We start from the raw sequence: 72,089 nt of genomic DNA, 5'->3' as shown, positions 1-72,089 counted from the left end.
CAAAAAACTTTGGAGCAACTCATCTGCCAAGTGGGAATTTAGTTTTACTCAGATTTACAAATTCTCTCTCGGTGTTTCTGCCACCAGAGTCTCTCATTGCAGTTTTTAGGGTCAGCACAGCCTGAACACACAGGGAGCAGAGATTTTCCTCCTAAACTCGATTTATTTTCCCACCTGCTGCCCAAAGAGGAGGGGGCAGAGCACAGGAGGGCAGTGAGAGCTCTGCTCACTAATGTGCAGAAATCACAAAAGTTCTGCCACTGTGCACCTGCAGCCAGAATTATTTATTTTGTCACATCCTCATCCTGCCTGTTTTCTCTTTCCATTACCTCTGGCCACAATTTCAAGTCGACAACAGAAATATTTTCAGTAGTTGAAGCAGTTGCTTTGCTCCTCTCTCTTCAGGGATAAAGTGATTTTTGATGGCAGAGGGGCTGATGAGGCTCCTGGAATGCTAAAATCAATTTCCACGTGGGAATTGCCAGCTGGGGAGGAGAAAACAGCCTCTTGTGCTCAGGAAAAGTTTCACATGAAATTCAAAGAAACCATCTGCTTTCTCTCCTTTGTCCTTGTTTAAGAGCAGCTTGTGTTTGCAGTTTAACACGTGGCAAGAACCTGCAGGACCCTCTGGAGCACTGAGCTCGTTTTCCTGCTGGCAGAAAAATGCAGAAAAAAATCGGGAGGAAGAGATTTCCTTCTGATCACTCTTTGTAGAAGAGATTTCCTTCTGATCACTCTCTGTAGGAGAAATTTCCTTCTGATCACTCTTTGTGTGCTTGTTTGTGTTTCCACAACTTCTGCTGTAAAATCCAGCTGGTGGGGATAAAACAGAATTCAAGGAATTGATTTCTACCTCTGCTCAAGGAAAGCTGAGATTTTCTGTCTCTGCATATGCAGAATTTCTGGTTAGGACAGGAAAAATGATTTTTCTGCTGGGAGAGGAGGCTGAGATTAAACAGAGGGAGGAATTTCAGTTGTGCTGGTGATTAAAAGATCCCTCTGAGCTGCTTGGAGGGATTCCCTGCTCCTTTCCATTTCAGCAGCTCCCTTCCAGATTCCCTGCAGCACAGCTGGGTGGGAATTGCAGGAATGGAGGCTGGAAATCCTCACACCAAAAATTCCTGCCCTTGCCCATCTGCTCTGCAGAATTTCCCTCTCTGAGAGATGATCCTGAGAAAAATTCCAGATTTCCAGGTGGATTTTCATTTGCTGGGCTGCAAAGAATTCACTTTTGTTTCCTGTTTTTTCTTAAACTCCTTCAGAATTCCCTGGATCTGAGGCAGTTCCAAGGGGTGGCTGTGCCATTTTCCAGGATTTCCAGCCCTGCAGGAACACCTGGATATCTGACTTCAGGGCCATGCCTTTGGCTCCCTGGTTTGGAGCTCACCTTTGTTGGGTTTACATTTCTATTCTTTGTACAGTTCCAGCCCTTGTGGCTGCCTGCCAAAAACCTGGCAGAGTGAAGGAACAACAGAAGGTGCTGAGCTTAAAAAATGGATTTTTTTTTTTTTTTTTTTTTTTTTTTTTTTTTCCTCAGGATTGCAAGCCTGGTTGAAATAATTCACACAGGAATGGTCCCACATGCACCACGATGGTTTCAGACATCTGCTACCCACAGAGGTGTCAGCTCCATGTGACAGCAAACATCTCCCAGCACTTGCACCAGCTCCAGCCTCCTGACCTTTGGGTATTTACTGGGAGGAATCAAATGCACAGCAGGGAAAATCAGGATTATGGGAAGGATGAAAGGACGTGGGGGGAGTTTGTTTCCCTCGGTGGGTCTGGGGATTCAGGGATGTTTTATTTTTATTCTTTTGCCACAAAACTCAGCTAACAGCAGGATTGACCAGGGGACTGCACAGTGACTTTCACTCCATGGTGAAGGGACAAACTCCAGTGGATCCATTGTTGATAATCTGCCATTCAGCCTGGAATTCTTCCCCCTTCTTGCATTAAACCCCAACTAAATCCTGGCAGAAATAAGCAAATTATCAGAATATTCTGAACCTTGCTTACAGCCTGAGCATCTTTTCCCAGGTTTTTCATGGTTTAAAGCCTGGAAAAACCCCACCACGACACAAACACCCCGTTTTAAGGAGTCTGCAAGGGTCAGAGCCGTGGGGTGGGTCTGAGCAGCTCAGGCAGCACCACGAGGTTCACAGGGAGGAACCACCCCAGGCATCCCCTCCTCCCCAGCTCCAACCTGCAGCTGCTGGATGTCCCTCCCCTCCCAGATTAACTTTTCTCAGAGCAGCTCAGGTTTGATGGATCAGATGTGAAACCCCTGGAGGTTTGCCATGACAAAATCCACGTTTTTTTTTTTTCCAGCCTGCGACAGTGACACCTCTGCCCTCCCTGTGCTCACTGCTCTGACAAACCCTGCAGTGTGAATTGTTCTTTTCCATGTTGTGGAATTGATGGAAGTTGGGTGACCTTTCACAGCTGTCAGCCCAGAGCAGCTCCAGCTTTCCTGAGCATCCCTGGCCCTGCTGGAAGCAGGAGGGAAGGGGGTTTGGGTGGGCTGGGGCCTGAGAGGGTCCCTGAGGACCTGCAGTGCCAAGGAAAAAGACAAGCCACAGGAAAATGACAGATTTTGGTTTTGAGATGTCTCTCAGGCCCCTTCAGAGTGAGCATTCATGGCTCTGAAATGCCTTGCTCACAAATGTACTTCAGAAACCTCCTGGATTGCAGTTATTACTAAAATACTCAAAGGAATTAGAATTTGAAAGCAGATAAAAGACTCTGTTTCTACAGTTTCATACTTCCAGCTACATAGATTATGCTATTAAAATCTGACAAGTTGGCAATCAAAATAAAACACTGGCTTTGTTCAAAAGTAATAAAGATTCTGACTCTGCAACTGTGTTAAGCAGCTCCAGGAGAAAAAGGAACAGTCTGAGAATTTGGCTCTTGCTGTTTACAGTTTTTCTGGTCTCTCTAGGCACAGATGATTGTGACAACACTCTGATTTTTGCTTTTTCTGACAGATGCAGTGGATCCAACCCAATGTGTAGATTTAAATTAACCCATTCCATTTTGTTATCCACGATAGAACAGATCTGTCCAGGCAGATCTGCTCAAGCTCACAAAAGCAGAATTTTCAGTGAGTCGAGCTACTTAACAGAAAGAGCCTCACAAAAGTCAGGAAAACTCCTTAAAAAACCTGGGAGGGAAGAGGAGAGCTGGTGCCCCATTTCCAGCCTGAATTCCCACTGGGCATGTTCAACACAGATCTGCATCTGCAGCCAGCCCTGCTGCTTATTTATCCTCACTCCTGCTCAGCTCTGGCTGATATTTACAGATACCCCTGCAGCTGGCAGCTGTAAATCCTGGCTCCATAAATATTTCAGTGCAGGAGGAGATGCCCAGTTTGGGCTGCTCTGCTCTGCAGTGTCTGATTTATCATCTGCACACTGCTCTGACCTGACCTGGGCTGAGCTTGCACACAGGGGGGATGAGGAAAAACCATCCTGGTGCAGATGTCAGAGAGCCAGGGAGTGCTTTGGGTTGGAAGGGACCTTAAAAATCATCTCATTGCACCCCAGGGACACTTTCCCTGTCCCAGCTGGGCTGGTTTGGGCTGGAAAGAACCTTAAAAATCATCTCATTCCATCCCCAGGAACACTTTCACTGTCCCAGGCTGGGTTGGGTTGGAAAGGATTTTAAAAATCATCTCATTCCATCCCCAGGGACACTTTCACTGTCCCAGCTGGGCTGGTTTGGGTTGGAAAGGATTTTAAAAATCACCTCATTCCATCCCCAGGGACACTTTCACTGTCCCAGGCTGGGTTGGTTTGGGTTGGAAAGGATTTTAAAAATCATCTCATTGCACCCCAGGGACACTTTCACTGTCCCAGGTTAGGTTGGGTTGGAAAAGACCTTAAAAATCATCTTTTTCCACCCCAGGGACACTTGTCCTGTCCCAGCTGGGCTGGTTTGGGCTGGAAAGAACCTTAAAAATAATCTCATTCCATCCCCAGGGACACCCTCCCTGTCCCAGGCTGGGTTAGGTTGGGTTGGAAACGACTTTAAAAATCATCTCATTGCACCCCAGGGACACTTTCACTGTCCCAGGCTGGGTTGGTTTGGGTTGGAAAGGATTTTAAAAATCATCTCATTGCACCCCAGGGACACTTTCACTGTCCCAGGCTGGGTTGGGTTGGAAAGGATTTTAAAAATCATCTCATTGCACCCCAGGGACACTTTCCCTCCCCCAGGCTGCTCCAGTGTCCAGCCTGGCCTTGGGCACTGCCAGGGGCAGCCACAGCTGCTCTGGGATTCTATTCCAGGGCCTTTCCACCCTCCCAGGGAGGAATTTCTTCCCCAAATCCCCAAACCCCAAAATCTGCTCCAACCCTGCCCCTCAGTTTGCAGCCTGCCCTGGGTTCCTCACCCAGTCCATGCTGCAGCTGCTGGTGAAGAGCAAACAGAATTTTCTTCCCCAAACCGAGTTCTTTTTTGCTTCATTACCCTCACCATCAGTTTGGCAATTCCACTTTTCAGTTTTAAAGGCCTTTTTTTTTTTTTTTTCCATGTGGGGAGAAAGCAGCAAAGAATTCCTGACCCTCCCTGTCAGCTGAGCAGTGATTGATGCCCAAAAAAAGCTGAGAACTCCCAAAAAAGCTGAGAACTCCCAAAAAAGCTGAGAACTCCCAAAAAAGCTGCCAGTCTTTGGCTCTGCAGCTGTTTTTGGCACAGCAGCTCCCTCTCCACATGCAGGTGCTTTATTTTACTTTAATTTCTTTATATCAAACAAATCCATAAGAACTGTTTTGATTTAAGAAACAGTTCAGGTAGCACCGGACACAGAATATTTACTGCAATCAGAGCAGGTTTGTTTGCTTAATTAATTTTTTAAAAAAGAAAGTGAATGTGAATTATGGATTTGAATTTTGGTTCCTATGAGCAGGGAAAATGTTTTGGGACCCATTTTTTTCTGTTGCCATCACACACAGGAGGCACCAGAGAAAAAAATTCTTTAGTTTAGGAGTGAAACTCCCCAAAAGGGATGCCAGCCTCTGGAATAAATTCCTGACAATTTCCTAACTAGGAGCCAAGGAAGCCAGGCACAAAAACACCTTTGGAAGACTTGAATAAAGTTGCTGACAGGAGTTACCAGTTTTTAAAAATTAAATGAACATCCCTGGTTAGAAGAAACCTCTCCCTCCCCCCAAACCAGTATAATTCCTGGTGAAACATTGATTTTTTGTCAAGTTGCCCCCACTTTATCCATTATTAGCAGGCTGGGAATGCTGTTGCAGAGAGGAAAAAAAAATGGGAGATGTTGAATCCTTCACCTTTCAGTTGCTGCAATGCCAAGAGGTCTGTGGCTGCTCAGTGCTGTAAATACAAACCCAACAATGCAGGAATAATGGGAATTCTGTGGAATTCTGAGCAGCCAGTGGATCCCTGAGCATCACAGAACAATTCCTGGGGCTCAGAGGAGGAAAACAAAGAGGATTCTCTGATCCAGGGAGAGGAGAAGCAGTGAGATTCCTGGAGCAGCCCTGCCCCAAAAATGGAGCTCTGCACCTTCCAGAGCCAGGAGTGGATGAAGAGCTGGGAAAGGATCAGCTGGGAAAAGGAGCAGGGAAAATGTGCTGGTTTCTGCTTGGGAAGGGTCAGGATGGGAGCAATGAGAGGTGAGATTATGCAGGCAAAGGGAGGGAGGTGCTGACACTTAAATGGGGTGGTTTGGGTTGATTGGTGCCTTGGGATTCACCTGCAGATCACCAGAATTACTCAGGGAATTACTCAGAGCTGGCTGTAATTTCAAATCTGGCAATGCAGGCAAAAAAAATCAGTTGTTTCCTGCTGCCCTTACACAATAATCTGTGCTGGCTACAATTGCTCCTTTCCTTGCCTGTAAAACATATTTGGTTTTCCAAGTAATTAAAAATATTAAAAAGTTATTTGCAGGACTAGGACAGCACAAATTTAAAGAAAAAAAGATTATATTTAATAATAAATTGATAAAGTGATGCTCTGAAGCTGCTCACAAGTGCAGAGAGGAGCTGGTTGGAGAGGGAAGCCAGCCCCCAGTTCAGCTGGGCATCACTTATAAATTTGAAGGAACTCAGTCATAAATAAGCCAAGCCCAGGCTGGGCTTATATTCCATTTTTTATGATAAGATTTGCATTAGTCCCAGGCTGTGGTGGGCTCTGGGGCTGAGCTGGAGGTGCAGGGCAGAGGCAGAGCCTGGTGTGCTGGCACAGACCGGGCTGGGCTGCAGGGAGCAGCTGCTGAAATCAGAGAGAGGCTCAGCCAGGGCTGGGAATGAACAACCAGCTCATTGCAGCCACCAGCACAGGGAGCAGGGAGTGAATATTTATTTCACCAGCTGTGTGAGCTCCTCTCCTTCTCTGCCCTTTGTCTGTGCACTCCTGCTCAGATATTCCCAAACCAGCACAGGCACCTCCTGAGAAATTTTGGGAGTTGGGGCACTAACAGCCCTCACTCTGTGACACCACAGGGATTTTACTCACTTTCAGTGACATGTTGGAAGGAATTGTTTCCCAGCAATCTCCTCTGGCTCACTGCAAGCTGTTGGCACCCCAAGGAAATATTTCCTGCAGGGAAAGGGATCACTGGCAATCTGGGGTTTGAACTCTGGGCTCCCATGGATGGTCTGCAGGGAAAATGGGAATTTCAGTTTCACCTCCAGGGCCTGGGCTGATTTTTACTGCAAAAATCAACCAGCAATTGCATTAAGAGTTTTCAGCTCTTCCCCTTCTCTTCCCAAACGATCAGGAAGGAATTTAAGCAAGTGTTTAGCAGGTCTCAAAGAGAAGTGCCAGAGGCACTGGCACACCCTGGGTCGTGGGGAGTAAACATCCCTGGTGGATAAAAACATCCCTGGTGGATAAATATTGGGAATAAAGATCCCTGATGGATAAAAAACATCCCTGGTGGATAAATATTTGGAATAAACATCCCTGGTGAATAAAAACATCTCTGGTGGATAAATATTGGGAATAAACATCCTTGGTGAATAAAAACATCCCTGGTGGATAAATATTGGGAATAAACATCCCTGGTGAATAAAAAACATCCCTGGTGGATAAATATTGGGAATAAACATCCCTGGTGAATAAAAACATCTCTGGTGGATAAATATTGGGAATAAACATCCCTGGTGGATAAATATTGGGAATAAACATCCCTGGTGGATAAAAACATCTCTGGTGGATAAATATTGGGAATAAACATCCCTGGTGGATAAATATTGGGAATAAACATCCCTGGCCTTGCCCTGGGTCCTTGCAGCTCTCCAGGGGCAGATTCCTGTTCTCCTTGGCCTTGGGGACACCTGAGGTGACAGGAGCTCAAAGGTCTCCACAACACACCAGCATTTTCAGAAAACAGCAACAATCCTTTATTTGTATTTTATTTTATTTTATTTTAATTTAATTTATTTTTCATTTTATATTTCATTTTATTTTATTTTTATTTTATATTTTATTTTATTTGTCTATTTTATATTTTATATTTTTATTCTATTTTATTTTATTTTATTTTATTTTATTTTATTTTATTTTATTTTATTTTATTTTATTTTAATTTTATATTTTTTATTTTTTCCTTTTTTTTTTTCTTCTCCTACTCCTTTACTGCTCTGGAGAACTTCAGTGCAAGAATTCCAATGGAAATTTAATTTCTTTGCTGCAAAGCCTCAAGACTCAAACAACATTTCCATCCCTGTAAAAAAGGTAGCACAGAGTCTATAATTAGTTGTGACATTTTTTTTTTTTTTTCTGTGAGAGGGAAAAAGACCAAAGTGAAAATACATTGGTATTTTAATGCTGGTGTTTCCCAACTCTTGCAAAATTATTTTTGGCACCCTTCATCACAAAGTATTCCAAGAGAAGATGCAATTTCATAGTGATGCCGCAGGTTTAGAAAATAAAAAACCAGAAATGTCACCCATAGAATTCATCATTACCTTTGGATCTGCTTGGAAAAGCTCAGAATCCATTTATTTCTGTCTTTGGCTGCAGTTTAGCATCAGCATCTCACCAGTGAAATCTCCTGGGCCAGAGTTGGGGTGCATAAAACAGAAACTTCTCTGAGTCCCTCAGACAGAGAAAAAAAAACAGAGATTGAAAAAAAAAATTTAAAAAAATAGAGAAATTAAAATATGTTAAGCCACATGAACATAGTGTAGAAGTGTAAATTTAAGTAAATAAAAATGTGCTTTAAGTGTCTTAAGAAAGTAAAAAAACCCCAAAACCTGGTTTAAAATTTAACAGCTTAGCCCAGACATGATAGAACCATTAATAAAGTGAATAAATTAAACTGTATTGTCAATTATGTGCAAGGACTGACAGCACTTCCATACTTTAGAAATTAAGTTCTGATAAATGTAGGAAAAATGTCTTAAAGTCACGTTTTTTGCCTACTTGGATGGTTTGGAAATAAAACCTGCTGTGTTGAGGTAAAAATTGAAAAAAAAAGTTTTAAAAGATGAAAAAAAAGTTAAAAAAAATTAAAAAAAATAAAAACACTCACACTAATTAATACAAGAACTGCTGCAGCACTGCCTTGGAAATTGGGCAATTAATGAAAGCCTGGCTGGGAAATTTTCATGGAGTTCATGCTTGGAGTGGCAAATATTTTAAATTTTCTTTTAGTCTTTCATCAACCCAGCAAGGATAACAAGGCAGGAAAGGCTCCTCTGGCCACTGGCACCTTGTCCAAGGTTTGATTCGTTTCCTGCTGAAGTCAGAGGAGATTTTTCACATTTTTTTCACAAAGCTCCAATATTAATTTATGTCTGTCTGCATTATAATTGATTTCCCTTTTCCCTCCATTGTTTTTGGTGCAGGCAAACATCAAAACTCCTTAAATACAAAATCCTCTCCATGTTTTCTTTGGTTTGCACTGGAAGAAAAATGTGATAATGTCCTTTGGTCTGTTATTGGACATCAGATTTTCACCAAATTTGCACCAAATCTGTATTTCTACAAGGAAACCAACCCTCCAATGAGGCTGCACACCTTGGACATTCCAGATGTCTGAGGTTTGGCCTGATACAACAAAATTATTTTTAAGAAAGTTTCATCCTCTTAGGTATTTCACAGTCACACCTCTGCAATATTTTAATCCTCAGAATCCTCAGGGAGGGTTTTATGCCACCAAAACCAGAGAGACCCCGACTTAAATCAGAATATTTGAAAAGGTCACAACTTCTTTATCAGAAAATTAAGTTAACCCCAAAGGAAGGAATTTCTGGTGGCTTCTGCTGCTGGCACATTAGAAGGAATTTCCTGATGGTTTTACTTGGCCTGTCACATCCCAAGCTCTAAAAAAACCTCTTCAATTTATTATTTTAATATAATTTGGATGGGGGAGATGATTTTTATTGTGGTGCTTTGCCAGAAATTGATGCCTAGAGGGAGAAAAACTGAAAAATGTGGTTGCAGGTTGATTTTTGTTGATAGAGGTGGAAGAATATTGTTTATTTTCTTTTTTTTTTTTTCCTTAGGAAACTCCCAAAGTACTTGAAGAACTACCAAAAAATTTAGACATTCAGCTTAAATTATGGATTAAAGAGTGCCTGACAGGATACAGAATTAATTCCTCATTGTAGCAGTGCCTGTTTGACCAAGGGATGCTGGAAAAATCAACCAGGGTGCATTCTGAATCCAAAATATTTTACAGCACCTATTCACCTATTCCAGCTAAACTTTCCCTGTTTTGCTCTCCAATAACTATTGCCCAAGAATTAAACTCAGACTATCTGCAGGAAAAGCTAATCCTGGATTCTTGCTTGTAAATAAATCTCGGTGCTAACCCAATATTGCCACCACTCAGATGCAGCTTGTTATAATATTTGTTATTTAAGAGATTATTTGACAAAAAAAAAAAAAAAGGAAGAAAGATCAGAAGTTTGTGTTTGAGATAAAAAACCCCACAAACAAATCCTGTTCTGCAAACATGCTGAATTTCTGAGGATGAAAGGCAAGGCAGGAAAAGGTCATGCCCATTAATTTCAATCCTTGTGCAAACCCAGCACATTCCACACTTGCCTTGTAAGATTTGTGGCACTTGGGTAAATCCATTTGTATTCCTTTCATGCCATTTACAATTCCACGCTCTGCTCTGCTAAGTGCATTGCAAGTGGGATCTTTTGCAATGCTGATGCTCCTCAGTTAATTCAAACATGGTATTTTAGATTTATAATTTACTATTAGCTCCATTAGTGAAATCCTGTATGATTTGACAGCATTGTTGTTGGGATTGGACATTTTTATGCTTTCTACTATTAATTTGTGCCTTGACATGGCAATAATCTGGAAAAATCCCGTGATATTTGGATGATGAAAATGGAATTGTGAACATTTGAGAGGATCAGGACCACACATCCTATGACAGAGATCTTTGTGAATCATGATCAGCCACAGGATGGGGAGAGCAGCTCCTCATCCCACTGCCAGCCCTCTGCACACCCTGGCTGCATTTCACAGTGAAAATAGGAAGAAATCTCTCTTCTTTCACCTCAGGATAAAGCCCAGTCCCTGCTAAGCTCCTGTGTGGGTGCAGAGAGAAAAGAGAGCCCAGCCCAGGGCAGTCTGAGATATCTCCTGTTAATGGGCCATGGAGCCCCAGGCCATGACTGATAAAATTACATCATCCCAGGGGAGGAGCCAAGCCTTTCCTACCCGGATAAAATCTGGGATTTGGAACAACTGAGCTGCCTTTTCCACTGGATCCCAGAGGACAAGAGCTGCCAGAGCTTCCTGCAGGATCACTGCTTCATCTGCACTGCTGCCACCTCCCTGACCAGCAGGGTGCCGGCTTATTCTGACTCTGGCTGTGGTTTTTCTTTTGTACTATTGCATGGATTTTATTTTTAAATTGTATTTCTGACTTGGAGTCTCTCACTGGTTTTGGCTTCAAAACCATTACACAGAGCAGCTCACAGCGAGGATTTGTCACCTCCCTGTCCCTGCTGAGAGGATGGCTCAGAGGAGGGGACACACTGCACACAGCCAGGCTCAGGGTGAGATTAGGAGCTAATTAGGGATGGATGGACAGCACCAATCATTAAGTGGGCACTGATGAGTCAGTGTGGTGTCCATCAGCTCTGCTTACACCTGGTGGGAGATGCTGCTGAGGAGAGGAGGAAATGCTGCCGAGAAAATGATGCTGAGGGTGAGGAAATGATGCTGAGGAAAAGCTGATGAAGAGAGGCCGCTCAGGAAATGGGGAAATGATGCTGAGGAAAAGCTGCTGAGGAGATGAGATGAGGAGATGCTGCTGAGGAAATGAGGAGATGCTGCTCAGGAGATGAAGAAACTTCTGAGGAAATGAGGAGATGCTGCTGAGGAAATGCTGCTGAGGGAAAGCTGCTGAGGAAATGGTGTTGAGGAGATGCTGATGTGGAAATGCTGCTGAGAAAATGATGCTGAGGGTGAGGAAATGATGCTGAGGAAAAGCTGCTGAGGAAATGCTGCTCAGGAAATGAGGAAACTGCTGAGGAGACGAGGAGATGCTGCTGGAAATGAGGAAACTGCTGAGGAGATGAGGAGATGCTGCTGGAAATAAATAAATGCTGCTCAGGAAATGAAGAAACTGCTGAGGAAATGAGGAAATGCTGCTGGAAACGAAGAAACTGCTGAGGAAATGAGGAAACTGCTGAAGAAATGAGGAGATACTGCTGAGGAAATGAGGAGATGCTGCTGAGGAAATGAGGAGATGCTGCTGAGGAAAAGAGGAAATGCTGCTGAGGAGATGAGGAAACTGCTGAGGAAATGAGGAAACTGCTGAGGAAATGAGGAAACTGCTGAAGAAATGAGGAGATGCTGCTGAGGAAATGAGGAAATGCTGCTCAGGAAATGAAGAAACTGCTGAAGAAATGAGGAGGTGCTGCTGGAAATGAGGAGATGCTGCTGAGGAGATGAGGAGATGCTGCTGAGGAGATGCTGCTGAGGTGTTTTCCTGCTTTCCCTGCACCAGGACTCAGAGCTGAGGGCTCTGCCAGCACAGGAAGGTGAAATCAGGGCTCATTCAGCAGCCCAAGGCCCGTCCGTCAGGGATGCTGCCTGTGCTGGGGGATGAAGCACTAACATGGAAATTGGAACACTAATTTCACCATCCCTGACACAACAGCATCAACAGCAATTTGCTGCTCCATCTTCATTTGCTAAACACCAAGCCCACTCATTAATTAGGGATGTGATGCACAAACAGAGCAGTTTTCCTGGGGTGTGTGTGCCCATTGATCTCAATGTCATCTGCCCCTGTTCTTGCAGAACTGGAGACCAGAAACCCGACCTGGCCCTGACTCCAGCCCCATCAAACATTCCCAGCCTGAAAACAGCCCCCCAAAATCAAACCTGGCTTGGTTCTGCTGCAGAAAACTCTGTGTGCATAGGGATCCAGACCTGCTTGTGTATTAGCTCATTTTGTATGGAATTTTTCAGAATGAGCTTGCAGCTCTGTGCAGGTTAGTTCAGGGCTGGAGAAGGGATTGGAGTGGTTTAGGGCTACATTATGAATCTAGAGTGACTATGAATTAAACATTGATGGTTTTACAGCTTTGCTGACTGTCCTGTGAGCCAATCTCTGAGATCAATCTGTTTTCAGAGGTGACTTCCCTTCCACAACCCCCCAGCCACAGATCAGCCCCATAAATTCATGCCACAGAACCCACCCTGTGATATTTACACCTTGAACTTGTTCTGGAGCAAAAACATTTACAGGCAGGGAGGAGCAATCCATCTGGGAAAAAAAAACCTTTACCTCATCCAAAACCAGAATAGGCCAGCAAGGACTGAGGCCTTTTACAAACTGAAAATATTTAGAATTTCTCTTCCAAGGCAATATTCCTCCTGCTGAGCACATTCTGTCCCCTCCACTTTTCCCAATTTTGGAGCTGAATTGAAGTCTGAGTCCTTCACAGAAGTTTTATCCTCCTTCCACCGAAGGAAAACACAATTTTTGGGAGCAGAAGATCACAGCCAATTACAGCTTCATCACAGCTGGGAGGGGAAATCTCCCCAAATATCCATGCACAAAAGACTTGTGAAACCATTCAATTTCCAGCAAATAGAGGTGGGAGTTTACAGAGGCACAGGAAAGCTGGAGAAGCTGATAGGAGAAGGAGCCAGACTTTTATTTGCATTATTTCATTCTTGTGCAAACCCAGCAAAATATAGGATTGACCCTGAGTGAAAGAATCCTCAGCTGAAAATTCAGTGGAGAATTTCTTTTTGAAAGATGCAGCTTTTACCTGTGGGGAATATTAGCCCTGTTTAGTGTCAGCTCCTTTATTATATATAAATAATATATATATATTATTTATATTTTTAATAATATATATATTTATATTATAATTAATTAATTTATAATATTTATATATTCTTTAGTCTCTATTCTATATTCTACATTCTATATTCTATATTATACATTATATTTTATATTTTATATTTTATATTTTATATTTTATATTTTATATTTTATATTTTATATTTTATATTTTATATTTTATATTTTATATTTTATATTTTTTTATATATATAAATCTCTCCCAAGAATTGAGCTGTCCTTTCTAAAGGAAGCAATTTTAGTGGTGTTTACAACAAATTTCAGCTTCACTTGGCATAGATGAGAACTCACAAACTCTGAAGGTTCTTCATGTTTGTGGTGCCTTTATATTATTACATTTACAAAAATAAAACAAAAAACGAGGAAATAAAATTTTGTTTTTCTCAATTGTAATTAAACCATATTCTCCTAGAAGGAAAATCCAGAAAATGAACAACAAAATCAGGGACTAAATTCAGACAAGGTTAAATGCTAGACATGTGAATTCTGATCTTAATTAAACAAATGTGATTCAGGAAGAGATCAAGGGCTCAGAGATAAATGAAACTCTAACTAAAGATTAAAAAAAAAAGTGCACAATTCATTTTTTTTCTCCAGGAATTCCTGCAGCTTGCCCACAAAGGACCACAGGGATGCTTTGGAAGGAGATGGTTCTGCTGCTCAGCTGGAGCTGGAACACAAATAAAGGATGTGGCAGAATCTGAGGCAGGTCCAGACCCACAGAGAAGCAGGAGAATACAGAAAAAAAAAAAAAAAAAAAAAAAATAAAATAAAATAAAATAAAAAAAAAAGGAAAGGAGAAATTCTGAGAGCTGAAATTCTTCCAAAAAAAAAAAAAAAAAGGAAGATGGCTACAGAAGTACAGAAGGCTTAAATAATGTATTTTTTTGAATCAGCAAGGAATGCTGCCTGCAAAAAGAAGAAACTCAGAGGGATTTATTTTTTTCCCATTCTTTTCCCAGACAATATCTTCTTCTCCAGTTCTTGGTGTCTTTAAATAGTTTTCTTTGAAGTTGGGCAGAGCAGACTTGCCATGAACTGTAGCACAGGAATTTGAGGGATAGTGCTTGAAAATGGAATGTGAGTGGGGTAAAGAAGGAAAAGCTTATATAAAACTAATTATTTTTGATGTTCTAAAAAATTATCAGTTATAAACATATTTACCTTTCTACCCTTCCTTCCCTTTTTTCCTCAAAATAAAAGTTACTTTTTCATTTACAAATAAATGGATTTTATGCACTTTCTGCTTTTTATGCCTTGAATTCCCACATCAGTTGGAAAAACTCAAGAGCTAAAAAACAACCCAAAAATCAACAATAAATTCTTGTCCTAGAGCAGAGTTGCATGAGGCTGGAGAAAGAAGGTTTGGCCATGTATAAAGGTGATTAAAAATGGATTTTTTTTTAATATTAGCTGTAAATCTGATTAGACATGCCTGGGTTCTCATCTTTTTTATGGCAGGAAATTAACCCAGAGATCCCTCTGATATTCCCAGGAAAATATTCCCAGGGCTGTGGCTCCACATTCCTCCTGTGCCTCCAATTCCATTGCATACATTTCCTCCAGAACTGAATTCAAATAATGAATTATTTTTAAAAAAAATGCTTTTTAAGAGTGGTTTTATCTCCCAGCTTGCTCTTTTCAGGACCTCTGGGGTGGCTGACCTGTATGAGAGGGATTTTTAGTGAGAAAAGACATTTTTTTAATTTTTTCAATGCTTTGGAAGAAACCCTGAGGTTCCATCTGAGCTGGCAGGGGCTGAAGGGATGGAGAAATCTTAGAGAAATTCAGGGGGTGTTAAACTGGGGGAGAAAGCACCTAAAAATACTGCAGCTCAACAAAAGAATTCTTTTTTATTCAGTTGGAAAAATGGCATTAAACTGGAACAAATCTCAGCAAGGAGCAAGGTGAATCTCTTGGCCAAAGGTTGAGGGGACAAAAGAGTAACAGCTGATGGACACCATGGCAAGAGAAATAAAAAATAAAACCTGAGGAACCTGGAGGAATGATGGCAAGAGAAATAAAGAATAAAATCTGAGGAATCTGAAGAAATTATGGCAAGAGAAATAAAGAATAAAACCTGAGGAATCTGAAGAAATTATGGCAAGGGAAATAAAGAATAAAATCTGAGGAACCTGAAAGAAATGAAGAATAAAACCTGAGGAACCTGAAGAAATTATGGAAGGAATCTGAAGAAATTATGGCAAGAGAAATAAAGAATTAAACCTGAGGAACCTGAAGAAATTATGGCAAGAGAAATAAAGAATAAAATCTGAGGAATCTGAAAGAAATAAAGAATAAAACCTGAGGAACCTGAAGAAATTATGGAAGGGAAATAAAGAATAAAATCTGAGGAACCTGAAGAAATTATGGCAAGAGAAATAAAGAATAAAATCTGAGGAATCTGAAGAAATTATGGCAAGAGAAATAAAGAATAAAATCTGAGGAACCTGAAGAAATTATGGCAAGAGAAATAAAGAATAAAACCTGAGGAACCTGCAGGAATGATGGCAAGAGAAATAAAGAATAAAATCTGAGGAATCTGAAGAAATTATGGCTGAAAAATTCATCAAAATAATCAAGAAACTTTCACACAAAGAAATTAAAGGAAACTCAAACTTCAGAGCAATTTTGATTCTAAACAGAACTGGGAACATCTGTTAAGTACTGAAGCAACTTTTTATTTTCCCCATAAAGAAATTATTTGTCATCTCAGCTTTGTGTCTGTCTGTAAGAAACCAGGCTGGGAAAAACATCAGTGATATTTCTCATGGAGTAGGAGAACAAGGAAAAGGATTCTGAACAATTCAGCCCAAATTCAATATTGAGCCACGTGCAGCACACGTTTTCTTAATGGAATAAATAGGGAAAAAAAAAATTCCAAACTAGAATTTGATTTCCCAAGATGATTTTTGGTAATTCTGTGGCAGGATAGGCAGGCACTGATAAAGGAAATGAGGAAAAAACAGGAAATTTCCCAGTGTGTATGAGCAGCCACAATGAGGAGGTGATAAACTAAATTTTGTTCTGCTTCCTAAATGCAGCATCTCAACAATTCTCCCCCAAAATGACACTGAATTTTGGAGAAACCCACGTTCTGAACTTGAGGGAAATCAAATCAAATCAACCACTGAGTTCTGCTGGAAATTGCCAGTTCCAAATGCAAATTGCTCTTTTACTTTTCAACCATTAAATGTTGCATTTTAACCCCAAATCCATATGACTCTGCAGTTTTGCTCACACACAAGCAGATGGTATTTTACTTGCAAATAAATGTGGCTTCTCCTCGGGATGTTTCATTCCAAAATATAAAATGAGGCAGAAAAAAAAACAAAAAACCAATGTTTTAAATTGAGTTTGGACAGAGTGGGTTGGAGCAGAATGAAAATTTGTGTTTAAATTCTTGTCTGGGTCTGGTTTTGCACACTCACAGAGCCAGACAGTTCCCATATTTTAATCCAGGAAAAGTTTCACAGCCACTCATTTCTCTCTCCCCTCTCTGGGTGTCTGCTCCAATGTTTAACCACTCCTCAGGAAGGAATTTTTCCTGATATCCAACCTGAACCTCCCCTGCTGGAATTTGAGGTTTTCCCTCAGCCCTGAGGTTTCTCCTGGACCAAGAGCACTCCTTCTCCTCCTGGGAAGAGCTGGAGGGAGAAAATTTAATCCCACATCCTCTTTCAGCCCCTTAATTTGTTTCTGTTCCCTTTTTTCTCTTGGATATTTAGATTGAAATCCATTCAGAGACTCCCACCCCTAAATCCAGGCTCTGGGTGAACATCAGGCTGGATTAATCAGAACCAACAATGAACATTTTCTCACTATTTTTGTACCAACACATTGTGAATAGACACAAATAATTTCATATAAATCCAGCCACACCCCACGTTAACCATGAATGGAGAAACACTTTTAAAATCCTTCTCATTTTGAAAAAAAAACCAGCTTGAGAAAACACCAGGTGTCATTTTACTTTTTGGTGATTTTCTGCTGTCAGAGCTCTTTTCTGCCATGCAGTCCCATTATTTTTTAGATTATTTATTTTTTTTTTTTTGGATGACAGGACAGCATTTATCATGAAATCCAGGAGACACAGACCCATCTATCTGCTCAGTCAGAGCACCAGTGCTGCATTTATTTATTTTGGGAGCATCCATTCCATCCCTCAAGTTCAGCCTGTCTGGGAGAGGAAAAAAGCTGTGTTCAGATAGAAAGGGATGATTTTGCACTGTGCATTTACACAAATGTCATTTTTTATCAGTAAATTGGAGGCAACCATGGCCCAATGGCTCCGTGTTGATGGCAAAAAGTGACAGAAAGACAAAATTAGTGACAAAGTGCATCATGTGCCCATTAACAAATCTCTGGGGGAATGAAATGATCTGCCTCCTCCTCTCCCCTCTGTGCTCATCTCCACCCTCCAAAGTTAAAAACAAATCCTTCAGCTTTGCTGAAAAAGGTTTGGGTGTGAAGAAAAACAAATTTCACACCAAGATCATGTGTATTTTAAAAGTGTCCTCGAGGGCAATCCTGAATTCTGGAGTGTTGTGTTGGAGGAAATGATTTCTGGAGTATTTTGTTGGAGGAAATTATTTCTGGAGTATTTTGTTGGTGGAAATAATTTCTGGAGTGTTTTGTTGGAGGCTGACTGATCATTGGAAGTTGTATGAATAGGAATGAGAAATATTTAAAGGGCACAAACTTAGAGCAACCAAAATCTCTCAGTTCTTTGAGCACAGAAAATCATTTTTGACAGGGAAATGAATATTTGGGGGATGTTTCATTCTGGCTCCTTGTAAATGAATAATTTTGCCTTCCCATGGGAAAGGAGGTCAAGAAGGAAATCAGAGCTGGAGCAGAGTTCAACTGCTGCAAACACCAGAGGTTTCCTCAGAAGCAGTAAAAAAACCCAAAATGACATTATTTTAACTTTCTCTATAATAATTTTGGCTGTGCTTTCATTGCCAGCCTTTCAGGATAATGGCATTACCAGACTGAGGGAATATTTGAATTATTTATGGCACAGAGGTTGCCTGAGCATGTTGTTTTAATGCAATTAAAATAAATTAATCCATGTTTTTGACATGGATTAATGCTCATGGAAATGTGGTGTATTGGATATTTTGGTAAATATTTCCTTGCTCATTCTCCATGCTGTTTTTAATGAAACCATCAAAAATATTTACAAATCTGCTGCTGGAATGGCAGCTTTTGATGCCTTAATTTTCCCATGAAGTATGGTTCATTTTCATTAGGATTCAGGATTTTAATACTCCTGGATTTTATCCCTCCATATAATTTACATGGAGCTTAAAACTAATAAACAAAACCTTTCCTCTGGGGTGTCCCTGAGAACACAGAGCTTTGTTTGGCTGGGTTTATTTCAGTTTTAAAGGGAATTTTTCTGCAAAGCAGAGGGGATGGAAGGTGGATTGGATTGCTGCAGATGTGCAGAACAGTTTGAGGGAAATTGCAGAAGAAATAATAAAGATTTCACAGCCTGGGGGAGGTTTTATCCCTGATTTTCATGGGGGTGGTTTGGGTTTGGAGTAAGGATCATTGAGAGGTTATAAGAGATAAGGAAAGGGGAGTCACCCCTTGCAGGTCAAACCCAAACCTGATATTTTCCACCTAAAAAGAGATTTTCTGATGTGTAAGGATTGAAATTGTCTATTCATGAAATATTTCCCTTTGAAAATCAGATTAATTCCATGAGACACCACTGACACTTGTCTGAACACCACCAAAAATGTAAAGAATAAAGAATAAAAGTCCTTTTTCCTCATGGCTCACAGGGGAATAAACAAGAGTCTTAAACACCCAAGACTGAACAAGAAAACCTTGAAAATCACATTATTTTACAGCTGAACCATCAAGTAACAACTTTGGGAAGGAATTTTGGGAATTTTGGTGCCATTACTACTCTGAGAATATTTTTTATTGTGTTCTTCACCAGCTAAAGAAAATAATTGTATCAAAGAGATTGTGAAATCCTCCAGAGTGAGTTCTGCTGCTGTTCCTGTTCCTTTCAACATTGAAATGTCATTTTGGCAGGGGATTCACTCCTTTTCTGAAATTTTGCTTTTTTTGTTTGAAATGATAAACACTCCCAAGGCTTCGGAACAATGGAGGAGCAAAAGCTTGTTTGAATCTCATTGTTTCCCAGCCAGAATTAATAAAAGAGTTTTGTTATAAAAGTGTTTGCATTTTAACACAGTTCCCTCCTCTGCATCAGAGAAAAAGGAGAGGGATCTGTGAGTGAGAAAAGAGTGAAAAAATCGGATTTTCCTTGGGTGAAATGTCCCAAAGCCACTCAGGTGACTTGTGAGGCTCAGGCAGCAGCTCTGCACATTCCATGGGAGATGGGAGGAAAAAAAAATAATAATAATTTAAGAAATTGCAGTTCTTTCAAAGGTACTGCTGAAATATTCCAAGAGAAAACAATGCAACTCTTCAGGAGATAAAGCAGATCATGGTCATTTCCCTGGGCTGGTTAATTACATGTGCTGAGGAGAACAGCAAAATCAAGTTTTAATTAAAGATATGAGGCAGATGATGATACTCATTGATAGAAATTGATAATTAAATAATGCTGTAATTATTATTAATTGCTTCCCTGGCTGTTCTTCTCTATCTGATAATTTTCTTGAATTCTTCAGAATATTTTTTTTTTCTTTAGTCTGTTCGTCTTTGAGTTGCTTCTCTTTCAAAACTCAGGAGCAAAACTTGCCCTTAATAAAAAACCAACGGAGCAAAATTTAATTAAATTTCACTGGTGCCAACAGCATTAAAATGGAAGTGAAAATTCGTATTCAAATCACCAGTTTAACAAAGCTCACATGCAAGGTGGGACTTAGACACCCAAAATCTTCAGAATATTCCTGGAAGCAGCAAGGAAATAGTGGAAAAAATCAAGGGATGGATAGAAAGAGAAACAGAAACTTGTGGTTTTTCCCCTTTGGAAAAAAAATAAGAGTTTTTTGTAGTTTTATCAGTGGGTTTCTGAAGACTTTAATTCCTTAATTCTTCATTATTTGAGAATATTTCTGATTCTTAAGAATCTGAAGTTTGAGTAGCAACATCCTTCAGTGCATGGTTTTGTGTTGATAAAAAAGCAAATTAATAAGTGTATGATAAAACAAAATTAAAACATAAATCAATAAGTTAAATATGTGCACTGCTTCATTTCTCACACCAGTACCTATGAGTCAAGGGTATCTATGAAGAAGAAAAAGTTTTTTTGCAATAAATTTATTCTTGGATCCAAATCAAGCCCAGAATCAGCACTAAACACACACAGGAGGATCTGGAGGACCCAGAGGAGCAGTTTAGGTTAAACTTTGTAATTATGGACAGAAAAAAGAATTCCTGCAGGTCCATCCTCCTGTGCTCATTCTCTCTCTTGCACAGGAATAATCCTGCAGAATAATCCTGCACATCTACTGATCGTGGTGTAGCCATAAAAACAGAATATTGGCTGTGGCTTTGTGCATAAAGATAAATTCTTATTAAAGAAAGACCTTGTAAAATCATTGTTACCTCAGCTAAACTAACAGCTAGCCTAATAAATTCCCATTAAAAATTGTGAGTGAGAATCAATTAGCATAGAAATTTGTTCTTATAGAAGAAAAATTCTAGAAAAGAAAAATTCTACCTGTATTAAACATCCACTTCCCAAGAGACAAAAATATAAACATATATAAAATGAAAAAAGCTTAATAGATATATACACTAACCATTACCAACCAATAAACTGACTGTCAATAAATTACTAACAATTATCCCTCTGATAATCATATAAATATGAGCTTATATAAATATAAATAAAAATTCAGCTACTCTATATAAAAAATCTCCATTACAGCATTTCTCCTGCCCCAGATAAAACCAAACCCAAGGAAATGGCAAGAGAGGATTTAACCAGAATGAATTTTTTCCCCTGTGAAAATGAGGAGAGTTTCATCTGAAAATATTCTGTTTTTTTTTTTTTTTTCCATAACAAACTTTCTATCTGCACTAAAAAAAAAAAACCTGCCTGGTCCAGATCTTCAAGGTTTTCAAAGATGAGAATGAGCATCCCTTACATTAACACGAATTTTTTCAGTGGAAAGATCAGACTCAACTTCTCAGTTTGCAAAACTGCTCAGAGATTCAGAGGCTGGCCAATAAATACCTGATACTTTCTATTTCTATTTTCTGGTATCCAGCTGTCATATCCTGCAGGATTTTGATTTTCTCTGGGTATTTCTGGCATTCCTTGGGGGTTTTATTTCACTCTCCCTCTCCACCAAACGTTGCTATTTAATGGATGGGCAGTCTCTGCTCAGGTTTTGTAAATCTGCTCTGATTGCAAGATCAATATCAATGCTGTCCCTCTGTCAAAGCTGGGATGGATTTAATCAATATCAAACCCAATGACATTCTATAATAAATATTTTTAATAAATAATAAATATTTATAATAATAAATAAATATTTTAATAATAATAAATATTTTATTAACAAATTACTCCCTGCACCGTGCTGTAGAAAATGAGGATTTCCATTGAAAACTGGAGTTTTTTAATAGAGAGAATTTGGGTTTTTCTGAGGAAATCTGCAGAATGTTCTGGGGCAGGGCATGGGCAGGAATAAAGGAGCAGCTTGTGAGGTGCCAAACCCTCCAAGATTTTGAGGATAATTTGAGGTGGAATTGCTCAGAAAAACCCAGAAATTCAATTATGGATTAAACAGCCCATAAGTGAATAGAAAAATAATTATTCTGTTAATTCTTTTTTGTTTTAATATTAGCCTCAGAATTCAATTTTGGTAGTTAATAGGGTAGAATAAATAGAATTTTTTTTAATCAATGCCCATTAAGAGAAGCAGCCACTTTCTAGGAAGCAAATCTTCTGTTCATTTTTCATTAATTCACGTGCTGTAAATTCACTCTGTGTGTGCAAAATGCAGAAACCTCTTCAGCCATCAGCACAAGGCCCATATATATATTTTAATATATTTTATATTTTTTTTTCTCTCATGCCAGCACTCTCCAGTGTGGAGCACTTAGTGATGGGCACTTAGTAGGTGTCACTTTCTAATTGAAACCCCAATTTAAATTTACATTGTTATTTTTCCTTTCTCTTCTGCCCGAACCAAAAAAAAAAAAAAAAAAAAAAAAAAAAAAAAAAAAAAAAAAAAAAAAATCAAACTGGTGGCTTGTTAATTAGGAGTGTGCTGGCAGAGCAGGGCCTTAAAAATGAACAAAGATTTTATTAATAAATATTTCCCTGTCCAACACCCTGGCTCTTGGAAAAGTGAGAATGAAATAATGCAATCGTGAAATAATGAAATAATGAAATAATGAAATAATGAAATCATGAAATCATGAAATAATGAAATAATGAAATCATGAAATCATGAAATAATGAAATAATGAAATAATCACCAAATTCACTCCATCTTCTGCCCCTGGTGCTCCTTAAAATGGAAACTGGGCAACACAGAAGTGCCAAGGAAAAATGTTGAACTCTTTGGAGAGAAGTTTAGTTTTACAGGAGAATATTTGCATTTAAAACACTGAAAATCAAAGTTGTTCCTCAATATGAAAAAGGAGACTCAGGATCTTGCCAAGGGCAGTGAGTCCTTTCCCAGCCCAGGCTGGGAAATGGAAAAACAGAATTTTTTTGAATTTTGTGTGTATAAAAGACTGTTAACTGGAACTGGATGATCTTTAACATCTTCTACAATCTTATTCTATGATTATGAAAATGAAAAAGATATTTTCATGGTTCTCATGCAGTGATTTTGAAATTGGGCTGGTCTGAAACTCAGAAAACACAGCCTGCTTTTGGCAGACCTCTGCAATTTTAGCTCTTTTCTTATTCACCTCCCCTGAAATCAAATTTTTACCAAGTTTTCACTGGAATATCCCTTCCCTGTGTCCTAAAACAGGTAACAGCTGCTTTTTCTTGGTGCTAAATCCTGTGGGAATTTTCTACAAGTTTTGTTTAGAGCCCTTAAACACAATTTCATGCTTAAGCCAGTGGGTTTGACAAGTTCCATTTGGGATTCCTGCAGCACCATCCAGTTCCACTTAAAAGGTTTAAGACCTGAGCCAGTCAAAAAATGTGAAACCAGTTAAATTCCCCAATTTTTTCTACCTGCAGCTCAGAGGAGCTGACATTTCCAGCCTGGCTCACACTCTGCTTTTTGGGGAAGGAAAAAAGTTTTTATTGCAGGTTTTCCAGGAGGTCACATTCACTCAGGAGAGATTTAAAAGTCCTTAGCACAGACTCAGCTGTTTGAAAAAATCACATTATTTCCCCTCAAAATAAGTTTCAAGGAGCATTTCAATCTCCAATTTGCACCTCCAACAGCAATCCCAGCTCCAACCATCTGTGCACCAAGACATGGGGATGCAAAACTGGCCAAATTCCAAATTTTAAAAAAGTTTTACCATCTCTGCTCCCTGAAAATCCACCAAAAAGACAGAAACTTCATTATTCCTAATGCAGGAATTCCATCAGATACTCTTATTTTAATTTAATAGCTAATATTTGTTATTTTCCTCTATTTTTCCCTTAACCTTCATTATTCCTAATGCAGGAATTCCATCAGATGCATTTCTTTTAATTTAATAGCTAATATTTATTATTTTTCTCTATTTTCCCCTTCATTATTCCTAATGCAAGAATTCCATCAGATGCTCTTTTTTTAATTTAATAGCTAATATTTTTTATATTTCTCTATTTTTCCCTTAACCTTTATTATTCCTAATGCAAGAATTCCATCAGATGCTCTTCTTTTAATTTAATAGCTAATATTTGTTATTTTCCTCTATTTTTCCCTTAACCTTCATTATTCCTAATGCAAGAATTCCATCAGATGCTCTTTTTTTAATTTAAAGCTAGTATTTTTTATTTTTCTCTATGTTCCCCTTTATTATTCCTAATGCAGGAATTCCATCAGATGCTTTTCTTTTAATTTAATAGCTAATATTAATTATTTTCCTCTATTTTTCCCCTCTCAGATATAAAATACACACCAGTAATTCCTGCTGAAGTCCCTTTGCTTATCCCCTGAGCATAAAAAAAAAATCAAAATAAATTCCTCTTCCACACAACCCTTCCCAAGGACTCCAGGATTCAAACTTCGGGATTTTATGGCTTCAGGATTTGATTTGTGGAAGGAAGAGTTTGTCCTTTTTACTAGTCAACAAGGCTGGTCTGACAAATTTATCTAATTATGTGATGTATTTTTTTATTATTTATTTTAACTTGCTGACAAATTTAACAATTGAGCAGAGGTCAGGTGGGGAGCTCAAGGATGAACCAGCACTTGTTTCATATTTCATCTTTCAAAGCCAATAAAAAATGGCACTTTCTCCCCAGCTGTCTGTCAGGAGAGACCTCATAAATAATAAACTGCTCAGCTTCTCAGAGAGAGGAAAATCTGAACAGGAAAATATGGATTAAATGGTGTTAATTTTAAAAAAAAAAAAAATCAATAAAAATAGGAGAAATACCTATTCTTACAGTTATCTGTGTTTGTGGTAATTACATTTTAAATTAAACTGCTTAAAAACAGGGGAAGAAGGAAGCACTTGGAAGACTGGAGAAAATCACAGTGATTACAAATTTATGCCAGTCAAATATATATATATAAAATTTATTTAGTTATTTATTTATTTGGTTATTTATTTATTTATTTATTTGGCTATTTGTTTATTTATTTATTTATTTATTTGGTTATTTATTTATTTATTTATTGGTTTGTTGTGGGTTTTTTTTAATGGATCAATGCACCAGGACAGAAGAAATCCTTTGGTTCTTTCTCAAACACTGACGTGGTTGCCAACATTGCTGTCCTCACCTTAAATTCTCCCTGATCCCATCCAAAATTAAAGGATTTGTTCTCTGATCCCACTGGCCTGAAAACCTCATGCTGAAATTCTGATTTTCCAGCACATCCTGGAGAGTTTTTCTTTGAGTGTTTTCTGGTTTTATATTGAATTCTTCCCTTCCATCTGGAGCCCTGTCTGAGATTTGCAGTTTGTGATGGAATAAAATCTGCTTGCCAGTGATTCTGTCCTGGAAAATAATTTTATTTATGGATTTGGTTTCATGACTTATTCAAATTGCTTGGGATGTGCTTTCAGAATCACCTGTGTGCAATCTAAAGCTTTAGAAATAAAAATATTGCTTGATTGTATTTTCCTTAATTCTAAAAATCCCATTGTTCCATTTTCTCTGTCATCATGGCAGGATAAAAGAATTCCCATTATTAAAATAATTCACATTTCCTGAGGAACCCATCAAAGTACAAATCTGGATTTCATCAAATATTTCCTCATCCACATCCCCAACTTTCTTTGTGTCACTTTGAGTTCCAGGAAACAGAATTTCCAGAGGAAAATGTTCTTCAAGGCTCTTTCAACATTAGGGCTGGGGGAAGAGAAATGTTATTTAAACACAATTTGCTAATTGGGGATGATTAACAAGGATGAAGAAAAGAGACAGATTTAGAGTAGATTGAGAATTTTGTTAAAATATTGGAGGGTTTGGAGAATATTGAGGTGAAAACCCCCTGCAGCTGCTCAGGGAAATTGAATTTTCTGAATGGAAACACTCAAGGCAAGATTCCAAAGGGGAAAAATAAAATAAAAATCAGGAGGAAATTTTAGGGGGAACAAGATGAGAAATGACCAACATGCAAAATATTTTAATTTTCCCATCTCCAAGGCATTTCTGTGCTTGGTGGGAGCTGGTGCCTCTCTGAGCACAGATTTTAAACTTTGTTTTTAACTTGCTGAGTTTTGTTTTGGGGCAGGTCATTGGAGATGTTTTAGAACTGCCAAAAAGCACCAACGTGGAGCTCCAAAAATCCACTTTCAAAATTTCACATGCACAGATTGAGTGCTGTGATTGAGAGACCTGGGGGGGGGTTTGTACCACTGGAACTTATTAATCACAGTTATAAATATAAATAAGCTTTTTTTCCTTGCTAAATTTGTGCTAAATTCACTAAATTTATTTATTAGCCAGATTGAAAGGTTATTAATTGGGCCACACACGTAGTGAATCATGAAAATCTGTAAAAATTATGTTCATAAACAGATTTTACACCAAAGGAATGTTAAGTCCTCTCTTTCCCAGAGCAGATTTATTTTTTTTTTTCCTAAGAACATCAGTATCAGCCAGCTCTGTGCTCAGAGCATTCCTGCCCTGACTGCCTGAACAGCACAAATCAAAATTCTTCCATTGCCAATGATTTTTCCTTATGGGGTGGGAAAGATGAGGTGAATAGTCACTAATCCAGGGACTGGAATCCAATAATACAGAAACTTTCATACAATGTACTTTATTGCAAATCAAGTGTTATTGCTTTTAGCACAGTACTTATAAACTGCTTTTTCTTTTTTTTTTTTCTCTCTCCCAGACTGCTATAACACCTCAAATTTAACCTCTTTCAGAACAGAAGCAGCAGGGAAGAATAGCAACAAATTTTGGGGATTGGTTCTGAGAATATATAATGAATTTATCAGTGCATGAATTTATCAGTCCTAGGGAATGCTAAGAGATAAATTTCTGTGAATTTCTCATTTGTTTCAGGAGGAAAAAATAAAGGTTCATCGATTGAGTGGGAAAAAAAAAATCCCAGTTTTTTGACATTAACCAGTTATAAAGTAAATAAAGTAAATGTGACAAGTTAAAAATCTGAACAGCAGGAACTCCACAGTGCCTGGCAAAAAAAAATCTGGGCTGTGGTGATTCTTTAAATGAATTCCTGGAATTAGCTGTGGTTATGCACTACAGGAGGACATTGTGATTTACAGAAGAAAATCAATGCAGAGCTCGGTCTTGAGTTCCTACACAGACCCCTGCAGAAAATCTGGAGCTTCACAGGGAATGTTTGCCAAAAGAAATCCTTGGATAATAGAAAACATCCATTTTAATGTTTCTCTCTTCATCATAAAGTGGCTGTGAAAGTGCAGCAAAATATCCAGGAGCACTGCTGGGAACCTGAGTGAGTAATGGGAAATTATGATTATGGGTAAGTCTAGGAGCAAATTAAAAAAATAAAATCTAAATTTAAAGCCAGCAGCCCCCCCCCCTCTAACAGCTTTAAGTGTGAGTCCAGGCCTGCATTATTGGAAAATTAGTATACAAATTATATACTGGTGGGAATATGAAAAATATTATTTATGGGTGCTTGGTGTTAAGTAAAAAATGATTTCAGGAGGTGAAGCCCTCAGGCTGGGTATTCATTGGAATAAAGAATGATCCATCTCAGTGCTCAGGAAATTGTGAGGCAAACTGAGCTTGTGTTTTTTTTTTTCCTTTTTAAAGTGTTTGTAAAAGCAGAAGTGAAGTGATTCCCTCTCAGCCTGTGCTGCTCCTGGAGGGAAGTTAAGCTCAGCTTTGGGAGGCTCCAGGTCAGGATTAGGGGAGTTCAGGTACCCAAAGTGATGGAAACCCCCCCGAGGGATCTGGAATTTGGGAAAAGCTTTTTCCCCAGGAGCTGCAGCAGGTTTGGGGATTTTGGGGTGTGGCAGGGCAGGGAGCTGGGCTGGACGAGCTCAGGATATCCTGGGATTCCATCAATCCATAAAAAATGGGGCTGGTTTTAGCCCTGTTCATGCATTTGCTGGGAGCAAAATCAAACTGGTTACAAAGCTCAGAACCAGAGGGATGGAGAGAAACAGGGAGAGGGGGAAGGTCAGGATCCCTCCAGAATTTGGGAATTATTCCAATGGCTGTGGGCTCATCTGGTGTTAAAAATCACTGGGAAAGTCAGAACAGCCCCAGCTGGAGCTGGGCTGAGCCAACACTGGCAAACACCCTCAGAAGGTTTCTCTCCAGAATAAAAAATGCCAAACGTTTGAGGAAAAGGTAAAAAATATCAAGTTAATGTGATTTTTGTCCCACTGCCCTCACACTTAAAGCACTGAGGATTTCAAAGTGGCAGAGGGGAAGCTGAGGATGGATCTCGGGAAGGAATTCCTGGCTGGGCTGGAATTCCCAGAGAAGCTCCTGGATCCTGGGGGTGCCCAAGGCTGGGTGGGGCAGGGAGGTGTGGAGGGATGAGCTGGGAGATCCCAAATGAGCTGGATCCCAAATGAGCTGGATCCCAAATGAGCTGGATCCCAAATGAGCTGGATCCCAAAGCTCAGCGTCTCAGGCACGGGGGGGATGAAGAAATCTCAACAATTCCAGCTTTGCTGCTGGCCTGGAGAAAGGAGGATGCTGCCCCAAGGATGGAAGGTGTTTTCCAGCCCCATTTCCATGGATTCAGCTGAGGTGTCTGGGTGGAATTTGGGGACACTGGGCAGAGCCAGGTGAATTTTTGTGCCAGGAGAAGCTGCCTGGCAAATCCGAGCAGGGCAAGATTTAAATCCAGCACCAGCAACTCACTGAGAAATGGAAAAATGCCATGAATAAATGGAATAAAGCTCGGATCTGTGTGAGCAGGAGATGAGGAATGAACCCCAAAGGGATCCCAAAGGGACCCCAAAGGCCCCGAATATGGAGCAGAAAATGAAAGTCAAACACTGGGATGAACTCCCTGACATTTAACCCGGGTGCAGAACTCTCCAAATCGAGCAAATACAGGATTGTTCAAATGCCACCTGGTTTGACTTTTAATTAAAAAGTGCAGCCAGAGGAGGGAAGGGCTTTGGTCAGAGAGGGGAGGATGTGGCAGGGCTCAGGTTTGAGTGAATTCTGCTCCACACTAATGGCAGGAGGCAGAAATTAAATCCAGTATATTCCAAAAGGATTTTTAGGATCATTAATTGCAGATGGACTGAGCTAAAGATGTTAAATATTTTCATAATACTTTCAATAAAAGCTCAATTTCTCAATTTCTTGTGTTTTGTTCAGGGTTTTGTTTTTTTTTTTTTTGCCTTGTTTGCATTTTCTGCTGGAGGATAAAAAGCCCCAATGACACGGAAAAAGGAATAAAACACATGAAAGGTTTCATTTCAGGGCTTTTTAAACCCAAGTCTGTATCTTTCTTTTCCCTGCATTGATCTGGACAGCTTTGCTTTCAATCCAGTTTAATTGAAAATATGAAAATGAAATATTACCTTTTTTTTTCCTCATAAATAATTCCAATTTGCTGTTCTGCAGATGATTGGGGGGTTGTAGCTTCTCTTGTTCTGGCTGTGTACAAGCCAAACCCTGATATGATGTAAATGTCAAGTTTCATTTAAAACTAAATGGATCCTGAAGAGCTGCAAAGCCATTACAAATAATTTCAAAGCAGCAGACTCAGGATTTTTAGGGATTTTTTTTTTTAACTCAGGGCTGATTTTGGCACTTTGCTGCGAGGCTGAGTTTGAAAATGCAAATTTCAGGTGGTTTTTCATTTTCATGAGGAGTGTGAGATTTGTAATGGAACCAGGGGAACTGGTTTGTGGTTTTCCAACCGGAATTTCCCCCTGGAAGGATTCACAGATTTTAATGTCAGTGAAAAAATTGATCCGTGTGACTGAAAGGTGACAAACTCCCTGTGCTGAGCTTTGCCCTCTGGGATTGCCAGGAATAAAAGATGCTGAAGGGCTGAGCTGAGGGAAATGCCCAAATCGTTTGTACCCCAGCACTGGGAGAGGCTGAATCTCAAACACTCTGGTTCCTGCTGGGTTCGCTCATTTTAATGGCAGCTGATGATTCCAAGAGAGCAAAATCCCAAAATTTACACATTGGAAAATATAAAGCACACCTTGGGAGTGCACTGCAGAATTAAAAGAGAATAAAATCAAAGTTAATGCAGAGTGAGCCTGGACAGGACATGAAAAATAAAAACCAGCCCAAAGTTGTTACTGCAGACTGGGAAAGGAGAAATATTCGAGAAATTGAGGTGCTGGTGAGGGATGGATTCCTTGGGAGAGAATTGAGAGAATTGTCTTCACCCTCTGCTTTCACTGCTAAAAAAAAAATATTTGTGTGAGGAGCTGCTCAGTTCTCTCATTAATTGGGCTCCTCGGGCATTATTTTATTGGAGGAGCTCATTGACATTTATTTAGTAAATCCCCTTTTGATGAGTTTGATACCCACGCCTACCCCAGCTAAAATTTTTGGCCAAAAAGCAAACTTTTTTTGAGGGGGGAAAAATTAAAATTAGGAAATGCAAAAAAAGGAAAGGATCCATTAATTTCTAGGATTGGCATTATCTATAAGGATTTCTGCACAAAGCAAACAGACAAAAGGCAACAACTTCCTCAGTGCACATCCCATTTATTGCCAGGTGTGTGTCAGCTTTTCCACAATTTAGAATTATTATTTATATCACTAGCTTATAATATAAATATAAATATAAATATAAATATAAATATAAATATAAATATAAATATAAATATAAATATAAATATAAATATAAATGTAAATGTAAATATAAATATAAATATAAATATAAATATAAATATAAATATAAATATAAATATAAATATAAATATAAATATAAATATAAATATAATCTATTATCTATTATTTATTATATACTATATATTATATACTATATATTATATACTATATATTGTATATTATATATTATATAATATATATAATAAATATATAATATATAACATATAATATATGATATATGATATATGATGTATTATATATAATATATAATATATAATATATAATATATAATATATAATATATAATATATAATATATAATATATAACATATAATATATGATATATGATATATGATGTATTATATATGATATATGATATATGATATATGATATATGATATATAATATATTCTATATTCTATATGTTATATATGTATTATATAACATATATAAATATTACATAATATATATTCTAATATGTTATATAGCATTATACTAATATAATAAATATATAAATAATTATAATAATATAATATATGTGTATAAAAATATATAATCTATACAACAAATATATATATATTTGGGGTTTTTTTATTTTATTTTAAAAGTATCTGTGAAATTCAAGGTCTCCTGTTATTTTTCCAAGGCACCTCTCTGTCATCTTTATGAGGACTCCAGAGAAAATTTACTATCCAGGACAGTGACTGAATTCTGCAAAACAACCTCTAAAAAATGAAAAGATTTAACAGCCCATCAGATGGAGACAATTTTTTTAGGAGAAGATCTCACTGCACAGAGATTTACAGCAGAATTTGGTATCCTGGGGAAGCCAGGTCTGAAATTCTGCTTTAAATGAATTATTCACTCCTCTCAGGACTGGGGCTCTGCCTCCCTGATGGATTTTTTGGATGATTCTGCCCCAGATCTGCAAATGCAGAATTGGCTCAGGAATGTCTGAATGGGCACCAGAGATAATCAAATCTGCTGTCAGTACATTAAACATTATTTTTCTCACTTCTGGTCATCACAAAATATCATCAGATCTGTCATGATAAAGGGCAGCCTGTTGGAAATGAGCTGATGAGCACGGAAAAATCAGATTTGATTTATTTGATCATTAGCAAAGAGAATGAGGAGTTCAGAGATGCAGAAATTTTTGTTGTTTTGGGCTTGTTTTCCTCGTTTTCTGTGGCTGAACAAAGTCAGGAGGAAATTTTTGGACCCAGACCCAGAATATTCCAGTGGCTGTTGACTAGAAACTCACATTTCACTGACTCCAGGAATTCTGAAGGACAACCTCATAAATATCATGACCTAAAAAACTTTTTGCTTCTAATGAAAAGCTGGGAAAAGATTTTGAGATTAACTTTGTTCAGGACTTCCTGGGAACTAGGGTGAATATGGGAAAAAACAGAGGGAAAATACAAAGTAAAAAAAAAAAAAAACACAAAAAAACCACTGATTTTTATAATCCAGATATAAAATCCCATATAATCCATCTGTAAATTCATATATCATTCATATTTAATCCACATATATTTGATGTCTCTCTCTTTACTTGGCCAAAAATCTGAGAAAATGATTGTCCATCCTCTTGGAGGATTTAACATTCAAAAAGTGACCCTGGGAAAGCTGCACAATATTTAATAAAAACATTAATTATGTTTGAATTTCCTCCCTCTCCATCTGCCAACAGCTTGGTGCAGACAGAACAAACTCATCTCTGCCTGTGGGGCAGAGGAAAAGAGATTTAAACCCTTTCAGAAATAAATAAACCACTCAGACACCTCAAATTAAGTGAATTTATTTGCTGCTACAATAATTTAGTTAATGGTTTGATGATAGAGGGAAATTACACCCTGCAGATGTTGGATCCCTGCATTTAGAGAAGCATTAAATCTCCTCAACACCTGTAACTAAAGGAGGGGTGGAAATTAGGCTCAGTTTTATTTGTTTTTATCATCAAGTCAGATATATTTGGATATTTTTTATAATTAAGATGCTAAGCAGATTGTCAGGGATTATTTTTTTCATTTTATTATTTTTCTTCAAGATTAATTCAGCACCTGTTCCATGGCTTTGCTGTGAATATTCCAATGTCTGAGAGATCCTCAGCTGAAAAACAGATCTGCCCATAAATCATATTTGGGATTTTACAAATAACCATAATGATGTAAAACTCCCATATTTTCGCCAGAAATTTTACATTTTGTGTTCCAAAAGTCGCCTGAAATTCAGCCCTGAAAATGTGGAACGTCAAAAGCTCTTTGGTAAAGAATTTCTCTTTTTATTGCTTGTAGCAATTTCAATCAGACTCTGTTAATTGGTTCTGATCTTGATTAACAGAGGGTTGCAGGAGGAAATCAGCCAGCACAAGTCACCAAAATGTTTAAAGTTAATTTCATGTCTTGCTTTCCACAGCTGAAAAGGCAGAAAAATCCCACATTTCTGTTCTTTGCAAAAGCATAAACTCATTGTGGCTTATGTTCCAGCTGTTAATTAATGACAACACATTAATTCACATTAATTAGAGATTCCAGCAACCGTGCTCTGAGAAGGGAATCACAATCCTGGGATAAAAACGCCATTTCCACCCTTTTTTCTTCAAATATTCATTTCCTTGCCACATTTTACTGCTGCTAGTTTCCATTTTGATTAATTAAAAGAAGAGAAGGGAATTTTTTTTGTTGTAAAACCTCAGTGCAGCCAAGTGTGGAGGGCAGAAAACCAATTAAAGCACAGAAAAGGCTGGAAAAATGAGTGGGTTGTTCTTTGCTCCAGCCATTCCTGCAGATTCCAAACTGGAAATCGAGGCTGGATGTGCATCTTTCCCTCAGAGTAAACTGGGAGGATTTAATTCCAAACTGGAAATCGAGGCTGGATGTGCATCTTTCCCTCAGAGTAAACTGGGAGGATGTTGATTCCAAACTGGAAATTGAGGCTGGATGTGCATCTTTCCCTCAGAGTAAACTGGGAGGATTTAATTCCAAACTGGAAATTGAGGCTGGATGTGCATCTTTCCCTCAGAGTAAACTGGGAGGATTTGATTCCAAACTGGAAATTGAGGCTGGATGTGCATCTTTCCCCCAGAGTAAACTGGGAGGATGGGAATTCCAAACTGGAAATCGAGGCTGGATGTGCATCTTTCCCTCAGAGTAAACTGGGAGGATTTGATTCCAAACTGGAAATCGAGGCTGGATGTGCATCTTTCCCTCAGAGTAAACTGGGAGGATTTAATTCCAAACTGGAAATTGAGGCTGGATGTGCATCTTTCCCCCAGAGTAAACTGGGAGGATTTGATTCCAAACTGGAAATTGAGGCTGGATGTGCATCTTTCCCTCAGAAAAAACTGGGAGGATTTAATTCCAAACTGGAAATTGAGGCTGGATGTGCATCTTTCCCTCAGAGTAAACTGGGAGGATGGGAATTCCAAACTGGAAATCGAGGCTGGATGTGCATCTTTCCCTCAGAGTAAACTGGGAGGATGTTGATTCCAAACTGGAAATTGAGGCTGGATGTGCATCTTTCCCTCAGAGTAAACTGGGAGGATGTTGATTCCAAACTGGAAATTGAGGCTGGATGTGCATCTTTCCCTCAGAGTAAACTGGGAGGATGGGAATTCCAAACTGGAAATCGAGGCTGGATGTGCATCTTTCCCTCAGAGTAAACTGGGAGGATGGGAATTCCAAACTGGAAATTGAGGCTGGATGTGCATCTTTCCCTCAGAGTAAACTGGGAGGATGGGAATTCCAAACTGGAAATCGAGGCTGGATGTGCATCTTTCCCCCAGAGTAAACTGGGAGGATGTTGATTCCAAACTGGAAATTGAGGCTGGATGTGCATCTTTCCCCCAGAGTAAACTGGGAGGATGTTGAATTCCAAACTGGAAATTGAGGCTGGATGTGCATCTTTCCCTCAGAGTAAACTGGGAGGATTTGATTCCAAACTGGAAATTGAGGCTGGATGTGCATCTTTCCCTCAGAGTAAACTGGGAGGATTTAATTCCAAACTGGAAATCGAGGCTGGATGTGCATCTTTCCCCCAGAGTAAACTGGGAGGATGTTGGATTCCCCACTTGGCTGGCAGCTGATGAATAAATGGTGTTTGGAGGCTTTAATAAGGTAAGGAAATAATGAGTGAGGCTCCAGAGGGGTAAGAAATACAATTTTCTAAAGGAATAGGAGAGAGGATTTCTCCCATCTCCACAATATCCAGCAGGATTTTCCATTTGTCCTGACAATGAGAACAGTGCTCCTCACATAACCAATGCCACTAAAATATTTCCATTATATCAAATTTTATCCAGTGCTACCTGAGATAATTTAACTCAATTCTCCCTTAGATTATTTAAACTCCATTTTCCCTTCCACAAACACATCCAGCTCTGGCAATGCACTCATGGATCACATCCCAACTTGAGTGCAAACTAAAATTCATAAAATACAATTTAAAAAAATCAATTTATCTCAATGTTTGAATCACAAACATGTGAATATTGGTTTTTTTCACATCTCCCACCATCCCAGTTTGCTCCAAGCCTTGGGCACTTCAAGGGATCCAGAGTGAAGAATTCCTTCCCAAAATCCCCCCCAACCCACCCTTCCCTGTCTCCTGCTCTCCATCCTTTGGATTTCATCTCTCTCCATCTTTTCCAGCTCCTTCAGGTACTAATTAAACAATATCAAAGCTTGATAAATGTGGTTTATTCCTCAGCCCTGTTTATTCAATTCTCTCTTGTGTTCTCTGCTCACCCCCAGAGCCACAAAAAGAACCTGAGCTGAATTTATTCCAGCACTGCAGGAGTGGCAGTGGAGTGATAAAAGAGCAAAAAAATCTCTTTTATCTCTCACTGAACACAGGGATCCTAAAAAAACCCAATTTTTTTAAACACTTCACATAATTACATCTCCCAGGTCATTATTTGCCCTCGCAGCAACAACTGTGCTGCCACAAACAAATGTCCAAAATCGTGTTTTGTGCTTTATCCCAGCACACAACGGGGTCAGGCAGGTCCTGCTCATTTCCCAGCCCCTGAAAAGGATTTTGGGTTTATTTTGTTGGGCCCTGACAGCTCAGCAGAGCAGCAGGAAATTATCCAGGAGCAGGAGGTTGTTCCTACACATGGAGCCTTTAAGGGAAGCATCACCCTAGAGGTAATTTTGGATTGTAGGAGCTCCAAAGGGTTTTTAATTTAGGAAAAACATTGATTTTTCTAAAAACAGCACAAATAACCCAAGGAAATGATCCCCCAGCTCCATGGCAGGAGCACAAATCAATTCCAGGGTGGGTGGGGAGAGCTGAGCTGCTCAGAACAAAGAAGGGGGTGTTAAAAAATATTTATTTTATATATTTTCCATCCAACTCTATCAACTCCCTTCCTTTTTTTTTTTATTTTTTTGATCATTTTTAAGTTCAATTTTGGCAGCATTTTACTCATCCAGTTTTGAACATGAACATTTCATCATTTCTGTATTTTTCACTCCTTGAATTCTACCAAAATACCTCTAAAAATGGTCCTGGCTTTTAGGGGCTGTCCCTGCATCAAGCCAGAAATAAAGAAATAAATCATGCAGCCATTTTAAAAGGTATTAAAAAAAGTGAATAAACCCTTACCCCTATCCCTGCTCTCTGTAAATTGCCAGGTTCTCATATTTATTTCTATTTCTTCTGTTTGGTATCTTTTATATAAAAGAGAGAAACATTTGATCAATTTTTTTTAAAAGCCTCCAATTCCTCATGGAAACAGTTCCTTATCAATTCCCTCCTGACTGTTCACTCTCTAAAATTGATAATTTCACCATTTAGAAAGCATTTCTCCATTTTATACCTCTTATCATCTTTTCCCCATACAGAAATAAGGCAGAAAATTGACTGTCACAGGTATTTAGATTCATTTTGTGCTTGCTGTGGAAGCAATTTTAGCATTTATCTGTATTTTGTGTTAGAATTCTTTTCTAGCCAATTGTGGAACATCCAGGGAGAAAGAACAACCCAGAAAAGTTCAGATAAAATATATATATTCTATATTTTATATATAGTCTATATATATATAGATATATTATATATATTAATCATATAGAAATATATATATATATATAAATAAATATTAATAATAGAAATTTATACATTTTAATTATTTTTAAGCCTTAATTGTAATGTTAATTAATTTAGAATGTTATGGTAAATTAACTAAAAGCATTTTCCTCTGTGGTCTGCTGAACTCTCCCTTAAGAAAAGGATTTTTAAATCAAAGATTTCAATCTGCCACAAGAAGTTGTGAGTGAAAATTCAGAGTGCTGAGGACAAAGCAGATTTCTGGTGCCACATCAAACCCAAATTTTGGATTTTTCACTAATTCCTTTGTGTTAGAGTTGAGAGCTGGAGGAATCTGACATTTTTTCCCTGTTAATAAGTGATTTGTGTAATAAAGTTGGGGGAAAATGGAACTTGTCAGTGTGTTAAATCCATTTTTCTCCAGGAATAAAACCAACTCCACTTGGGCAATTGATGGGATTGGAGGCTGAAACTCCCTGTGATTCAAACTCTAATTTTTCATTAGTTTTTCTTTAATCCACTCAAGCTTTACCAGTTAACTCTGCATAATAATTCCATTTGAAATGGAAATGAAACTTTTTGCAAACATTGAGCATGATTTAAATCAGCAATTCCAAGTGATTTACTCAACAGCACACAGCTGAAAACTGCCAAGAATTAAAATAAATAAATATATATATGTGTGTATATATATATATATAAATTCTGACATTTAAATATTGGTGGACAGAATACACTCAGCACTTCAAATATATATTTTAGGAGATGGATTAATTTAAATAAGTCCACAGAGCAGAGTGAGGTTTGTTCTTTTGGGGTTTTTCTTCTCTCCAACCAGCCAGATCTTACCTTGAAACAGCACTACAGTGGGAGGAAAAATAGATTTATGAGCTGTTAAACCAAGTAGATTTTATTTTATTCTATTTTATTTTATTTTATTTTATTGGGACCTTGGCTGCCAGTGAGGAAATTCCTCTGTGGTTTACAGGCACAGAGTTGATTGTTTCTCAAAGAACACAAAAAGGAGAAAAGGAAATCATTGCAAGAGATTCAAGATCTAGGATATTTTTTTTTTTTTTTCCCCAGTCAATTAAAAGTTTATATAAAATCCCTTCATCCATTTTGGGATCACATATTAATATTTACCGAGATAAGATTTTCAATTTACTCCAATAATTTGCTTTTTTAATCTATTTTTACAGAAACCTTTGCAGCCTGGAAATGCCACAGAAAATATGGAACCCCCTGGATTTCCAAATTCCAAGGGCTGAGGTTTCAAAATCATCCAAAAACCATTGAAAATTTTCAAGCACAGCAATGGGAATATGGAATATTCCTTACATGGAACCACCCCAGGATTTATTCAGTCCAAACCCAGTGAAGATTTTAAGATTTTTAGAGAATTTTGATTCATGCCAGACACTCTAAAATCACCCATCTTGTTAAACAAAGTGAATTTTTAAAAATGAATAATTTGGAAGAATTTTCTGCTGTTTAAAAAGCAAATTTCTGCTGGCAGACAACCAATGGTTACTAAAATTTGAGTTAAAAGCTTTAAAAAATATTTATTGCAATCTTTAATTTAATTCTTTATTTTCCTCCTAAAATTCCCTTAATTTAGTTGAATAATAAACACTTTAATAATAAACACTTTAACCCACATTCCATTATGGCTGAGATTTGATTTTAAATTCATCAATAAATAACCTGCTATTAAAAATGACAGCTTGACAGCACTATAAATTCTTGTTCACCCAGTTAAAAAAAAAAATAAAAATTTACAAACAAGAGATCTCTCCCCCAAAATCACATGTCTGTGCTTTAATCTCATCCTGAAGCCTGGCAATAAAAAGAATTTAATTGAAATTAATCTATTTTTTGGAGACTCTGCTTGCATTTGTGAAGATGCTTTTTATTAAATTTTGTGGCTCCCCTCTGTAAAACCACATTTCCTTCTCTTTTTGAGATGGAAAATTGGGAATTTCACTGCTGGGGGAAAACTTTTCATCGTTCCAAATGAAAATTATGAGGAAAAATGCAAAGTTATGAATTAAGATTAAATTTTAGGTTTTAGGTCAACAAAAAGCCACATAGAAGAATCTCAAAATAAAATTCATGTGATCCAATCAAACTAATTTATGTAGCACTAATTAACAAATCCATGAGAGCCTCCTGCAAACACAGGGGAGTGATTACAGAAAAAAACTACCTAGAATTTATATTTAAGCACTCAAGAGATGCAACAGGAGGAGGTTTAGAAACAAAACACTCTGGAATTAAGAGAGGCTGTGGCTGCCCATGTTTTTGTTTGAAACTCCCCAGAGTTTGTTTAACACTTTGGTGTTAAACAAATCATTTTTTAACCTTTTGGGTGGATGGAACATAGAAATTCTGCTAGTTAATAACATGCCCATGGCTATGGCACACCAGAGAGCTCATTTGGCTTCAGCAAAAATTCCATTTTCCTGCCTCAGATGCAGCCCCTTGGCCCCAGTGAGGGAATTCTCTCAGGCAAATCTTGCTCTGGGAATCTCATCAAAACCCTAAATTCAGTTTAAAATATCCACCAAACTTAACTGGTGGCATTTGGATTGTCACTGCCTTCCTAAAATCCCTGGTGCCTGAGCAGCTCCTCCTTTTTTTTGGGGCCATTTCTTGTTAGCAGCAGATTTTCCTTCACTTTTCCAATATTGATTGGCTGGCTGTGGAATAATCTGAGAGCTGATCCCGAGTCAGGGTGATGGATTAGCCTGGGGCATCTACAGCTCAGGAATTTCACCCAGCTGCCCCTCTCAAACATTTGCATTTATTTGGATTTCAATCTGCAGGTTTTCCCTGGCTTGGAGCTTTCAAATCAGATTCTGAGCTGAACAAGAACGAAGCAATTGCCAGGAAAAGTCACCTGAACCTAAAATATCAAGAAATGAAGACCCAGAAGAGGTGAAAACTCAGCCCCAGTGAGACCCAACCCTTTCTGAGAGTCAGGTGCCCACAAATCTCCAGTTCTGGCTGTAAAACCTGGTGGGGTTAATTAGGAATTTATGTCCCTCAGCCCATCCCAAGCTCAGCTGTGCCCACCTGTGCTGAGATTTCCACTCCAGGTGGTGGCTCCTAAACTAAAATTAAGAATGCAAAAAGTATTTGCATTCATTAAGAATTGCATTCATTAAAAGTATTTTGCATTTCATTAAGAATGCAAAAAGTATTTGCATTTCACTGCTGGTGATGTTAAATCTCCACTAAATCCACCTTGGTACACAGGTTTCTAATTCATGAAATGTGGGAATAAAAAGGAAACAATCTGATCACCCCAGATGTTTGGGAATGTTTATTCTTCAATCCTCTGGATCTATTTAGGGTCACCCACCCTTTGTTCTGGGAGGAAAAAAAAATCTTAAACAAAAAAAAGTGCTTGGAAATTAAATCCTTCAGCCTCTTTTATTTCCAAATCAAGTCTCAAATCTCTCCTCCAAGGTTTGTGATGGTTAAGAATTCCAGGATATCCAACAAATTCATGTAATGCACCAGTGGGTTAATCCCAGAGCTGCAGAAAGTGTTTTAAATGACAAAATAATCTATTTTGAGTAAGAAATATGAACTTGGGGGTTAACCAAGGAAGAAGCTGGAGATTCCAGAGGATTTTAGGAATTCCCTGGGAAGATGGGGAACTCCTCTTTGCCAAAATCTCTCAAAAAAACCATCCTGTGGTGGTTCTGCTTGTGGAAATTCCTTGGTTTTTTTAGCTCACAGATTATTTCACACCAAACCTGATGATAAAGCTGGCAACACCTGAGCTCATTACAGATTTACACAGAGCTCACTAAGGAAAAAACAAAACCAAAATCCACCAGTGCAGAACATCCCAGCATTCCCTTACACTGCACTGATCATTCTGCTTATCACGAGTGTGAGGTCAGGAATTAATTGAGATTTTATTAATAATTGACATTTTGATGACACCTTGGGAAAAGGGTCACAATTTTCAAACACCTTCAGCCTCGTTCTCCAGGGCTAAATTCACATTTGCAAGGCTCTCCCTGGGTGGGGTTTTCAGGAGAAGGAGGAATTGCCTGGACACTGAGAGTCCTTGCTGGAATCATTCTGGGAATTGCTCAGTGATGGCAACCAGGACTCCACAACCAGCTCAGGGCTCATCTCTGCTCTTTTTGTTGTTTAAAAAAAATCCCACAGGCCAGGATCAAAAGCACAGGCAGGATCAGAGGGATGCACAAACCCTGGATGGGGAGCAGAGAGGGTGAAAAAAGCAGAATCCAGGATGGGTTTTTATCCTGGGCAGCACCAACAGGAGGCTCTGATGGACACAGCTCGAGGATTTTTCTGCCCCTTGTGCTTTGGGTGAGCAAATTCCCAAGGTTTGATCAAATTCCCAAGGTTTGATCCAATTCCCAACCACCCCCTGCCACGTGTGTGACAGCCCAGCAGCACCAGCCCCAGCTCTTCCTGCAGGAAATTTGTTTCATAAATAACTTCAGAGCATAAGGACATTAAAATCATTGGTGTTTACATGAGAAGTAATTGAATATCCATCAAAAGACACTGGCAACCTCCTGACAGCTCCAGTTCTGCTGTAATTCACTGAATTAATCAAGGCTTGACTCGGGGAGATGTTATTGCAAAGGCTGAGGAAGGAGCAGGAAATTACAAAGTTAAGGAAAAAAAAAAAAAAACAAGATAATTTTTTCCCCCTTTCCAATGGAGGAGAATAAGCCATAGTTCAGACTCAGCTTATTTATATTCCAACCAAAAAAAAAAAAAAAAATAAAAAAGTCGACTAAAATGATGGTGAAAGGATTGCATCAGGCATGTCTTGACTAAAATCACAACAAAAAATGAAATTATTGCATCCTTGGAGCACACCTGTGTTACCTCCTCTGATTCTTAGATGTGTCTCTCATTCCTCAGTGAGGGGAAAGACCAAATTAATTGCATTATATTAATATTCCTCAATTTCTGAAAGGAAAATTAGCAAGTGAATACAGTGCTGGAGGTGAAATCAGCTTTTCTCAGCAGGCAAACTGGGAAAGACACAAGCAGGACAAGGTTTACAAAAATTCTAACAAACACCACTTGGTTTTGATCAGCCACCACTGAGTTTTTGAATTATTTCAGCCACAGAACATCTGCATTTGAAAAATCCCACTCTGGGCAGCACCACTGGAGGTGATCACTGAGTTTCTGCTTTAAATTATTCCTGAATTCCATTGGAGTGTTTATCTGGGATTTCCTCTGCACAGTGCAGCAAAAATAGCTAAAACTGGTTTTTGCAAGACAACATCCTAACTTCTGCCATCTCCAAACCCCCCAAAAACTGTCCCAGCATTGTCTGGTGCAGCTGCTCCAGGAATTGCTGCTGCAGAATCCAGCCCAGGCACTGCACCCAGTGCTCAGGAACACCTGCAGGGCCCAGGAAAGCACAGGAACACATTCCATCATGCAAATGTGTCCTTAAAACAAATGGGTCACTTAGGAGAACAAATGTGTAATCAGAATAATCTTCATTCCACTCGTTTTCCTTCTGAGGCTGCTCCTGCTCTGGAGACAAAGTGCTGAGAAAAAACACTTTAATGTAGTGAATATTTGCAAAAACCCACAGAATATCCTTCCCCACATCATCCCCACTCTGCTATTTATTTTTTTTTTTTTTTTGTGGCAGATAAACTCAGAGCCCTCTGCTGGAAAGGTGCCAGAGGCTCTGGGAGCAGGAGGGGAATTCTGCTGTGGGATCTCTCCTCTCCAAATGACCTTAATGAGAAATGCTGCCTCGTGTTCTGACACTGCAAAGGGCAAAAAAACAGCCAAGCAGGTTTCAGTGCCTGGAACTGAGATGATTTTAAGATCATTTTCAGCTGGCAAAGTGCCACAGATGCTCAGGAAAAGAAGAAAGCAAGGTATTTGAAACCTCACACTCCATTTATTCCCACATCATACAGCCAGGAATATAAACAGCTTCTCCTCAAAGGTGCTGGCAGAAGATATTATTTTACCCCACTTAGATTTGTTTTTTAAAAAAATGAGCTTGGTGAGCAGATGTTGAATTTAGCCCAGTGGAAAATGAAGTCTGCTTTTTATCCCCACAGCAAACCCAGGCACTCTAAAATCAGAGCTGACAAATCTCCCCTGAAGTTCCCTGCTCTGCTCCTCACTTTTGTTGCACCCATCATTACAATCCAAATTAGATTTTTCCAGCCCTCCTCCCATTTGCTCAGCCAGGTGCCTGATTTTTTAAATATTCTTTCCCCCCCCCTTTATGAAACAGTGAATTTTGTACTCGAAAGAGAAAGAAAAAAACCTGCAGTAAGTCTGCAATTGTGGGGAAATAATTTGTTCTGCAGTCCTGAACTAGTTTCCAGAAAGTGTCCTGTTTTACCTCATGAAATGTTCAAATTGTGGGCAATCAGAAAGGAAATATTCTGAGCAAAGAAGTCATTTGGGTGAGATATTTAGGGAGCTGTGAACTTGGGGAAGAACTTGGGGAAATTGCAATATCAGCACTGGGGCAGGAGGGAAGGGGGTCTCTGGCAATCAGTGCTGGATTTCCCTCTTTCCTCCAGCCTGGAAAAACAGGAATAACCACAGCTTTGTAATATCAGGAGTTTTGGAGGCAGAAATCCAGGATTTGTTGTGGTCTGGAGGGATATTCTGGACCAAAACCTTCTCATGTGCTGCCTCCTCTTGCTGCTGTAAGAAATTGCACTCAGTGCCCAGATGGCTTTTCCCACTGGATATTCTCACTTTAAATCCTCAGATCCTGGATTCCCCTTGAATACCCTGGATAAAAATCCATGTTAGCAAATCTCCCCATCACAAGGGAGGCAGACACACCTGGCTGGATCCAGATCCTGATTTCCTGGGAGTTAAATCCCTGCATGGCTCAGTTTTCAGGAATTCCTTCATCTCCAGCTCACACACAGGCAGGACAGTGATATTTAATACCCCAAACCTCAATTATGTGCCCAGCACCAATTCCCAAAGGAAGAAAAGGGAAAATTCAGCAGCACAAATAAAGCCAGGTCTCTTGGGAAAGAGGAGATAAAATAATTTTGTTTGTCTAAAATATGAGCTGTGAAGATAAATAGCTGCTCCATAGAGAAAATGCCAGTCAGACAAAACCCTGCAGCTCCCTTTGGACAGGACATGAAACCCTGCACTGAGATCCCCCCACAGACACCCCCTGGTTAAACACACGTTGTTTTATTAGTCCTTGCAATGGGAGTTTCCTCCTGCCTTGGGATTCATTCCTGTTACATCTGCACAGCTCCAGAGTCTCCTCAGGGGAAAGGCTCCAGCACAAATTTGAGAAGCAGATTTATGTGTGCTTATGTAGATGGACCCCTGGAATAATTTATATTATATCTAATTTTATTTATATTTATATTATTTATATCTATATTTATATTCATATATATTTCTATTTAATTTATATTTCTATTTAATTTCTATTTCTATTTATATTTATATTTATATTTATATTTATATTTATATTTTTGTTTTTATTTTTATTTTCTATTTTATTTTTATTTATATTTGTGTTATTGTTTTTATTTTTATTTTCTATTATATTTCTATATATATTTCTATATATATTTATATTTATATTTTTATATATATTTATAATATATATATTTATATTTATATCTATATCTATATTTATATTTCGATTTAATTTCTATTTAATTTCTATTTCTATTTCTATTTCTATTTCTATTTCTATTATATTTATATTTATATTTAATTTCTATTTATTTTATATTTATATTTATATTTATATTTATATTTATATTTATATTTATATTGCTCACTCAAACACACCTGAGTGGCTTTTGTGTTTTCCAGTGCAAGAACAACATCCACAAAGCCAGACACAGATATAAACACAAAATAAAGGGGCACTCACTCCCTGGGAGCAGAACAGAACTTCAGCAGTGAGGGTTTCAGCACTAAAATAGGAGTTAATAATTTTATATTTTAATTTACCTCCCAGAAGCTGGAGCAGATTGTTGGTTTGCTTTGAGCAGAGATGCTGCAGAGTGAGAGAGCTGCAGCTCAGGGTGCACAACTCCATCCATGTCAGGAGAGGATTCCTATGGAGAATCATCCTATCAGCACCCCCTGATTGCAGGGCTAATCACTTCCCACTCCACAGGCAAGGGAAATAAATGTTTTTCCTGGGAGTGAATAAATTCAAACAGCTGAAGTGAGAGAAGTTAATGGGGAATTCAGTGGGAGGAGAGAGAAATCAATCCTGAGCTCTCAGGACACTTCACCAGACCAGGGGGATGCTCCTACCCAGAGCACAGAGAGGAGCAGCGACCCCAAAACCAACCAAACTGAAAGGAAAAAAAGGGAAATCCTGCTGGGCATGAGGAAATCCCTGCAGGAGCAGGGCTGTGGCTCAGCTCCATCCCTTCTGCAGGTGCAGAACCTGGTGCAGAATGGAGGAGTCAGAGAATTTCCCCACCTGCCCCATCCCTGGAGCTCACAGGAGAGGGACCAGCAGCAGCAAGAACATCTGGGCAAGCAACTCTGCACCCTGCACATCAGGGAAATAAATGTGTGGCTGTTGGCAGGACAGTCTGGGGCTTTTTCTTCTGATTTAGGATGGTGCTGCCCTCCAAATTTTGCTTCCCAGTAGCATTTGAATGGTTCCATAGTGGAAAACAAGTGGGGAGTGGATGGTGAGAACTGTTCCAACATGATCCCAGGCAGGTGAGAGCCTGACCAGAGGCTGTGCAGTTACCAAATTCAGAATGAATTCTCATGTTAAAATAAAATTCTCATGTTAAGCAGTTGTACACCTTGGTTAATCAGACAATCAAAATAATCTGATTTTATTTTTCTCTCCCAGCATCTTGTTTTGTTTTTTAATTTTCATTTCCTCTTTACAGCCACAACTCAACATCTATTTTAACCACAGCTCCATCCCCCTGCCAAGAAAAATGGAGGGAGCAGCTGATTTTAGGAACTCAGCAATTTGCTGGCTCCAGAGCAAACCTTCTGCTGCATCTCATGGTTCCACTGCAAAGTCAGGAATATCTGATGCAGCAGGCACAGGGGTTATTAAATTATTGGCCCTCTGCAGATTTTCATGGCTTATTTTGCTTTTCATCCTTTGGCTGAATGTGCACATCCCAGGGTAAAAGTTGTCTCTGGCAGAACCAGTGTGTTATGACACAGATTTTTTTTATTTTTTTTTCTCACACATCTAGCCAAAAAAAAAAAAGAATTTCAGGAATTTCACATCCCTGCCATGGCTTTGCTGTGTCCTGCTTGCCACAGTTTCTCCACCTGGCAGCCCTTGCCAAGGACAGGGAAAGCACTCTGGCCTCCAAAGAAAATGGGTATTTCTTTAAAACAACAATAAAAAGCCTTCCTTGCATTTGTAAAGATTTGTTAAGTTCACAGCAAAATATAAAAGTAGAGGACACAAGGTTAGGGAAGGCAAAGCAGAAATCTGGGACAAAATTTTAGCCATTGCCAGATTTTAATTAAGGCTTGGGAGAAATTCTGCACAAAAAGCAAAAGCCAAACCAACCAAAAGCATCTTAATGAGCTCAGCACAGGTAATTAAATCTGGTTTTTATGTGTTGTTTAACACAGGACCAGATCCTTCCCTGCTCTGTTTCATGTGTTCATTGCTCCTGGAGAAGGCAGGATCATCCTGGGGGCTGCAGGGGTGAGGATGGGGAATGAAAGAGAGGAGACACAAACACCCCCAGACTCCTGCTGCTCCCTTATTCCCCAAATCCTGCAGCTGCAAAACCTAAAATTCATCTCAACAGCATGAAAAAAAAAAATTAGTGATGGCTTAGAGCAGATGAACCCCGCTGCAAAATCAAAAATTCATCTCACCAGCATGAAAAAAATAATTTTAATGATGGTTTAGAGCAGATGAACCCCACTGCAAAATCAAAAATTCATCTCACCAGCATGAAAAAAAATCATTTTTTTGATGGTTTAGAGCAGCAAATCCCCTCAGCTTTCTGCAAAGATCACTTCATGTGCTGGTACCAAAAATGAAACCAAAGCAGCTCCTTGATCCTGTGCCATCCACACCCAGTAAATTAAATTAAATTAAATTAAAAAGTGAATTTTCTCAGCCTTCCCAGGCAGTTCCACTGGCAGGAATAATCTCAGACTGGTTGATTTAATGACCCTTCATTTAAAGGCCAAGGTTAGAGTGGCTTTTTTTTTTGTCTTCTCTGTAATTGGGGTGTTCAGCCACAGATAGCTGTGTTCTATCCATCACTGCCTGAGTGAAAGGTGAATAAAATCATTTGTGAACTGGATATCCACAATAAAACAGCTGCTGCCAGCTTGGGGAATGCATTAGAAATAAAGCTGGAGGATAAAGAGTTATTAGTCACAACATGCCCCTCAATCCCTTATTTGTGTGAGCAGCTCAGCTCTGGGATGAACATAATCCTTATTTACAATAAATTAACTTATCTTTGCACTGTGGGGTGCCTTCCACAACCATGGCAGATGGATTTGACTTCCTTCAGAAATAAATTTACCTCCACCACTCTCAGGGTTTGGCTTCCCTCCCCTCCACTTCTGTTCATACAACATTCCAGCACGTGGAAATCCAAAGTTTATTTTTGTGACTTTAACTCAAAGCTCCAGACCATGGTTGTGTCCTAGAAGAAAATCAGTTTGTGCTAATTGAATGACAAAAAACTGCACCACAAATTGCATGGGACTTTTTTTTTTTTTATTATTTTCAATGTTTACAGAGATGGAAATAAATACAGGAAAGAGGAGATTCTTTTAAAAGAAATCAATCAAGCCTTCAAATAGGAACAATTGTATCCAAGAGCTGCTTCAAACTGGCCACCACTCCAGGTTTGAGGAACAGGGAACAATAATGGGAATAAGTAAAGATAAGCATTGCCACAAAGCAGCAGTGTCAGGAGACAAAACAAGCACACTACAGCAAAAATCTCATGTATTTACAACATTCCTATCATACAAAATCTGGAAATGTTTAGGGAGTGACTTCTTCTCTGTCCAGCTGTAAGATATAAAATTACACCAGAGGGTTTGGTGGCTTGGTTCCTCTCCCCAGTATCCACACTAGAGTTTCTGCTTCTGGCACAGTTTAAAAAAATCCTTTGTATGGCAAGAATTGTTCATCCAACCTGAACTTCTCTGTGTTTCCACCCTGGGTTGTCACCACTGGGGCAGTTGGTCAGAGGACAAGGAGTTTGTAATTCCTCCAGGATTTCCATCAATGCTCTGACCTGCAGGTTGGAAAACTGTCTGTGCACTGGAGCTTCACAGGGCTGGAAACACCTTCAGAGAGCCAGAGGGAACAACAGAACAACCCCAGTTAAACACAGGCTCAATCACTCAGTGATCACCCACAGATTCTTTAATTAATTAGTTACATCTAGCCCTGCTCCCTCTGCTGCTCCAGCTCAGAAACTGCCATGCAGATTTTCTGTATCACTTCCTTCAGAACAGAAACTGGTACAAAGCAAATGAATTTTTTTTCCCCAAAGTTCTGACTTGCATTTAAAATGTAAAAATGCTCTTTTAGATCCTCTTCTCCCAGTCTAACAAGCAAGATATTTTTTTCTGAACATAAAACAAGTGGTTTGTGCCATGCAGTCTGTTTATCTCGTGCCAGCTCCATGCTGAATTCCTGATTTAATGAATCAGCTCCATGGCAAGGCAGGTGGGGGAATGCACAGACTGTTCCACAGAACAGCCCTGAGCAGGATGCAGGGATGCTCTGGATGGAGCTCTCCATGTGCTGCCTGCCCCCTCTAGTGTTGGCAAGGAAGAACCAGGGAAACATTTCCTTTAAGGCTTTTTTTTGGTTGTTGTTGTTGTTGTGTTTTTTAGTTCTGAAAACAAACACAGCTCCAACAGTGCTGACTTTGGCACAGCCCCTCCGAGGTCTGAGCATCACCCCCTGAGTGCCACCCCCATGGAGCAGGGCAGTGTCCAGGCACAGTGTCACCCCCATGGAGCAGGGCAGTGTCCAGGCACAGTGTCACCCCCATGGAGCAGGGCAGTGTCCAGGCAGTGTCACCCCCCGAGTGCCACCCCCATGGAGCAGGGCACTGTCCAGGCACAGTGTCACCCCCATGGAGCAGGGCAGTGTCCAGGCACAGTGTCACCCCCTGAGTGCCACCCCCATGGAGCAGGGCAATGTCCAGGCACAGTGTCACCCCCATGGAGCAGGGCAATGTCCAGGCACAGTGTCACCCCCATGGAACAGGGCACTGTCCAGGCAGTGTCACCCCCTGAGTGCCACCCCCATGGAGCAGGGCAGTGTCCAGGCACAGTGTCACCCCATGAGTGCCACCCCCATGGAGCAGGGCAGTGTCCAGGCAGTGTCACCCCCCGAGTGTCACCCCCATGGAGCAGGGCAGTGTCCAGGCAGTGTCACCCCCTGAGTGCCACCCCCATGGAGCAGGGCAGTGTCCAGGCACAGTGCCACCCCCATGGAGCAGGGCACTGTCCAGGCACAGTGCCACCCCCATGGAGCAGGGCAGTGTCCAGGCTCAGTGCCACCCCCTGAGTGCCACCCCCATGGAGCAGGGCAATGTCCAGGCAGTGTCACCCCATGAGTGTCACCCCCATGGAGCAGGGCAGTGTCCAGGCAGTGTCACCCCCATGGAACAGGGCAGTGTCCAGACCCAGTGTCACTCCCTGAGTGTCACCCCCATGGAGCAGGGCAGTGTCCAGGCACAGTGTCACTCCCTGAGTGTCACCCCCATGGAGCAGGGCAGTGTCCAGGCACAGTGTCACTCCCTGAGTGTCACCCCCATGGAGCAGGGCAGTGTCCAGGCACAGTGTCACTCCCTGGCAGGTTCAGAGCTCTGTCCCTCACCCCTGGAAGGTTTCAGAGCAGTGTCCCCCCTCCCCTGGCAGTTTCAGGGCAGTGTCCCCCTCCCCTGGCAAGCTCAGAGCAGTGTCCAGACCCAGTGTCACCCCCATGATGTCATTCCATGAGTGTCACCCCATGAGTGTCACCCCCATGGAGCAGGGCAGTGTCCAGACCCAGTGTCACTCCCTGGCAGGTTCAGAGCAGTGTCCCCATCCCCTGGCAGTTTTAGGGCAGTGTCCCCCTCCCCTGGCAGGCTCAGAGCAGTGCCCAGACCCAGTGCCACCCCCTGGCAGGTCCAGCCCTGTCCCCTCACCTGTCAGCCCCAGCAGCCCCGGGCTGTGCTGGATGTGGTGCCAGTAGGCGCTGCGGGGCAGCGGCAGCACGGCGCCCAGCGACAGCGCCCGCTCGCTCCTGCTCAGCTGCTGCAAGACACAGGGACAGGGTCAGGGACAGGGACAGGGACAGGGACAGGGACAGGGACACCCCAGCACGGCCACACCCTCTGCAGGCTCTGCAGCACCACACCCAGGGCTGTGCTGCAATGCTGGACCCCAAAAACCTTCAGGTTTTTTGAGCTGTCTGTGCTTTGTGGCACTGCTTTAACCTGAGGCCTTGGAGAAGCTTCCAGATTTGAGTGATGGAGTTAAAATTAGGAGTGTGTAGTTAAATAGAAGTGTGAGATTTCACATGGTGAAGGGTTTTAAATTTGAGGTTTTTATAGTATAGGTATGGGACAAGATGGAGGGTTTTGGGTGGTGTCTCAGTGTTCATCTTCCCTCTCCTTCATGGTTTCAGGCAGTGGTTTTTGGTTGGACAGTTGGTTTGACAGTTGGGTCACAGGAGTTTGGTTATTGGGTCAAAAGTATAAATAATACAGGTGTTAATTCTCTATTGGACTGTCTACCTTTAAAAGACCTTGTAACTTGCTGGATTCAGCTCCATTTTGCTCACTATTAGCTGGTAGCTGAACTCTCTGTACATTAGGTAACATTTAATAAACAGCCAAGCCCAAACACAAGGAAATTTGTTTCCTTTGTGTTTTCAATCCTGGCTCTGAGTGAAGACAGAGGAAACTTCAGCCAAACCACTAATTAAACACCAGCCTGTTACATGGGACATGGTGTTTGTGGAAAAGCTTTTTCAGAGGTTGTGCAGCTGCTGCCTGTTGAAATCCACAGCAGCTCTGCACCTGCTGAGTCTATGGGCACGTGGAAAATGGAGATTTTACATCATCTGTTAAAGATGTTTTACCAGAAATGCAAAGCCAACAAACTCAAAGCTGCCTGTAAACCTATTCACTGTCATTTCAGAGCTGATCCCTGCTTTCTGAAAATGGAATTGTTCTCTCAACAGGTTCCTCCGTCCCCTCTGCCCCTGCTGGGCTACAAATGCTAGTGAAGTTATGCTGACCTAGCCTTGGTTCATTTTAATCTGCCTAATTTAGTCTCTGTTCAGTTCTCATCTCATCTATCCATCTGTCTCCACTGAAGATAAATTTAGATATTTTTGAACAAGAACTCCCTTCATTAACTAGAACTGAAAGGAAAAAGTAAAACCCAGCAAAGGTGGTGTCAGATGGTGTTTTCCTGGGAAAGGGCAGATCAGCAGCTCTGCTGGCTGCAGTGAGCTCCTCTCACTCTTCTGAAAGGATCCAAGTGCCCAGCTCTTCCCAGGGATTCTTCCCAAAGCACCCCTGGAGCACAGACACCACCCAGATGTGGCAGGAGCCACACCTGGCAAAGAGACTGATGAGAAATGCTTCCAAAACAAACTCATGATGCTGATTAATCCCAGGAAATTAATGAGGCTGCACTGACAGGGCTGATTTTCTCTGTGTCCATTCACACTTATTGAAAACTGAACCCACAAATGAGGAATGTGTGTCCTGTTTGTTTCTATCCTTGAGCAGGAATTCCAGTTCTACATAATGCCCTCAATTTTATAATCAAGCAGAACAGAGGAGCAAGAAGAAGAAAAAGGAAGAAAAAGGAAGAAGAAAAAGGAAGAAGAAGGAAGAAGAAAAAGGAAGAAGAAGGAAGAAGTAGAAGGAAGAAGAAAAAGGAAGAAAAAGAAAAAGGAAGAAGAAGAAGAAGTAGAAGAAGAAGAAAAAGAAGAAGAAAGAGAAGAAAGAGAAGAAGGAGAAGAAGGAGAAGAAGAAAAAGAAGGAGAAGAAGAAAAATAAGAAGAAGAAGAAAAAGAAGAAGAAAAAGAAGAAAAAGAAGAAGGAGAAGCAGAAGAAATTATAATGATAATAAACAATAAAGGACAATTATAATTATATGGATAATGATGATTATGATAATAAATGCTAACAATAAATTATAATTATACCTAAAATGATTATAATTATGATAATAACAAACGATAATTACACTGCTATGATTATTACAACAAAAATAAATACTGACAATGACGATTATGATGATAACAATAATCATCATCCCCCTGAAGCAGCACAATTTAGATTCCCAGAGTGGGATGCCAGTCCCCATGCCCATGCCCAGCCCAGCAGCTCCATACCATGGAATTCCTGACACTCTGCAGCAGCCTCTCGTGCTGCTCTGCTATGGCCAGGGCAGCTGAGTGCACCTTCTGGTAGATGGCTTCCCCCTCCCTGGTCTGGAAGATGAAGAGCCCCTCTCCTGTGTCACACATCCTGCAAGGTAGCAAGGGCAGAGGGAAGTTTCCAGAAAACCACAACCCAGCCAAGCCTCCCTGAGCTGCTCTGAAAATCCTCTCACATCAGGGGTGAGGAAACAAAGGGGGAGCAAAGTTATTTCCACCCCTCTGGTGCTTGAGATCGTTTTAATAAGGAGGTAATACAAAAGTGGATTTTTATTTGAAATTATTCAAATGTTATACTCAGGGGCAGTTGGGGAAAGATGTCCACAAAAGTCCATCCCCACAGGGGTGAGTACATTTTATAGGTTTCAGGAAATTAGCATAATTAATTAAAAGCACCAATTAGCAGGACAAGTGGTGATGCAATTTTCCCCCAGGTCAGTCCCTTCTCTGGAGTCTCCCCTTGGCTGTGAAATGGATCTCAAAGAGTTTTTATTAATTTTGGTTCCCAGGAAGAACCAAGGCAGCACAAGGCCTTGTACCTCAGGGCTTGGAGCTCTGCAATTTGTTTTTTCTTTCAGGGAAAGGTAATGGAAAATTACTGGGAAAAGTAGCTACTAATACAATAGAATCCAGACCTATAAATATATGTGTGAAGAATGCAGGCAGCACAGCAAAGAAAAGAAAAAAAGGCAAAAACTAAACACACAGCCCTGGCTGGTTCCTTCAGACTCAGCTCTGGAGAGTTCCTGCACAAGACCCAGATTTTTTTATATCTGGAATCTGTGTCAGGCAGGATTAATTTGTCTTTTAATGGGTTTTGCAGATTTTTGTCTTCCCCTTGGAACAATGAATACAAATCCTCAGTGTCCTGTCACAGCTAAAGGAAAATGTGTTCTTCCCTCCCAGGAGCCCCAAATCCTGCACTGATGGAGGTTTCAGTGCCTCTTCCCTTTCTGGCAAGTTAATTGTGTGATCTGTTTCCCTTCTTTAATCTCAAATAACACCTCCAGTATCTCCTCATCAGGATTTGATGGTTCAGGTCAATCTTGCTCCAGCCTCACCCAAAGTTTGGCAGAGCTGAGCTGGAGGAGCAGAGCAGATCCATGCCAGATTACATATAAACTACAGATAAACTACATATAAACTACATATAAACTACATATAAACTACATATAAACTATACACACAACCTGTCTTGTTCTATCTTTTTTTACTATAGCTCTGTTCTAAGTCCTGTCTACAACAATGGGCTTGGAGCTGAAGATATCAGGGTGTTTTCAACTTTTACTAGAACTCAAACTACTACTGTGGAACCCAGACTTTTTATTTACTAACAGCACCAGAGTTCCTACTAAACTTTAATTACTGTGGAATTCAGACTTTTTACTCACTAAGAGCACTAGAGCTCCTACTAAACCTTAACTACTATGGAACCCACACTTTTTACTTACTAACAGTACTAGAGCTCCTACTAAACTTTAATTACTGTGGAACCCAGAATTTTTACCTACTAACAGCACCATAGCTCCTACTAAACTTTAATTACTGTGGAATCCACACTTTTTACTTACTAACAGCACTAGAACTGCTACTAAACTTTAATTACTGTGGAATTCAGACTTTTTACTCACTAAAAGCACCAGAGCTCCTACTAAACTTTAATTACTGTGGAATTCAGACTTTTTACTAACTAACACTAGTACTAGAACTGCTACTATACTTTAATTACTGTGGAATTCAGACTTTTTAGTCAGTAACAGCACCAGAGCTCCTACTAAACCTTAACTATGTGGAACCCAGACTTTTTACTTATTAAGAGCACTAGAGTTCCTACTAAACTTTAATTACTGTGGAATTCAGACTTTTTAACTCACTAAAAGCACTAGAGCTCCTACTAAACCTTAACTACTGTGGAACCCAGACTTTTTATTTACTAACAGCACCAGAGATTCAAGTAAACCTTAACTACTGTGAAACCCAAACTTTGTACTCACTAACAGCAGCAGAGCTCCTAGTAAACTTTAATTACTGTGGAATTCAGACTTTTTACTTATTAAGAGCACTAGAGCTCCTACTAAGCCTTAATACTGTAGAATCCAGACTTTTTATTTACTAACAGCACCAGAGCTCCTACTAAACCTTAACTACTGTGGAACCCAGACTTTTTACTTACTAACAGTACTAGAGCTCCTACTAAACTTTAATTACTGTGGAATTCAGACTTTTTACTCACTAACAGCACTAGAACTCCTAATAAATCTTAACTACTGTGAAACCCAAACTTTGTACTCACTAACAGCACCAGAGCTCCTACAAAACCTTAACTACTGTAGAACCCAGACTTTTTACTTATTAAGAGCACTAGAGGTCCTACTAAACTTTAATTATTGTGGAATTCAGACTTTTTATTTACTAACAGCACCAGAGCTCCTAGTAAACTTTAATTATTGTGGAACCCAGACTTTTTAACTCACTACCAGCACCAGAGCTCCTAGTAAACCTTACTAACCCCTACTTAAACTCTGCTTTATGTGTGAGAGGCTCAATGTCCTTCACCCCACCCAATCAATCCAACCCCCGCGCCCTGATTCCTCCTTGAGGGGTTCAGGAAACCTCCTGAGCGAGCGAGCCCAGCCCTCCCTGCTGGCCAGGATGCCTGTGGGGATGTGTCCCAGCTGGAGGAGGGTGGGGCAGGCCTGGCTCACCTGCCAGCCTCGAAGGTGAAGCAGGCTGGGTCGCGCCCGTAGCGCCGCAGGGCACTGAGCGGCCACGAGAGCAGCTTGGCTCTGGGGTTCTGGATGTCCCAAAGGTAGATGTTCTCAGCTGTTATCTGCAAGGTACATTCCCCATGCACATCTAAGTTAGGGGATGGCATCAAATACACATTGAATCTCTCTGGGAGAAAAACAAAAGGTTAGTCTAAAATCCCTGCCCAGCAAGTCGTACAAGGAATTTCCTATTTTCCATCTCTATCTGCACTTTAGAGCTATTCATTCCCACTCAAAGAATTCCCAGCTGTAACTCAATAATCTCCATGAAATGCTGCACCCAAAGGGCATCAAATATTTGTGTGTGCACTCAGAGCCTGAGGAGAATCCTGGATTTGCAAACTGAATTTCTGTGTGTGAATAAATCCATTGCTGGTGCAGGTGATGAGCTCATCTGCACAGGAACTGGAGTGGCCACAGGCTCAGGGTTTGCATGCAATTACTTTTATTTATTATTCTCTTTACAAAGCCCCAGCCACTCACATCACACCAAAGAAACCCACACAACAAACAGTTCCCATCTCCAGGAGCGACTAACTCATCTGAGGAAGGGAATTGCTAATCCAAAATAATTCTGGATAATTTATTTATTATCTCTGGCAGCAACTAAAACCAAAAGCCAAAAGGAAACCTCCCCAAACAACCAAAATCAACCCCCCAAAACAGCAAGGTGAGCTTGGAAAAGCAGTTTTGCTCCTCTTTATTCCCAATATCTACATGTACAGTCTAAAAGGCTTGAAAATAAATGCAATTAAAAATTCAAAATTCAATATTTGTGTACTTACCACTCTGCTCCCTCTCTACTCCAGATGCCAGCAAGTCAGGCTCTCCAAGGCTGATGTCATTAATCCGAGTTCCCAGGCACTCCACCTGCAGCACCTTGCACCACTCATCTGCCTCAAGCTCTGCATCAATGCCCAGAAAATATAGAATATAGAAATATATAGTATATACAAATAAAAATAAAAATAAAAAAAAAATAAAAATAAAAATAAAAATAAAAATAAATATATAAATAATATAAATATAAAATAAATATAAATATACATATAAATATAAATATAAATATAAATATAAATATAATATATAAATGTATAAATGACCAGAAAATATAAAATATATATAACTATATATATTGAATATAAATAAATATTAATATTAGTATTAGTATTAATATATAAATATGGAGTATATATAATATATATTAAATATAAATATATATATATAAAAATATAATACGTAATATATAAACGTATAAATGCCCAGAAAATATATACTATATAAATATATAGTATATATAATACATATTAAATAAATATAAATATAAATATAAATATAAATATAAATATAAATATAAATATAAATATAAATATAAATATATATGTGTAATACATAATATATAAATGTATAAATGCCCAGAAAATATATAATATATAATATATAAATATATAGTATATATAACATTTATTAAATATAAATATAAATATAAATATAAATATAAATATAAATATAAATATAAATATAAATATAAATATAAATATAAATATAAATATAAATATAAATATAAATATAATAGAAACAGAAATCTAGAAATGGAAATATAAAAATACAAAATATATAATTGCATACATGCCCAGAAAATATATAATATATAAAAAGATAGTATATATAATATATATTAAATAAAAATAAAAATAAATATAAATTCATATATATATATATAATTTCACAAGAATTCTCTGAGCTTCTCTAAGGAGTGTGGCCATTTCACCCACCTGAGTCACAAGCAAAGGTTTTGGAGGTGTCATCACTGAAATAAATGGCCACAGCGTGTTTCTTTGTGCTTTTGGGCAGCCTGGAGACATCCCTCACGTTATTGAGCTCTGTGACCTGGAAAGGCAAAATTTGGGATGTTAGTGAGGAGCCTGGGAAGGGTCTGTCCCTTCTTGGCTGGGCAAGGGAGGAGGGAAGGGGAAAGGTGAGAGAGCATCAGCAGGCTCTGAACCCCTGCTGGTCCTGAGATGCAGCCCTGGCAGGAACCACCCCGAAAATTCCACAGAAATTCCATCAGGAACCACCCCGAAAATTCCACAGAAATTCCATCAGGAACCATCTCAGAAATTCCACAGAAATTCCATCAGGAACCACCCCGAAAATTCCACAGAAATTCCATCAGGAATGATCTCAGAAATTCCACAGAAATTCTATCAGGAATCACTCCGAAAATTCCACAGAAATTCCATCAGGAGCCATCTCAGAAATTACACAGAAATTCTATCAGGAATCACCCCGAAAATTCCACAGAAATTCTATCAGGAATCACCCCGAAAATTCCACAGAAATTCCATCAGGAATGATCTCAGAAATTCCACAGAAATTCCATCAGGAATCACCCCGAAAATTCCACAGAAATTCCTTCTCTTCTTCTCTTCTCTTCTCTTCTCTTCTCTTCTCTTCTCTTCTCTTCTCTTCTCTTCTCTTCTCTTCTCTTCTCTTCTTTCTCTTCCTCTTCTCTTCTCTTCTCTTCTCTTCTCTTCTCTTCTCTTCTCTTCTCTTCTCTTCTCTTCTCTTCTCTTCTCTTCTCTTCTCTTCTCTTCTCTTCTCTTCTCTTCTCTTCTCTTCTCTTCTCTTCTCTTCTCTTCTCTTCTCTTCTCTTCTCTTCTCTTCTCTTCTCTTTCTCTTCTCATTCCTCCTCACAAACACTCCACAATCCCCACTGGTTGGAATTTCAGTGGAGACACCAAACCCCCTGAAAAGTTCCTGTCACCCCCTCAGTCCCAGCCAAGTGACAGCCACCACTAAAACAAAAGTTCCTTCTCAGCAGAGTGGCCAGACTTCAAACATTTAACTTGCCACTCACACAGTTTCCACAATCCAATTTTCCAAATGGATTATTCCAGAAGCAGACAGGGAAGACTGTTTAAATTTCTCCTGCTGTTTCAAGGCCAGATTAATACACCTGGATTAAAACCCAGAACCCCTCTGGGCTGGGTGTGCTCCTGTCAGCTTTTTTTGGAATATTTCAGCTTTTATTGGAATATTAAGGATTCTTCTGGCACATCACAAAGCCAAAAGAAATAAGAATTTCTTCCTCCCCCCAGTTTTGTTTTGTTCAAGAATGTGGCAGTCTGAGTTTGCTTATTTACATTAACAAGTGAAAATCAGACACCTGAAAAGGAACTCTGTGCAGATTTTGTAGCCTCATCCTAATTATCCTCCCTCCCTTGTGGGAGCAGAGGAATTAAGTGAGCAATTTGCTTTGTGTGTGCAAATTCCCAGTTCCCACAAGCTCCAGATGACTGCTCTCACATGACCTTTATTTTAGGGCACTGTGACCTTTCCACTTTTAAAACACAGAGCAAGATTAGGTTAGAAAGAATTTAAAGGTTAACATTACACCCAAAAATTAAAGTGTTTATTTTTGTTTTGCACCTCCAGTGCTGAGGATGCCCAAACTCCCTGTGCAGAGCTGCAGACACACCCAAACACAAAAAACAAAAGGGATTCTCCAAAATAACCCCAAATAACCCCAAAATTCACCTGGAGAAGGGAAGGAGCTGTGTCACAGAACTCCTGCACTTTAATCCATCCCAGAAAAAAGGGGAAGCCTCAGAAGGAAACACCTGAGTGAGGGAGGCAGGTGCAGGTGAGAAATGAGCTCCATCCATCATTTCCCTTTCCACCCTTCAGGGTTTTATGATGGATTAAAGCTCTCCTGAGACTGAGGTTTTTCAGATGTGATTCTGCTTCCAGCAGCATTCCAGAATCACCCAGAGCCCAGGCAGGAGTACATTTTAAGGACAAAAATTCTTATTTCTTTTGACTTTGTGATGTGTTGGTAGAATCTTTAATATTCCAATAAAATCTGCATCCTGTGACAGAGTATTCCCAAAACCCTGGGGATGTGCAGGTGAGGTTTTGCTGAGGTTTTTACCCAGAGCTCTGCACAGGGGCATGAGCACCAAACTCCCATCATTTTAATAAAGAATATCCCCAAAATTTTAATAAATAAAAAGCAGGTGGAAAGCAGTGAGTGCTGAAGGCACTGCCATTCTCTTTGCTGGGTGTTTTTACCAATAATTAACTTATTTCCATAAGAATCATTCAACTACAGCCTAATGCAGAGCAGCAGGGACAAGTTCTCTTTTTCCAGCAGCTCATATTTAATAATCTCAGAAACTCCATCATTCACATTTAAATTCCACACATTTACAAGGCTTATTTTTAAAACAAACCCTCATTTTTATCCACCTGTGCTCTTTACAAATGAGCACATTTTGCCCAGAAATGCAATTTAATATTCATTATCTCCCTCTCAGTGAGGTCTGTGAAAAATAAAGGAGACCTGTCAGTTTGGAGAGCTGGGATCAGCCTCACTCAACATCCCTGGATTCAGCTCCCTCTTTGCCTGAAAATATTCTCAAAATCCAAATGAACCCCAGAAAATCGAATTTTTCCCACTTTTCATCAGCCAGAGCCACCCCTGGGACAGGGGAAGGTCCCTAAGGCAGAACTGGGTGATCTTTGAGGTCCTGTCCACGTGATTGGCAAAGTTCTGATAAAAACCCAACAAAATTTCTCTGTCAGTTCTCAGTGACTGATTTTGGACCTTGACTCATTAATTCCTGACAAATCAGCTAGCAGAAAAACCCAGAAATTAAATTTATAGGAGAAGCAATAGTTTGAAGTGAAGTGTTAAGCAGAGACTAAACTTGGCTTAAAACTGAAAATGCCTCTGGGTTTTCCATGGATTCCAGGAAGGAAGAGAAGAAATCCCAGCCTCATTCAGATTCCTCTTGGATTTCATGTCCATGACCCAAGTGCTGCTCAAAAATTGCATCAGCACAATGGATAAAATACAGATTTGCATCAATAGTTGACAGTTATAATAAAATAAGTGTTTTACATAGAGCAGGAGGTTCTGACACACACACAACAAAGAAAAAAAAAAATCCTTCTGAGAGTTGCCTAATAGAAATGTGAATTATTTCTGGGCCTGAATTATTAGAAACAGCCAGAGGATTTATGAGCAATCAATTACAGATCCATGGCAGGCAGGTTTGAGAGGCAGGATTCCCTCAGGATTTATTTCCTCCTGAACTGTCAGAGTGAGTGCAGAGCAGCCTCAAGCTCCTGGGAATTCATGCCCATAATTCCAAATCTCCATTTTTTGCCTGCAATTATTACAAATTAAAAGGGGTTTTTTTTTTTATTTCCATGCCCAGGAGAATGGCAGGTGGGAATTCCCAGGTGAAAATGAAAAGTGCAGCATCCCAGAGCAGTGGCTGCAGGGAAATTCTTCATTTTTTTTGAATTCTGCAGTGAAAATTCTGTGAAAATGTCCTTTCTGTCTGGAGCTGCCTCCTGTCCTCCCACTGAGTCAAAATCCCAGGAAAATGGGAACTCCAGGTTCTGGAATTCCCATATTTACTCCTGTAAATATGAAAAGCAGGAGCCACTGCAAAGTATTTCAGATGTGATTTTAAAGGGCTGAGGAGAGGCCAAACACTTTAACAATAAAATCATTTTCCACTTGCTTAGCAAGATGTTTGCTACAAATAATTTATTTTACTTTTACTTCACTGAATGAAAGCACACACAAAGGTTTAGGACCTTAAGAGTTAAAAAAATCAGTTTTCAGGCTAACTAATACACAGAATTTTGAATTTTATTCTCAGGATCTAAAGAGTTAAAAATTTTTCAATTTTCAGGCTAACTAATACATAGAATTTTGGATTTTATTCTTAGGACATTAAGAGTTTAAAAAGATTCAATTCTCAGGCTAATACACAGAACTTTGGATTTTATTTTTAGGACCTTAAGGGTTAAAAAATTCAATTTTCAGGCTAATACATAGAACTTTGGATTTGATTCTCAGGACCTTAAGAGTTAAAAAAAAAATCAATTTTCAAGCCAACTAATACACAGAACTTTGGATTTTATTTTTAGGACCTTAAGGGTTAAAAAATTTCAATTTTCAAGCTAATACACAGAACTTTGGATTTTATTCTTAGGACATTAAGACTTTAAAAATTCAATTTTCATGCTAATACACCGAACTTTGGATTTTATTCTTAGGACATTAAGAGTTAAAAAATTTTTAATTTTCAGGCTAACTAATACACAGAATTTTGAATTTTATTCTCAGGGCCTTAAGAGTTAAAAAATTTAATTTTCAGGCTAATACACAGAACTTTGGATTTTATTTTTAGGACTTTAAGAGTTAAAAGTTTTCAATTTTCAGGCTAACTAAAACACAGAACTTTGGATTTTATTCTCAGGACCTTAAGGGTTAAAAAATTTCAATTTTCAAGCTAATACACAGAACTTTGGATTTTATTCTTAGGACATTAAGACTTTAAAAATTCAATTTTCATGCTAATACACAGAAGTTTGGATTTTATTTTTAGGACCTTAAGAGTCAAAAAAACTTTAATTTTCAGGCTAACTAAAACACAGAACTTTGGATTTTATTTTTAGGACCTTAAGAGTTAAAATCTCAATTTTCAGGCTAACTAAAACACAGAATTTTGGATTTTATTCTGCATGCAGTAATTAGATTTGACCAAGCCTTGTGCCTCACCTTGTGGTAGCACCTGAAGTAAGCAGCTCGTTCATCTGAGAACTTCTCCAGCCTCCTGGGCCCTTTGCTTGAAGCCTTTTTCAGCACCAGCCAGCATCTCTGGTAAATCTGGAGGCACAAAACAATAAACTTGGCATCTCCCTTACCTGAATATCACAATAATCCCAGAGAAAGGAAACCCTAAATCAGATGTGGAGTTCCATCCTGTTTTTTTGGATCCAGACAGAAATTCAGTGTGTGAGGTGACACTTTGTATTTTGTGGATAAGGGGGAAGTGAATTATTGCTAATGAAAAAAGCAGATTGTTTCACTGCAGAAATGCTGTCACTTTGCTCCCAGGGTCTAACTGAACTGAAATCCAAGTCATTTAGTGGTTTTAAAATCACCTTTCCACCCCTTCCAGTTCCTGCCACCCTCCCAGGCATCCCTCAGTCCTGATAATCCCTGGATCCTGAGCATCCCTGAATCCTGAGCATCCCTCAATCCCCAGCACCCCTCAATCCTGAACATCCCTGAATCCTGAACATCCCTGAATCCTGAACATCCCTGAATCCTGAACATCCCTGAATCCTGAACATCCCTGAATCCCGAGCATCCCTGAATCCCGAGCATCCCTGAATCCTGAGCATCCCTGAATCCTGAGCACCCCTCAATCCTGAACATCCCTGAATCCTGAGCATCCCTGAATCCTGAGCATCCCTGAATCCTGAGCACCTCTCAATCCTGAGCACCCCTGAATCCTGAGCATCCCTGGATCCTGAACATCCCTGAATCCTGAGCATCCCTGAATCCTGAGCATCCCTGAATCCTGAGCACCTCTCAATCCTGAGCACCCCTGAATCCTGAGCATCCCTGGATCCTGAACATCCCTGAATCCTGAGCATCCCTCAATCCTGAACATCCCTGAATCCTGAACATCCCTCAATCCTGAGCATCCCTCAATCCTGAGCATCCCTCAGTCCTGAGCATCCCTCAATCCTGAGCATCCCTGAATTTGGCCATTTTGAGGTGTTTATTTAGACTGATTCCTGAACCAAAATAATGAGGGTTGGGGCAAATTAATGCAGATTTTATCTTCTAAATAAAAATATTTTGTGATTTTTTTAGAGCAGGGGGGTTCAAATGGCTCTCCTAAAACCTAAGAGTGGCTGCCAGCACACCCCAGGAAAGCAGAGATATTTTACAACTAAAACAAACAGTCCCACCCTTGTTTGTTGTTTCAGAGGGGCCTGGAGGTCACAAACTGCAGCACAAAATCTCAAATTTCTCCTCTGAGAACAAGTGAACCTCCAGGGGAAGTTGCCTTGGTTTTTATCTCTGCTGTGTTTTTCTGCACTTTGCCCTAAAACAAAGAATTCCAGTGAGCTGCACTTACAGGGATGCTGAACTTGCTGTCAAACAAACACAAACTTTGTTGTTTTTTTTTCCAAAGCAGGAGCTGCAAGTTCTCTCATGCAGCTTGAGATGCCCCCCAGAAACGCTGGGATATTGCCAGGAATTTGCAATTTGCAATTTTGTGGCTCTGGTAACAGATAAAACAATATAGGCACAGCATGATGCTCCAGAAATTCCTCAGTCTCTTCTCAAATTTGCCTTTTTTTTTTTCTTTTTTTTTGGAAAGAAAATGCTGCCCCTTTGAAATTCCTCAGTCTCTTCCGAAATTTGCTTTTTTTTTGGAAAGAAAATGCTGCCCCTTTGAAATTCATCAGTCTTTTCTCAAATTTGCTTTTTTTTTTTTTTTTCTTTTGTAGAAAAAAATGCTGCCCCTTTGAAATTCCTCAGTCTCTTCTGAAATTCCTCATTCCTGCATCTCCACCACCAATATTCCACATGAGAGTCACCCAGAGCAGCTAATGGGGAATGAGGCTGTAATCTTGGTTCTGATTCAGAATTCACAACACCACCCTGGACTGCAAAGGTTTTTTTCATCAAGTTACAAATCCCAGCTCTGGCACTGGCCAAAGAAATGGCCCAAAGAAATGCCTGGCAGATCTTGAGGAATCTGTGCACCTTTAACTCTTGTTAATGCAAGTCACAACAGATTTCTCCTGCTCTGAAACATCAGGCACTTTAAGATTTTTCACTTCAGAAACTCTCCTGTCCCCAGCTGGAATTTCATGAACCACAATGGGATTTTTGTTAAAGGTTCAGGCTCAAAGCCATTTCTCCACCATCAGCACCCCAGGGCTGGATCTGAGCCCACAGATGAATTCCCACCTGACACAGTAATCAGAAGGCAGCTTTGTCCTGTATCATAATTTATTTGGGGTTTTTTTGGTCCTTCAGAGCAGATTCACTGCCAAACCCCCCTGGAAATCTGTGACATTGTCTGAGGCACAGGGAGCATAATCTGGGTTGGATGTCAGGGAAAAGTTTTTCACAGAAAGAGTGATAAAGTGCTGGAATTGCCTGCCCAGGAAGGTGGAATCACCATCCCTGGATGTATTTAAAAAATTTTGGCTGTGGCTCTCAGGTTTAGTGGTGCTGGGGCTGATGAGCTTGGAGATCTCAGCACTGAGTGTCCCTCACTGCTGCAGCTCACAGCTACAGATCCTGCCAGGTGAAATCCCCCTGGACACAGCCCTGGAGGGTCAGCAGGACCTGAAACAGCACTGAGCACCTCCAGGGACACCCAGGAGGGGGCACAGTGAGAGCCCACCATGGAAAATGTCTTTAAGGACCTTGCTCATCCCACAGCAATACCACAAGTGTGCTGTGGAGGAGCCACTTCTCTCCCTCCCCTGCTCAGTGAAGAGATGCTTCTTAAACGTGACCTAAAACACATTAAAAGCAAGATTTGGGTCTCCACTCTGCCCTCCCTGCAAAACTGCTGAGGTGGATGTGGTACCATCAGAAAGAGCACTATCTGAAATATTCCTCCTCTTTTTTAAGGACCTACAAAGCACAGCTTGGCTGGCTGGTTGGGGTTTTTACACACCATACACAGGGAGGTTGTAATTCAGGGCTGCTTAGGGGAGAGAAGAGCCATTCCAAAGGAAGAGCCAAGAAACATTTACAGCAGAAACACTCCCTTGCCAGTGACAGCTGAAGAAAACCAGCCAGGCTGGAGCTAAGGATCAGATTTGGCTCCTGGAACATCTGCTAAGCTTTGTGCACGGGCACAGTTAATTCTGGCATGAAACTGGATAGGAGAGAATCAGCCTGGGACTGTAACTAGGGAGGAAAAACAGCACAGGCTCCACTGGGGGGTAGAGCTGGGCTCTGTGCAGGCAGCTCTGCTGACAGCAGCTGGATTTGCAGCTGGATTTGCAGCTGGATGTGCAGCTGGATGTGCTGGCCCAGGCCACGGCACAACCCTGGGAGAATTCATTGATGGTTCCCCAGACAAATATCACTTGGCAAGCAAAGGGACAATTTAACCTCCTGCACTGACATTACTGCACTCATTTTACCCTACTGATCTTCTGAATTGAAACAAGTGACATTATCATCAGTAAAAAAAACAACAAAACAAAACAAAAACACCCACAAAAACACCAATATTCATTTCAGCAGCTTGAACTCTCACTGGTATTTCTGACAGCACTTGATGAAGTCAGACAAAAAGATAATGGGACAGTCCATCATCTTCCTTGGCATTCCTGAAGCTACACAAACACCAAATGAAGATGTCAGTGCCAAATGAAGATGTCACTCTCAGGAGCAGCCCCTGCATCTGTCACCTTCTTTCAAGTGTTTCCACAGCCCCTGCAAAATGTTATTTATCCCTGATCTCACCCAGGGCAATGCCCGTGCACAGCAGCAGAGAATTCCCTTCACACTGGGAAAGGAGATGAAAAGGCAGCAGAACCAGCAAAGGGTAAATCACCTGTTTATAATCAGGTTTTCTTTCACTGAGATCACACCCTGCAGGGCTGCTGCTGTCACCTCTGGAAATCACAGGTTTTCTACAAGGAGGAGCAAACAGGGAAAAGAGAGCCAGGATCCAGAGCCAGCAGGTCAGGGTGTTTGGGATAAAGGGAAAAGGTCAGGTTTGCTTTAAACTTGTTACAACAAAGCAGATTTAGAGCAAGACAGCAAATGGGTGAGAGGCACCTGTTCAGGAGTCAGTCCATCCATGGAAATTTGGAATTCATTGTTTTACTTCACAAACAAAGCCCACCTTCCAAAGAAGAACACAGAAGGTAATTTATCTGAAAACAGGCTGGGCAGCACCAAAAAAGCCACTCCTCCTCCTAAATGGGCCAGCACAAAGCAAGAGCTCCAAATCAAGATCTGTACAATCTTTTGGGGGAAAACCAGGAATAGCTGTGAGGTTTGTCCTTTTTGGATTTTGGTGGGAACAAAATTAATTTGGGAACAAATTAAGACCCTTGTGCTGTTCCCACAAGCCAAACATTGAAAGAAACAAGGTGTAATTCCACCTTGGGAGCTGCAAAATGTCCTTTGAGCTCCTCCAGAGCCAGGCTGAGCCCCCAGCCCAAGGTGACACGAGGGGACAGCACCCAGTGACAAACCAGCCCTAGTGACAAACCAAACAACCCCCAGTGACAAACCAACCCCAGTGACAAACCAACCCAGTGACAAACCAACCCCAGTGACAAACCAACAACCCCAGTGACAAACCAACCCCAGTGACAAACCAAACCCAGTGACAAACCAACCCCAGTGACAAACCAACAACCCCAGTGACAAACCAACCCAGTGACAAACCAGCCCCAGTGACAAACCAACAACCCCAGTGACAAACCAACAACCCCAGTGACAAACCAGCACCCAGTGACAAACCAGCCCCAGTGACAAACCAGCTCTAGTGACAAACCCACAACCCCAGTGACAAACCAACAACCCCAGTGACAAACCAGCCCCAGTGACAAACCAACAACCTCAGTGACAAACCAACTCCAGTGACAAACCAACAACCTCAGTGACAAACCAACCCCAGTGACAAACCAACCCAGTGACAAACCAACAACCCCAGTGACAAACCAGCCCCAGTGACAAACCCCCAGTGAACCAAGCCCGAGTGACAAACCAACAACCCCAGTGACAAACCAACCCAGTGACAAACCAAACCCAGTGACAAACCAGCCCCAGAGCTGACCCCATAAAGAACAGCCCTGGACTCACCCCATGAGCTCTGTGCCACAGAAAACCCACAGGGCTCTGGCCCCAGTGCCCAGATTAATGCCTGGCATTAACTGGGATCCCATCAGGGAAAACGCCCCAAATTCCCCAGGAATGTTCTGGATCCCATCCCTGCTGCCACTGACAAGCTCCAAGCACTAAGAAATCTTAATATCTGTGAATATATTCTAACACCTTATCTAGCAGCTCAGCAGAACTCTGAATTTCCAGGGGGCTTTAATATCCTGCAGGTTGGAGTTGGTGCCTGAGAAATCTGTTCAGTTTTTCCAACTTCCAGACTGAAAGGAGCTGCATAGGTGAACAGGGTTTTATTAATAAAGCTGCTTCAAACAGAAATCCAGGCAGCTTTTTCCCTCTCCTTCCCCCTTCCCCCACCCTTACATCATTCTTCTTTCCAGTTTTCACAGCTCAGGCTGTAAAATCCTCATATTAACTTGCTGGCACATGTATCCCAGCACCAAATCTCTGCCACCATATGGTTCCAGTCCTGCAGATTGTCTCTCCCCCACTCTGCCTCTCCTCCCACAGGGTTTGACAGAACCAGAACTTGTCACAGAACAGGCACTGGCAGCGTGCAGCAACCCAGCTCCTCAATGAAGCTGCCACTCACTTTAATTAAATTAAAATCAAACTCTGAGAGCTTCAATTTCTCTGCAGCTTCCCACAATCAAATGTTCCTGCTGAAGGGGACAAGTCCTGAGCTTTATGCAGGAGTTTCTCCACATTTCTAAGCACTGAGGTTTTCAGGTGTGCAGCCAGCACTGATGCTCTGATTCCTGAGGAACAATCCAGGAACAACCCACAGGACAAAACTGCTGCATCTCCCCAGCTCAGTCTTGCACCTGAGTCAGCTCCTCACCCAACACTCACATAAATACAGGAATGCCTCACATCCCCCTCATTTTAGGTGAAAGTTTAATATTTCCAGTAAATCACTAATCAAAGTAAAGCAGGTGATCCAGAAAAACAAGAACTTTTTTTTTTTTTTCCACTGAGTTTTTTAATCAACCCAGAAATGTCTGAGCAGTGCTGACACCACTTGTGCATTTCCTAGGCACAAACAGCTGGCTCAGAGGTGAGGCAGTCCCAGCTCCCAGCTGAAGGCTGAATTACCAAAATCCCTGAATTATCATAGATTCCTGAATTATTACAGATCCCTGAATTACCAAAATCCCTGAATTACCACAGATCCTTGAATTACCCCAGATTCCTGAATTACCACAGATCTCTGAATTATCACAGATCCCTGAATTCCCCCAGATCCCTGAATTATTACAGATCCCTGAATTCTCACAGATCCCTGAATTACCAAAATCCTTGAATCACCACAGATCCCTGAATTATCATAGATCCCTGAATTACCACAGATCCCTGAATTATTACAGATCCCTGAATTATCACAGAACCCTGAATTACCAAAATCCCTGAATTATTACAGATCCCTGAATTACCAAAATCCCTGAATTACCCCAGATCCCTGAATTCTCAGAGATCCCTGAATTATTAGAGATCCCCACCAGGGGCTGAATTCCCCCAGATCCCTGAATTATTACAGATCCCTGAATTATTACAGATCCCTGAATTCTCACAGAACCCTGAATTACTAAAATCCCTGAATTATTACAGATCCCTGAATTACCAAAATCCCTGAATTATTACAGATCTCTGAATTACCCCAGATCCCTGAATTACCCCAGATCCCTGAATTATTAGAGATCCCCACCAGGGGCTGAATTCCCCCAGATCCCTGAATTCCCCCAGATCCCCACCAGGGGCTGGCCCCAACCAGTGCTGGAGGACACCCCTGACACCACATTCCTTCCCCCTGATGTGATGAAGATGTTTTGGGCCAGCCAGCCCCACCAAGCACACAGATCCAATTTCTGTCCTCAAGGAGGGTCACACCAAGGAGGGAACAATTCCCCTGCTGCAGCCTCAGCAGTCACAAGTTTAGGAGAGGGTTCAGTTGCAGCCTCCCACCCTCCTCAAACCTCTGCTGCCTTTTCCCTTGCACAGCCCCTCGTGATCACCAGTGCTACAAACCCCTCCACTGCAAAGATTCCCTCCTGGTTTGCTTTTAATTGGTATTTTTAATTGAGCCAGCCCAACCTGGAAAAGAAAGCTCAGGTGTGTTCACATCCACCCACCCCACAAATGGAAAGAGAAGGACAGGGTTTTCCATCAGGGAAACAGCTGCATGATGCACTCCTCCTGAGAAAGGTGCCACAGAATGGTTTGAAAATCAGGCACAAAAATGAGTTTTTACACAGAGAGAGGCCATAAAGCAACAGCCCTGCTTTGCACAGGGATATAAACCCCTGAATCAGCTGGGAGCTGGCTGCAAGAGCCCTGGGTGTTCTCTTCCCCAGACACAGTCCTGGTGGTCCTGGCAGAATCCCCCCCCCAAATCAAAGCTGGTTTTTCCTGGTTTAAAAGGCTGTGCTTCTGCCCTGTCAGCATTTTCCAGCACAGCCCCTGTGTGTCACTGCTAATGACACACCAGGCTGACACCATCAGCTCAGGGAATTATTTTCCTCCTCCCTGCAAGGATGGAAAGAGTCAGGAAGAGTGAGCCTTCTCCTGAATATATTTGGCTCTGCAGAAGACCCATGTGATACAAATGTTGCTATGGAAACCATTCTATTAAATTATATTCAATTAAACTCACACGTTCCAAGCCACAGAAAGAGTTCAGGTGCAAAACCAATTAGCCTAAATTCAATTTTGGAATTACAAAGTAGAGCTGTCACGTTCCTTTTAAAAGAGGTTTGGATTTAGCAAGCTGCTTCTCTGCACCCCTTCCATTCCAAACGTGGCACCTGCACCCCAGTTTCTCAGGAAAGTCATTTCTTGAGGCAATTTGTGGCTCCAAGCTCTGCTCCCAGTTCCCTTGGAGATGGAATTGCCACAGCAGCACAGAGGAGCTGCTTTCAGCAGAGAGACAATGCTCTGATTACAGCTGTGCCACCAGAAATGGGAATGGATTGCAGACTCCCACTCACATCCTGCACACAGGGAGAGCTGAGATCCCTCCCAATGCCAGCAATCCTGGCTCAGGGCTCCTGAAATCCTCAATCAGACACGGGGCTGCAGCAGCCTCGTCCTTCCTGATGTTTTCACAGCGTGGCAAAGTTGTCTCAAAGTTCCTGTTTTATACCCTAAAGTGTTTTTTCCCTTCCCACCTCCAGCTCCTGGGTGTCCCACAGCACAAAAACAACCTGTTGGCACAAATCCTCACCCTCTGGAGGAGCCAGGCTCACACCAGCCACGAGTGAGACTGAATTCAGGCTCCTGCCCCAGCCAGGAGCTCGGCCAGCCCCAGCCCCAGGTGTCCAAGGAGCAGGGACACCTCCAGCCCTGCCTTTGGAGAGCTCAGACTGATCACAATTCTGCTTAAAATCAGGGCACTGGGTTGCCAGCAGCTTACAGAAAATGCTACAGGAGGAATCTGCAGCCACATCTGCTCTCCAGCTGTGGGCCAGCACTGCCCCAGCTGGAAACTGCCAGGGGAGGAAAACTCTGCTGGTCAGGCTGGGTGCTCCCAAAAAACGGAGCAGGTCAGCTGTGCAGTGCAGCCAGGTCCTGGCAGCTCCCAGGGTCCCTCCACTGCTCAGGAATGCTCAGGACAGAAAAATCAGAGCTGGGCACAGCTCAGGGCTCATCCTCAGCCGTGGCACCTCGCTGGGACTCAGCTGGGCTCCTTCACAAAAGCACTTTGCATCACCCAGCCACTGGTAACGATAGAAACCTTCAGAACTGGAAAAAACCCAAACTGTCCTTTCCAAGGAAACATCTCACATTTGTTCCATTTCTCTATTTTTGCATTCAGCTGTCACATGCACCTCTCCTAAGGGGGCACCCAGCATTTCTCACCAGCAGCACCCTCTGGAAAACCTGAATAAAGGAGAGGCTCCAGCTCTGACAGCATTTACAACTATTGGAGTTGGATAAACATTATTCACTTCATTGAGCTTCCCTGTCACAGTATGGAAAAATGTATCAGAGTTTAATCTTACTCATCCTTTATGCCAGAGCAAACTGAACATTAGGAATTCAGTAATGACACTGAATCACAACACACCAATTGTGCCACATTTACTACACGGCTCTCTGAACGGCATTCCTTCAAATGTCACAGGATCGCGTGGTTTTACAGAATGAGCTGTGCCTGCGAGTGAGGGATGAGAAATCCAGCTGATGGAAACATTTTGACAAGGGACACAAGTTCCCCAAACTGTGGAGAAGTCACTGCCATGGGTGCAGCAAGAGCAGGGAGCTGTAACTGCAGCGAGGCAGCAGAAGCTTTCAGAAACCGACAAACTCTGAACTGCCAGCCCAGCAGCTTTGAATAAACACAAGAAATCAGTTATTTCCAGTCCTGAGAGGCTGATACACCAACTAAAATGTTTTATACACAGATGATCCCCTGCGCTCCAGGCACCCCCGGACTGGGGGAACAGCCCTGGAATTCAGGAATTCAGAGCTCATCCCAGCCCAGGAGCTGCGGGAACTGCGCTGCCACTCCCGCACACCCAGCACCTGCAGCCGGAGCCGGGATCACGAAAATAACCGCGGGGCTGAACCAGCACAGACGGGCGGCTGCGAGAATTCTCATTTCAACTCGAAAAGCGCCGAAGGCACCGCAAAGCTCCACCTGTCCCACTGGGGACCCCAAAAACCCTGAGGGGCAGCAGGAACCGCGGCTCCGGAGCTCAGCCCTGCCCTGCCCGGAGCGCCGGGTCCCTCCCGAGCCGCGCTCGGGGCGCAGGGCAGGGACGGGAGGGGGAAGCAGCGCAGCATCCCCGGAGAGAGGAGAGAATGAACACGTACATCCACACCTACACATCACATACATTCAGGTGCCTTCACTCCTCTCTCCCCACCCTTTTTTGCAAAAAGAGGACAAAGGTAAAAAAAAAAACCACAAACAGCAAAATGCCCAGCCCTGGGCAGGCGGGCCCGGGCACTCACCCCCAGCCGCCGGCTCCGGATGCGCACATAGCCCTGCTTGACGATGTCGTTGAAACTGGAAGCCATCCTCGGCCGGGACAGGCGGCGGCGGAGCCGCTCAGCCCGCCCGCATGGCCGGGCAGCGCCGGACCGCGCCCCGAGAGGGACGGGGAGGGACAGGGAGGGACAGCACCGCCCGGGAAGGACCGCACCTCCCTGCGCACCGCCCCTCGGAACGCCCCGCACCGCCCCGCAGGGATCCGCGCTGCCCCGCACCGCCCTGCGCAGTGACCCGCAGCGCTCCTGGAGCGCCCTGCCCTGCCCCTGAGCGATCAGCATCCTTGCCAGAGCGACCCGCAGCACCGCACCGCCCCTGGGACAACCCGCATCTCCCGCACCGCTCCTGGAACATCCCGCACCGCCCCTCGGAACAACCCGTACCGCCCCCTGGAACATCCCGCACCGCCCCTCGGAACAACCCGTACCGCTCCTGGAACAACCCGCACAGCCCCTGGAACATCCCGCACCG

General features: G+C 40.9%; 1 protein-coding gene across 1 annotated transcript; it reads right to left on the bottom strand.

The window, feature by feature from the left end:
• Positions 1 to 47,468: 47,468 nt before the first annotated feature.
• On the bottom strand, positions 47,469 to 71,782 carry DOK5 (docking protein 5). The gene is made up of 8 exons (XM_056507117.1): positions 71,582 to 71,782; positions 61,502 to 61,609; positions 56,694 to 56,808; positions 55,704 to 55,823; positions 54,856 to 55,045; positions 52,106 to 52,241; positions 49,899 to 50,007; positions 47,469 to 48,039 (listed from the first exon to the last, which is right to left on the bottom strand). The coding sequence occupies exons 1-8, from the start codon at positions 71,645 to 71,647 to the stop codon at positions 47,975 to 47,977; spliced, it is 909 nt and encodes a 302-aa protein (XP_056363092.1). The 5' UTR covers positions 71,648 to 71,782; the 3' UTR covers positions 47,469 to 47,974.
• Between the last annotated feature and the right edge of the window lie 307 nt (positions 71,783 to 72,089).

Source organism: Oenanthe melanoleuca, chromosome 20 (genome assembly GCF_029582105.1).
Source record: "Oenanthe melanoleuca isolate GR-GAL-2019-014 chromosome 20, OMel1.0, whole genome shotgun sequence".
Taxonomy (NCBI): domain Eukaryota; kingdom Metazoa; phylum Chordata; class Aves; order Passeriformes; family Muscicapidae; genus Oenanthe; species Oenanthe melanoleuca.
This window is presented reverse-complemented; position numbering and strand designations above follow the sequence as displayed.

What these genes read in the sequence shown, in the direction of transcription:
- DOK5 (XM_056507117.1), bottom strand. Translation starts at nt 71,647, where the DNA reads ATGGCTTCCAGTTTCAACGACATCGTCAAGCAGGGCTATGTGCGCATC. An exon ending in TCCGGAGCCGGCGGCTGGGG is followed by an intron (nt 61,610 to 71,581) that starts GTGAGTGCCCGG and finishes TTGTGCCTCCAG; the next exon opens with ATTTACCAGAGATGCTGGCT. An exon ending in GGGGCTGCTGGGGCTGACAG is followed by an intron (nt 48,040 to 49,898) that starts GTGAGGGGACAG and finishes GGCTCTCTGAAG; the next exon opens with GTGTTTCCAGCCCTGTGAAG.